This window comes from Urocampus carinirostris, chromosome 1 (genome assembly GCF_059441175.1).
Source record: "Urocampus carinirostris isolate Australia breed hairy pipefish chromosome 1, RoL_Ucar_1.0, whole genome shotgun sequence".
Lineage (NCBI taxonomy): Eukaryota > Metazoa > Chordata > Actinopteri > Syngnathiformes > Syngnathidae > Urocampus > Urocampus carinirostris.
The window spans coordinates 7019939-7090466 of NC_142349.1; the positions used below are offsets into that span (position 1 = coordinate 7019939).

Sequence of the window (70528 nt, forward strand, 5' to 3'; positions counted from 1 at the left end):
GCATTACAGAAAACAAAGAACTTTATCACAATATTCTAATTTTCTGAGACAGTCCTGTAAATCAAATCAAATAACTTGAATTCAGAGAGAAATTACTGCATATTTCTTCTGTGATTGCTTTTTTTTAACCAAATGGGTTTTCTTCAGGTTTCATGGAGTTTGACCCAGCAACATGACAAGAAACTGGCTGCTTGGCACGACCGCCAAAAAACTCGCCTAGCACACAAAATGACTGGCAAACGAGTTGGGGTGGCTTTGGACTATAATGCAGGCACCATCACCTTCTCTGAAGTGGGACCATCTAACAACCTCACTCATGTCCACACCTTCTGGACAACGTTTACAGAACCAGTGTCCTTGGGCTTCGGACTTTATAAATCAGAGCTCAGCAGCCATATTTCAATTGTAAAAGTCTGAAATGACCATGGGGAAGTTCAAGGCGATTACACAATGTTAGGGTGGCAGCAGTTGCACTGTTAGAGCGGGCTAGAGTTTGAGTATTGTGCTGGGTGTTTATTTAGAAGCCACAGCTCAACTGCTCATGGATTTTCTGTGATTGGAAAATGTTGTGTTAAGCAGGGATGATAAAAACCAGAGTTCAAATCCAACTACCAGCCTTCCTGTGCGGAGTTTGTATGTTCTCCCTGTGCTTGCGCGGGTTTCCTCCGGGCACTCCGATTTCCTCCCTTATTTCAAAAACATGCATTTCAGGTTTATTGGCGGGTTCAAATTGTCCTGGTGTGAATGAGTTGTCTTTCTCTGTGTGCCCTGCGGCTGGTTGGCAAACAGTTTAGGGTGTCCCCTAAAGTGCAGATCCAGATATTAGTTCTCGCATAATGAATACAGCAATAAATACATACACATTCTGCACAACCCATAAGTCATTATAATGGTGCTCATTACAATTTTATTCTTGTATTCAATGTAGTTATTATTGACAAACAAGTACTAATCAATTGATTGGTTAAACAAAGATTTTGTTTGTCCAACAATTCTTTTTGGCAACATGTACTGTATAATTTAGCTGTATAATATGTTTTTTTTAAACAAAAATAAAGACATCCGTAAAGATAATTGCCTTTTGTATGTGTGTATTAAAACAGTGTCTGAAAAAACGTCTGCCCGGACGCCCGGGCATGCATCATTTACGTCAGGCATACAACTTGTAAAACGTCTACGCCCGGGTGGCCGACAAATTTTTCAAGAAAGAAAAAAAAAATCTTTTGTTCGCTTTATTCCAATGTTGAAATCTTTGTCCGGTTTGGAAATTTCGGAATTTTGGTTCGTTTGGCAATTTGCATACTCAGCGGCTAAACAGAAGCCTTCATCGAATGACTTCGTGCTTCCGGACTCTCCCTAGCGTTGTAAGGTTGAGCATTTAGATATCATTTCCCAAAGTAGACGCACAGAGAACACAAGAAAAATCGATAAGTGCTTAGGAATCACGCCAAAACCTCAGCCCTAAAAGAAAGATTCGAAAGAAGCTAACAAAATTTCTGACGCAACAAAACATAAACGTACATTAAGAGAATCGTGGAAATAGGAGTTCACGTGGCTTGTAGCAGACGACGTAGCAAGATGAGTAAATACAGGTACATATTGATGGCAGATGGAAAACAGCAATGTCATATCCACGCAATGAATGTTATGAATAGATTTATAATAAACTTAATTTTAAAGTGTTGTTCTGTTATATATTCTGATTATCAATCCTTAATACTTTGCAACAATGGTTTTTTTTTTGCGATTAGTCGTCTTATTGTGTTTCAAGTAAGGAAAAATGGGGCAGGCAACTTTATGGCCTGGCAGACAACTCTAAAAAGTTGCCTGCCCAGCCTGGTGTCCGGTAGCTTTTTGTCACGAGTTTCAGACACTGATTAAAGGTAAGATCGGGCCTAAAAAAATTCAGCTTGACCTGGCCCAAGTCGCGGGTATATAAACCCGAAGGATTAACTTGATTTGATAAACGAGTCAGAAATTAACCCGAAGCTTTAATTTGCCGCCAAAGTAAACATGAAGCTTTACTTTGTGCGTACTTCAACGCCGAACTGTGCGTTTCGGCTAAGCTACGCAATTTGGGGGTTACTTTGGGCTGAGTGCCTCAGATCAAGTGTGCAATGCAATTAATGGTGTGGTGCGAAGTGTGCTTGTCAGCGACGTACAAAAGTGAAACTGAAGAAAATGGCACCGAAAAGAAAATCAAGTTCTGCAGATTACAAGCTGCAAATAGTGAAAGATTTGGCCAGAAAAAAGAGGGAAATTTTGTTAAGCTCTTAAGCTATTTGCAAGAAGCAGAAATGACTTCTGAATGTGAAGGAGGTAGAAGGAGGAAGCCGCACGTCTTTTACCACAACACAGAGGAGGAAAATTTCTTTTGAGTTAGATGGTAAATGATGAATGGTCTGCATTTATATATGCTTGTGTGTGTGTTCATGTGTGTTTTAAATTCTAATTAGATAGGTAGATGGCTAGATAGATAGATACTTTATTCATCCCAGTAGGGAAATTCACACTTCCAGCAGTATCCTTTTGTTGTTTATCAACAGATTAACAGGATGGCCTCGGGGTGCTTTGTTGTAGTTTAGCCACAGCGGAGTGGATGACGTCACACGCTACTCCAAAAGTTCGACGTCCCTGCAGCAGATGGAAATCTTTGTGCCCAAGGATACACCACCTTGTGTTAGTGAGTCCACCTCCTCTCCTCTCCTCTAGAGCATGGTTCATGGTTTCCTTTAACGGCCTGCGTCATCTGGGTTTGCTCCCCCACATTAAACTGATAGTAATGGTTTCCATTGTTACCAGTAGCAGGAGAACACTCCTGATCTGACTCATATCATCCACATCCACCTTCAGGTCGCTTTAGTTTTTCTGTGTGAAGCGTCATAAAGTCTGTCTGTCTGTCTGTCTGTCTGTCTGTCTGTCTGTCTGTCTGTCTGTCTGTCTGTCATCCCGAGCCGGACCTCAGCATTGACAGGCAGTGATTTGGCGATCCTAGATCAGTCTGGAAAACTGTTTTGTTCCAAAATTTTGAGTTTCATATTGTACAATACGCATTAAATCACGTGAGGCTTTCATATTTTTTTTTTTGAAAAACAAACTTTGTGGCGATGACGTTACATCCTTAGTCTTTGTGACGTTAAAGGCTCTTTGACTGGTGAAGGACTTCGTGTTTTGTATATTTTTGTATCTATATTCAAATTATTTATGTATTCAAATGAGTAAATAACTAGATGAATAAATAATCAAATGGTAAATTAAAAATAGAAGAATCGATTATTTATTTGAAGTTGCATTAATGCATAAATTAACAATTCAATAAATTAGTTACATTAAAAAAACACCCCCAAAAAATACATAAATATCTCCATAAATACGTCAAAAAAGAATTGATAAATAAATACATAAATATTCAAATAAGTAAGCGACTGTCTAGCAATGTACTCTTTTACTGTGGGTTTGTTATAAATGATTTTTAAATTCCCTATTATTAAGCTATATATGATGATTCACAGTTCATTGATCCTTTAACCACCTAGTTGGCGAGACCAGCCTGGTGACGCCCATCCCTCTCCAGGCCAGTATTTGGGGTAGGGATCTGCCCCCTTACGTGAAACATATAGCACTGGTTTTCATGGTTACCAATGGAAGGCGAAGCCTCCTGATCTGACTCAGATACAGCACCTTCATCATCTGGTCACTGTTGTTTGTCGATGTAAAGCATCGTCCCGCTCTTCACAGATGAGCGGGACCTATGCATTGACGAACAGCGGCCCCAGCTTGCAAATCAAAAAAAAAAAAAACAACGGAATACAATTTTAACCTTTCATATACCCAACAGGCATATTATATTAAGTGATTGATAACTACAAATGTAAACAAATGTTAAAGCATAAATAATTTAAAATATATGTTTAATAGGGCGGTTGAGTGGTTGGCACGTGAGCCCCACAGTTCAGGGGTCCCAGGTTCAAATTCAGCTACCTGCTCTCTGTGCAGAGTTTGCATGTTCTCCCCATGCATGCATGGGTTTCCTACGGGCACTTTGGTTTCCTCTCATATTCCAGATACATGCATGTCTGGTTAATTGTCAGGTCCAAGTTGTCCATAGGCATAAATGAGCGTGTGCATGGTTGTATGTCTCCTTCTGCCCTGTGACTGGCTGTTAACCAGTCCCGGGTGTCAACTGCCCGAAGATAGTTGAGGTGGGCTCCAGCACACTGGCGAGGATTAGGGGTACGAGAAAACAGGTGGTGGATATATTTTATGAGCACATGCCCGCCTTCCTTGTTACTGGATTTCCTGCATTTGGGTCTGACACCCCTGTGAGTTCCGATAAATACTGCCAAGTACAAATAATATGGTGGACACAAAACTAGACATTAACACTTTTTGAGAAAGCTTTTAAGTCAAAGCACTAAAACATTCACTTGGATGATCAAGTGAAACGGTTTAGGCACTAGATTACTTCGATATTTTTTAAATTTCACTGTGGTAGTGGGCGGATGTAACATTGAGAATGAGAGAGGCGGCGGTGTAGTGGGGGTGGCAAAGCCAGATAAAGAAAGTGAGGGAGAACGAAAAGAGAGATGATCACATATCTGTCTTGGCTCATATCTGACTCTCGTGTGGAACCTGACAAACAAGAAGAAAGAAACATTTTCCAAGCTCTGGAGTCACTATTTCCTATAAGGATAAAGGTAACTTCTTATTTTAGATTTGACGACATCAAAACATTTCAGTTGAATCATGTGCATCTGGTTAGATTGTTCAAGTGCTTCAACCTGTGAGAGTCCTCCAACTTTAACAAATACTTTGAACAGTCACACAGTTTAATTATAGAGTCGGGGAATAAACGAAACTGGTCCACATTTAGCTTTGCGGTGTGAACAAGTGCACAAGTGAGCGAGGAAATGCATGTTGAGCAGACGACGCTAGGTGGGAAGGAGCAACGTGTAGAAGACAGATGGTCACACAGTGGAGTTGATCCTCCACCTCCTCTCTTTTTTTCTGCTACCCACTTTTGTCTTGCATCCTTCTGCTAGTGTTTTTTTCTCAATTTATGCATCTTTCAAACCATCCTCTGCGCTCATCTTGTCAAATCTTTCCCATCCCCAGATACTCTGCAACATCACTGTCAGATTTTTTATATTTTCTGAGGAACTTGACGGGACCAGAGGTCATTGTCATTTTTCTGCTGACGTCTTCTAAAACTAGGACGATTTGGGACTTTGGACTGACTTACAAGAACTTTTAACCACAGCAAGGAATGGACAAGTCTGAAGAGTGACCGACAGCAATCGGCTAACCATAACGAGAAAAAGTCATGCGTGCTTGTGATCTTACCACTCTGTTGGCTCTGCTACTATTGTGGGGGCCACAGTTGGCCAATGGGCAGAATGACACGGAGCCCATCATCCTGGAGGGAAAATGTTTGGTTGTGTGCGACTCCACACCATCGTCTGAACCTGCCGGGAACGCCCTGGGCATGTCTGTTCGCTCGGGCAGCGGGCGAGTCGCGTTCTCTGCCAGTCGCCAGACCAACCACGAGCCTACGGACATGAGCAACCGCACGATGATCATCTATTTCGATAACGTAAGAATGCAAGTTTGGAAGTTTGGGTGGGAACATGACAGTAAAGCGAACATTTGAAAGTTGGTGTTTGGTGTTGAAGGTGGCCAAACTTTTTGAGTCGTATGCCGCATTGGTTTGAAAAAAAATGCTTGAGAAAAAGGGAAAAAAAGCTAAATGATGTATCTATCTTTTCCCATATATAGATAGAGTCTCAAATCCAATATCTTGGGAATGATTGGTTGGATATCTTAACTGCTAGGGGCACCATTTCCTGTAGTGTGTCCTGGGCATGTATCGCCTAATGGCATCCATTCCTCTCAAGGCCAACATATGTTTCCACCTGGTCTCAAACCGAGGAACCTTTCGCGTGTTAGGGGAATGTGCTGACCACTGCACTACGGAAATGACAAAGATAAACATAGACCAATCCATATTTTCTTGTTTGCATTTACCTGCACGTGTTTCATTGTCTATTTGTGTATAAAGGGACCATTTCATTCAATTGGTTTTGAAACAAATAAAATAAAATAATCAAATAAATACATTAAACTGTCATGAATAAAAATATACATAAAGTATTCTATTATTGCTTTATTTTTATTGGAATTAATAATATACAATGTCCCTTTAAGCAACAAACTTAGACTTGTTGGTTAGACATGGTCCACCATAAAACAGACATTATATTTATCTTGGTTAAATACGTTATTGAAAACTGTTTTTTGCTGGTAACCTTGAAATACTACATTGATTTTATTTGCAATATTTGGTAAATAATTTTCAGTGACAGTGTTTTAATGGCTTTTGGTTAAATGTAGGTATTGATCACATATGTACTGTGCATGTGTGCTCAGAGAACAAATATCATAATGTGTGGACAACCCTGATCAACAGTAAAAGACTATGCATGACTGTAGGATAGGATAGAATAGAATAGAATAGTGTTTTTTGACATTTTTATCAATGTGGTGAACTATTGTATGCAATGAGATTAGACATTGCACTCCAGAGGAAACATAAAATAAAAACTTCAAAGAGAAAAATAAGATAAAAGACTATAAATAGGCAAAACAAAATATTAACATCGTAGTGCTTGGAGACTGGCCCAAGTTATAAGACCATAACAATAGTGCAATAAAAAGTAGTGCAATAACATTAGTGGAGAAAGAAAATCACAAATAAATCTACTTGTACACTTGTTTGTGGTGGTCATGAGCCTGAGGAAGAAATTGTCTCTGGGCCTCTATGTCCTTGTTTTAGGGAACCTGTAGCCTTAGCAGGACCGGCATAAGACTTCATGGGGCCTTAAACAAAATTAGATTTGGGGTCACCTATTACTTGATCATTTGTATCCAAACTAGAACTCATTCCATGTTCTACTCCAGGGGTGGGCAGCTACTTGGAATCCTGGGCTGTATGTGACATGTTATACTTCTTTTGAAATAGATTAGTTTTATCAAATTTGTTCCGAAACGACCACAATTAGAGCAAAATAGTATATAATGTCCCTTTCTTAAGAACTTCATTTGTTATTTAGTTTTGAAGTATTACTGTCTGTTTTTTAGTTAGGTTTTTTTTTTTTTAAATCTGATTTTTATTGAAGTTCTGTAGTTTTTTTAGTGTTACAGTAATTTTATTTTTGTACTATTTTTGTAGTATTTCTGAAGTAATTTTTATGCATTAATTCCATAGTAACATTTTTTAGTATTTTTGTAGGACTTTTGCTGTATTTCAAAAGTAGATTTTGTATTTTTGTAGAATTTTTGTATTATTACAGTAGATTTATGATTATAGTATTTTTAGTATCAATGTAAATTATTTTTTTTAATATTTTTGTACTATCTCTGTTGTATTAGTTTTTATAATAGAGTATTATGCATTTATATTTTTTTGTTTTTCAGTAGAAGTAAAACTTATGTATTTCCAAAGCAGTATTTTAGTAGTATTTTTGTAGATTTTTTGTAGTAATGCCATTGTAATATTTTTGTCATATTTCTTTAGTATTTTTGTAATATTACTGTAGTTATATTTTTGTAGTATTTTTGGAGTACATGTAGTATTTCGTAATATAGTATTACTGTAGTAGTATTTTTGTAGTAAATCTATACTATTTTTTGATTTTCAGAATTAAAGCAAAATGATGTATGAGGATCGTGTTTTAGGCACTATATTTGATATTTAGTTTTGTAGTTATTGCATAGTATTTGTAGTATTTTTGTTGTACTTCTGTAGAAGTATTTTTGAGTGGACGCACAAAGTGAGAATGGGGACAATGTTGGCGGCCAAAAAGTTAACCACTCTTGAGGGCCCCCTAGTGGTTGCAGAGCCCTAAGCAGCCGCTTAGCTCGCTTATGCCTTGGGATGGTTCTTAGCCTTAGTCATTAATTGGTGTTTAATAAACATACAGTACACTATTTTAGATAAATTGTTGAAGCATTCGCATCTTTTTTCCTGAAAATGTAACCAGAGAATGAATATATTAATTTTAATTGATGAATTTACATATAGACTGTAACATTTTTCAGATGGACCCGAGTAAAGGGAAGCGGGAGCTGAGGCAGGAGTTTTCAAAAAAAAAATTAGCGTAATTAATAAAACCAGGGACAAAGTAACAAACCAACAAGGGGTCACAAAACCAAAAATCATGTCAAAACAAAATCTAACCTAACAAAATTCAAACCAAAAACAAAGACCAAACCCGTAACCAAAATGCAAGGAACAAAGTAATATACAAACGAGGATTCTCAAAACAAATGTCATGTCCAAACAAAACCTTACAATGTCCAAAAAAACAGAAATAGAGACGGAACTGGAAAAGCAATCGCCAAACCAGAGTCAATATAAAGCCTTGGGATAATTCGGGACACGGGTGTGGAGATTGGGCTCAAGAGTGTCTTGGCGCCCTCAGGGGGAAGGTGGCGTGCCGTGTCCTAAAATAGTCTCTGCTTTATTATTGGTTTGCGTATAGAACAATTCAATTTTTTCAAGTTATAATATTTTTTTGCTTAACAAGTTAGGGAAAAATAATACAAGTTGAAGTTATCACTGAATTTATGTAATACTGTGTAAGTTGTGTCCACAAAGCAGTTTTCATCTTTTTATCCACATTGTCAAGATCTTGGTGAATGTGGGAGGTCACTTCGATCAGGAGAGCAGTGTGTTCCTTGCGCCGAGAAGAGGCGTTTACAGCTTCAACTTCCATGTTGTGAAAGCCTATAACAGGCAAACCATTCAAGTAAGTTTACTCACACTTGCACAGTTTACGGAATGCAACAATAGAAGATCAGGCTAGTAAAGCCTAGCACAATTTCTCCCAGGTCAGCTTGATGGTAAATGGGTGGCCAATGATTTCGGCTTTTGCCGGCGACCAGGACGTGACCAGGGAAGCAGCTACAAACGCAGGTTTGGTCATCATGGAGAAAGGGGATAAGGCCTACCTCCGTCTCGAGAGGGGTAACCTGATGGGAGGCTGGAAATACTCCACTTTCTCTGGGTTCCTGGTTTTTCCTTTGTGAGCAAGCTCATAGCCAAACGATTGCTATAGTGACAGAAGGAAATTCATTGGAGTTGAGCAAAAAAGGACAGAGCAAAGTGCCAAAAAGCAAAGCTATTCCTCGGAGGGAAAATAGAATGGGTATATACAGTAAGAAGTAAGCTTTGTTCATTTATTGATTATTATCATTATTTTTTTTTAGTTTATATGACGGATATTGCATTTGTAAACAGTAAAACTATAACTTAACTGTGTGTTGTTGTGGGCTTCTTTGTAAATTTGATGTTTTTTCTTCCTGTTCACGGTATGTATTTGAATAAGTAATAAGGATTGCTAAGAATATGTATGCTTGTATCAGATGTTTATTGACATAAAAATGTGTATTAATATACTGTAGATTAATTAATAAAGTATATTATATTACGAATATGTTTTTTGCTTTTGTTTGATCTGTCACACATGCAATATGACAAGTACCGTATTTAATCATGTATAACGCGTAATCTTGTATAAAGGAAACCTATTATTTTTGATAGAAAATCAGTATAAAAGTAATTTCACTTTTTCTCACCTCAGGCGTAGAATGTGTGCATCCATGATCAAAATAATCTATTGACAACGTAAGCTTTGGACACCATATCGACATAAAATTTACAACATATTTTTTTATTGTCCACCAAAATCCAATTCATCATCAGATACTCCAAAGAATTGTTTCCCTTGTCAAGCAATTTCTGTGTTTATTAATGTTTTTCATGATTACTTTCTGTTTTCTCCATTTTTAACATTTCTCTCTGGCACTGTGAATAAAAATGGTGAAATAAAATTGAATGCCTTCTCATATGTTATCAAAATAACTGGCACTCAACTGGTCTGCGTTGAGCCCCCACCATTCCGCCCAAATGACAAGCTGCGACCCATACAAGAAAAAAAAATTCCACTTTTCAAATGTATCCACTGATGGATTGGATAATTTAAAGCAAAAATAGTTTCCCCAAAAACGAAATGAACAGCAAAACCAAAACAACTTAAAGTATATATACTCGCATATAAACCCGCATCACATATACAGTAGGCAATCCCCTAAAACTGCTTTAAAATAGCCACATAATAAAAGAAATTCAGACTATTAATAGAGCATGTACCCAAGCATTGATAATTATTCATTAATGTAATTAATAATAATGAATATACTGGTAAAAAAAAGCTAAAAATATTACATTTTAAACCATTCACTGTACTTTCCAGCACTGCTTTAATTGCAGAAACCCGTACACCACTTCCATATTTCTCAATCGTTTCCTTCTTCAATTCAAGAGTTGTCATTGTTTTCCACTTTTCTTTCACTTTACCTGAATATTTATCCTTCTCATGTTAATATCTTACTTTTAAGAAATCACAGATAAGGCAAAATATGATTATGCTCCGTTCTTAAGGCACTTTAGTCATTTCAACAGCAGCTGTTTGTAAATATAGCTCCCACCAGCAGAGTTGGCGTTGGCGTGGACCTCGCAGTGCTGCATGGGGCAGAGAGTATGCACAGCAAAATGCAAATATCCGCCTTGCCGGGCAGCAGACAGATGGAGCTACTGGCAACCAGCATGGTTCATCTCTGCCGGGTTGCCACATATAAACACTGTCACATATAGTCACTTACGCTTGCCTGGTTTATCATCACATTTTCTCACTGCCTACCACTCATTCAATAAACTGCATGTTTTTGTTTAATAAGGAAAAAAGTCCAGTAATTTTAGAGGACGTTTTTTTTTCCAGAAGTATATTAAAGTAACATTGTAATTTTAATTGTCCCATACATATAATACATTTTGAATAATAATAATAATGATAACGTGTTTTAATAACCTTTCTCTCGATTTTTATACATTACTTTTGGACATATTAATTTATATGAATAATAGCACAGCTTACTGACTAAAAATGTATTACAAGTTAAAATTAATTGACATGTTATTAATATTTATTTAGGGCAAAGAGTTAGGTTTGGTCTTGGTATTGGTGGGCACACAGCTCATTTTTTACATGATCACATAATATTGGTGAAGACAAAACAATGATAGTTCGATATACATGGGGACACGTCCCCTCCCTCCAAGCCAAATCTATGCCCCTGATTTAGGGTTCACCACACCGTGGGTGGTGAACATTTGAATACACACCTTCAATTAGCCGCTATTTGTGGACGTTCTGCATACCTTGTTTTCTTCTGAGAAGCTAAATTCCAAACATCGCACGATGTGTTCGATTTGAGAGTGATATTTAAAGGATGGGGTGATTCGTTTCAGGTGTCAGTAAAAATTGAAAGTATAATATTTTCTCCATTAGGTAAGTGTTGACAATGCCCAACTGAGTTCAAAGACCCTTTATAAAAAAGATCCACCCCGCCTATCTCCTTTTATCTTACTTTTAACAATGCTGTTTTGAACTTGAAACACATTTAAAGGCAGCAATGGGCAGCGGATGAGGGAGTGTGGAGAGTGATGTCATGCTCGTCCCCGAGTTTTATAGGTGCAGCATGAAAATAATGACAGTAGGAAAAGGCCTGTTTCAAGTACTGTACAGTCCAAACTCCACACAAAACCCCCCAAAAAGATGGAAAAAGAAGAGTTTATTTGAGCACATCCAAGAAATTCTGGTACTTGCACGTGCCACTTGAGGAGAATCATAGTGTCAAAGAAATGTTAAATCTACAGATTGACTGGAGTAAAAACATATTGTCCAGTCATTCTGAAATTTACCTGAACTCATTGTACTGATTGACAATTGAAAACAAAAAAGCATATTTATGGTCATTTTTCTGACGATTTTTATAGTTTAGGTGAAATTGTCAACTCATTTATTGTTTTCTTTTGTTTTTTTACATAAATTGTTTCAATAAAAATGTAAAAGCAACAAGAGGCACACACCACCCACTTAGTACTTTATTTACATCCTCTTGTAATTGACTTTTTTTACTTTTATCTGGATTTTATTATTGCCACTGTACTGTAATGCATCATAAATAATATTTTACTATGTATAATAAAGGATCCGTAAACGTGAACCGTGACGTAATATGGAGCCTGTCAATAAGTAACGTGGCTGCAATGTGTCACTAGGAGACGCCAATCCCTTAATTACGCGACTGTGGGAGCGATATCATTTCAATGGATGGTGCCTCAACACGATACATAAAACGTAAAATGTAGCACTTTCGTCGTCCAATTTCATCAAAGTTTGCATTTAAAGATTTATCTTGTTATTTATAAAAGGACAAAAATAGCTCCATAATATCACACGAGGTTTTCTCTAAATAATCAAATTAAGATGCTTTAAAAAGCAATGCAAAAAGTGTGTACTGTTTTAAAATGGTGTTAGGATTAAAACCCTGCCATCCTGTTGATATTCGTTAATTTAATTCTGTCAATGTTGATATTGCCGCAGATAGTGTCTCATCTTTGCATACCTGTCAACCTTAGCCATTTGCTTTCCTTATTAATGATTGCAATTCGCCTTATTGGGCAATAATAAACCTTACATTCACAACTTGGCACCCATTTACTCACAGCAGACAGACAATCATGGTCTCAACCTTGACTTTTATGAGAGCTGCGAGACCCAGACTGTCTGGGTGAGGTTGGCCTACATCAAGTTTGATTAAATATACATAAAAACAAATGTGACTTGACTTGTCTCCCTGTTCAGCATTTTTATCCAGCGAACATAATTTGAAATGATCAAAAAAAAAAACGTGTAATCAAGTCAATTCAAGTCTCATCTCATCTCATTAGCTGCACCGCTTATCCTCAGTAGGGTCGCGGGGTGCTGGAGCCCATCCCAGCAATCATCGGGCAGTGGGCAATCGCAGGGCACACGGGGACAGACAACTCACTCGCTCAGTCACACCTAGGGACAATTTAGACTGGCCAATTCACCTGAAATGCATGTCTTTGCAATGTGGGAGGAAACCAGAGTGCCCGAGCACGAGGAGAACATACAAACTCCGCACAGTAAGGCCTGGAGCTGAATTTGAACCCACGCAGGAGGTTCCCACGACCTCAGAACTGTGACGCACACGCGCTAACCACTGCGCCGCCAGGCTGCCCTCAATTCAAGTCATATTTGTTTATATAGCCCATAATCACAAGATGTCTGAAAAGACTACACAGGTTACATTTACACCATCCCTTAATCTTAAAGCAACACGCAGGCAAGGAAAAACTCAAAACCTCAGCATGAGGAAAATAGGAAACCTTGAGAAGGGGGCCATCACAGGTGATAACCCCCCTCCATTAGATTTAGCATTGGGTAACAGTACACAAAACATAATGAACATCAAAAAAAGAAAACAATAGGTAATATGTTATTTTTTCCAGAAAGTCCATGACAGCAACAACGCAGCTTCCCATCCCTGCCAGCTTGCCGATGCAGGCGTTGACATGCTTCATGTCCAGATGCTGGTCGGCTGATTCATCTCAAATCGTCCTTTTCCCTTGTATAACCACCAGCCAGGCAGTCGGAAAAGGACAGGAAATTAAAAATATTAAGTGGGCATCAATCATAAGATATTGAATATTGGTGGGTTTAAGTCTAAATTTAAAAACTTCAACTGAGGTTGCAGATCTTATCTCTGAAGGCAGAGCATCTGCAGCTCCGGGGCCCGGATGGACAATTCTCTCGAGCCTGCAGACTTCTTCTTGACAATAAGTCCGAGCGGAGACTCCGTGCAAGAACATGGGGGGTGTCAAATCGGAGAGATAAGAGGGTGCAAGTCCATGCAAATATTTGTATGTTAGTAGAGAACTTAAAGTCACGTCCTAGGCAAACTGGGAGCCAGTGCAAGTTAGCTATTATAGTAGTGATATGCTCGAACACTTTTGACTAAGACAAAAAGTCTTGCTGTCGCATTTTGAACCAGCTGCAATGTTTTTATGCTAGACATACAGAGACCAGAAATACATTACAGTAATCAGTGTAAAATAAGACTGAACGTAAACGTTGAAGGTATCTTATTGGCTGTGGACTGCTATGCATCATATTCAATATTCTACCGTGTAAGTAAATATGCATCGAGTCATTAAGGACAGTCTCTGCAATTTGTCACTAGGGGACGCCAATCCCTTAGTCACCCAATTGTAGTAGCGATATCATTTCCATGGCTGGTACACAATAAACAAAATATAGCTCTTTCGTAGTCAAATTCGATCAAAGTCTTCGTTTAAGTGTGTATGTTATAAACGAAGATGTGAAATAGCTGCGTAATATAACACACGGTTTTCGCTGAACGATCAAAGTAAAGTTCTTTAATAAAATGATGCAAAAAATGTTCTTTTATTAAATGGTCTAGGGATTAAAACCCCGTCATAATTTTTAAATTCATTGATTATATAGCGTTAACGTTGATACTGCCTCAGGTAGCGTCTCATCATTGGAGCATCGGGGGCAGTAAAACAACACCACCGACCACTACTCAGTCAAATGAGCTAACTAAGCTAGGCCGCATTTATTGTTCTCTCAACCGAACTCGCTCTCATCCCGCCTAACGATGGCCACATTTTAAATGACGCTCGTCTGAACCAATTGCATCCTCGCATGCTTCGGACTCGGAAGGAAAGAGACCAATCGTAGCTCGTTAGCACCCGCGTGAAGGCTTTGTACGGGCTCTCTGGCGAGAAGGTTAGTTCCTGCTCTTCCCTAGCCGTTTCCTGTAATCGTACTGTGTTGTGAGACGGAGAAAGCCATGTGTGTCGATGCAAAGGTAAATTTAGCGCCTCGAATTATTACCGTGACCCTCAGAGCAGTTCAGACGGTGGTTACTTGACGTTACTCCACCGAAAAAAAGACTCAGACTAAGCGAAAGAGCATTGCGGCCTAAAGCTGTGTCAGAACGTTGAGGGCAATGGTTATTGTGGCACGTTGCTTTGGTTTGGTCGGGTTTGTTGATGAGATTCGAGGAGTCCGGTGGACTCAATGGTTGCCGCTAATTGAGCCAAAAGAGAGATAAACTGTCCCGAATATATACCACGTCGTGATCACGAGAGGCTATTATGCACTTCTTTCATATACGCTTAGGCAATCTTGGCCGTAGATGCTAATGCTAACCGACGGTTTTGTGAGACAGACCTCAATGTGAGCGCAGGAAAGCATCCCACCTCTCCATCACTGCCTCCTCGCCATATAACTATTCGGGATTGCTACTTTTTTGTTTGAATCGTTTTTACCTGCACCAGATCTATTAAACCTGCATTAATAATATGTATTATCATGAAAATTAAGGGACTGGTAGGTCCGTAAAGCTACTTATCAATGAACAACACACTATCTTTATTTTTGTTTTGTTAAATGCTGTTCTAAATTAAAAATTACCTTTCGTATTTTGATTTCATTATCCATGCATTTTAAATTACAATGAGTGTTCCTTAAGTTCTACTACTTACTAATAAAATTCAAAATATTTTGCAACTCCGTTTAAGTCAGGATCCAAACACCATGATTTTCTGTTTTTTTTTTCTTTTCAAGAATAATCTCTGGGAATGATGTTTGCAGTCAGACTTAAATCAACATTACGCATAATAAAAAAATAAAAATCAATCTGAATTCTTTTTTAAATCACTCAATATTTCCTTTACATTTAATATGCATTGTCTAATGATCATAAACTTTCATTGTAAATGTCTGTTTTCTCTACGATCTTAGAAATAATAAATCAAGGTTACGACTAGTACTAATTTATTAGGCATTATCTCTTTAAGACCAAGATAAAGAAAAACATAACGTGTTTTTTGGTTAACCATCAAGTTTGGGTTGTCATGCCTTCAGAGATGAAAATGACGTGTTTGAAGTTTTTTTTGTATTATGAGAACATTATACCAAATACATGATAAATCCTATCCGTTGCATAAATTATTTTTATCAATTAATAATTGTATAGACAATGTTAAATCAGTGTTCCAACAGATAAGTTATTTTAAACTGCTTTGTTAATGTATTTTCTCTTTGATCTCCAGGTTCTTTCTTTTGATATTTTGAAAAACTGTCTGACTGCAATTTAGTTTTCATCACTGAGCGTCTCAAACATTGTGCCCATCTTCCTGTGTGGGGGTGTGGGCACGATGGCAGACCCTATCATGGACTTATTTGAGGATACACCACTATTTAACCTGGATGCCCTCCCTGAGGACTCATTTTCTCAGGGTTCATCAGATCCTGTAGAAGAGGCTCTAAAGCTGGCATTAGGTCAGGTGGACACACAAGTTGAGCCAGAACCTAGACACGAGCTTCCAGTCAGTGCTGCATCAGCCGCCACCATACCGGAACAGGTCTCAATTCCAGTTCCTGTGCATCAGACTGAGGCGGTGGCAGCAGCTCAGACTGTCTCAGCAGTTTCCAATGTAGCTCAACCTCCTCTTTCTGTTGATTGTGTCCCACAAGTCCAAGCCCATACCTCAGTACCCATTGTTAGAAACACCAATGTTGTCACTAGTAACCCTATCCAACTCACCTCCTCGTTAAATGTATCCAGCTCTCCTGCCTCCACCACTGCCGCCCAGCAGCTTGCTCAGATCGCTCAGCAGCTCACTCCTCAGCAGCTTTCTGCCCTTACACAGCAAGCAGGAGGAAAAATTGTCATTCTGAAGGGTCCACAGGGGCAAGCTCAGGTTTTGCAAACAGTAACAGGAGCCACAACCCAGACTGGTGGCAAGGTCATCCGTTTGGTCTCTGGGTCACCGCTTAAACCAGGCATGCCTATGGTCCAAGGGGCAGCGGTCTTAAACCAAACGACCGCAGGACATTCTCAAGTTAAGGTTGCTACTGCTGGTGTCCAGAGGCTGCTGCAGTCCCCCAATGGACCAGTGAAACAATTGCTACTCACCTCCATGCCCCAGCAAGGTCAGCAGGTTCAAGTACAAATTCCAACTCAAACACAGATTCCCCAAGCTCAAGTGCAAGTCCAGCCGCAGAGCCAGTCCCCCCAGATCCAAATCCAAACTCAAACCCAGGTGCAACTCCAGCCAGCCATGCAGGCCCAAAATCCAGTAAGTTTACCAAAGACTGGAATTCTTCTTTCGTGGTGTAGACCTTTTGATATTGTTTATTTGGTGTGTGTGTTCACAATTACATTGAAACTGATCAATTGTATTTGTGATTCAAGGGGAGTGAAGCAAAACGAATCACTCTGGTTCTCCAGCAGCCTTCTCAGACCACCACCGCTTCATCAGTGGGTCAAACTGTTGTAGCCCAAACACAAATCACAGCAGGCCAAGGTACTCAACAACAAGTCCAATCTCCAGCAAGACTGGTGCTCGGACAGTTGCCAGGGGGTAAACTGGTCCTCCAAGGAAGCCAGCTTGCTGCATTGACCCAGGCCCGTGCTGCAGGCCAAGCAGGAGGACAGCCTAAAGTTCTCACAATCCAGCTGCAGGTACAACAGCAGCCTAACCAGCAAGGAGGAGTGAAGGTAGGAGTAGTTTTTCACTTAGTCATTCTAAACTATTAGGTAATTACAGAAATTAAACTTTGTTAATTTCCATCAGGTATTTTTTTTTTCGTGACTTAATTGGGGTGAAAATGTAATTATTTGGGCTGCTTCAAATACACTTTAAAATTAGACGTTAATCATTATTGGAATCACATCTACTGAAGAGCTGTGCACTTGCACTAAAATCTATAGAAGTACCGTATATTCTGCACTTTAAGGCACAGTTGAAAAAAAAGTCATGCCACATATATTATTTTATATATAAGGCGCACGGAGTTAGAACTACAGCAAGAGTTATGTATTTATTTTTGTCTAATCATTGCTCACTTTATACACTAACAGTATATACTACTGCAATGATTGATCAATTGTAAAATGTTGCTGACCAAAACTGCAAAACATTGCATTTAATGGGCATCATCGAACCCATCTCGTGGCAATTAAAGCACCAGTCATAAGCATGACTTACGAAAAGGCATTCGATTTTATCTCATTGTTACACTGTTTTTGCTCTCTGTGCCAAAACCAATGTTGGAGAATGGAGAAAACCGAAAGTCATCCTGAAAGATATAAATAAATGCAAAAATAGCATAGCAAGGGAAACAACTCTTTGGTGTCTCTGATGATGAATCAGACTTTGCTTTTATTTATGTCTTTCTGGCTAATTTTATTTTCCCTTTTTCTAACAATCGTTTCTGGCATAGTGTGTAAAAATAGCTTGATAATGGGATAAAATTGAATGCAATTTCTTATGTCATTTGTATTAATGGTGATCAGTTCATTATCTCGGTTTTATTCAGCACTGTGACCTTGGTTTGATTTTTGCTGTAATCAGTGTTTTGGGGTTTTTCGATTAATCAATCATTGCATAAAAATTATAGTGTACCCTAATACCTTTTCTAGTATCGCACACGAATAAACATTATACATTTCCAGTTTTATCCACATTAAAGGCGCAAATTTATGGCCAATTTGTGTTTTTTTTAGGTGCGAATTATATGGTATTTTTGATGTGTGTTAAGAGAGACAGATGTCTGACAAGCAGTTAGTGATTTAACATAACATTTCAGTACCAGCTGGTATCAGGAGGCGGTGGCACTGGCAGCCCACAGGTATTGCAGATTTCTCAAGGACAAGGAGGGCAGAGAGTTGCAGTGCCTCTAAAAATGCTTCTCCAACCACAGGTAAAATGTTTCTCGGCATCATAGTGTAAGGTTCATTTGGATAAAACATGCTAACCATAAAATATCTTGGCCAATCCAGACGAGCTCAGCATCTACAGCCGGAGGGTCTGTCTCCGTGGTAAAGGTCGTCAACTCCTCAGCAGGTCCTTCCAGTACAACTGCTACGGCATCACAGGCTATTCGCATCACCAAGGCCCCTGGCGATTCCTCTTCAGTGCGACGGGTCGAGATCCTCTGCAAGCAGGAGAAGGCAAATAGAATTGTGGCTGAAGCTATAGCGAGAGCGAAAGCCCGCGGGGAAAAGAACTTGCCCCGAGTACTTAACCAGGATGAACTTCCATCCACGCAGACCTCACCAGAAATTGGAGGAAATGTTACTGTGGTAACAACATCCAAGAAAAAGACGAGCGGTGGAGGAAGCAAGAAGAAAAGTCTTGTAGTTGCAGGAACGCCACTGAAAACTGCGGGAGGAGCTGACAAAAAAAGTAAACTCAAAGCAGCTGGAGGGATTGTTATACACACTATACCTGCTCCTGGTATTAAGAGCAAAAGCAAAACTAAGACAAAGTAAGCAATGACTATTTTTAAAAAAAAATGTAATTTTACTTCCATTTTTTATGTATCTTGATTTATTATTTCTTTATTAGCACTATCACTCTCGTTGGGATGAAGAAGAGAAAAAGAAATCCATCCTCTGATCATTCAGACGGGGAATTGAGCCCACCCTCCCCTGCGGCACTTGAGGAAGACCTAATTATGGTAAGAAGAGTTTCACCGAGGTACTGCTTTTGGACTGTCCCAAATGTGAATGGAGCTCGGTTAGTTGTGTTAAGTTATGGCTAAGAGTGCTTTTTGGAGTGTAACTGAATAGGGGAAAAAAAAACTTTTTGCTCCATACCAGGGGTCAGCAACCTTTTTGGTGTGGGGTGCCACTTTCAAATTTCCTTGTTAATCAGTGTGCCACACCAAGATTAATGACTCGCGCAACATTTTTTTAATATCCATCAGAGCTGTAATTTTACACCAGTCCAAATATACAACATGGATATACATTTTAATCGTATAACTGACCAATTTATCCTGCACAGATTTGTTCATCAATCAACTAAAAAAATGAACGTGAATAACAAGTGGAAAGGCCTGTAGCCATCCATGACTTCAACCTTTTGCCACAAGAATTAACCACCATCAACCATTCTTCATTAACAATGAACTACAATAAAAAAATAACTGCCCTGGACAGCTACCATACCATTGTGATAGATTGCTTCAGTGGTTGCGTTTTTAGCAGTGACAAAGTTCTTCAGGGTCTGTCTTAGTTTGCCGGACCTGGACACTGCGTGTTTTAATGTCTCTGCCATGTCAGACTCATCCTTGAATTCATGTTCATGTTTCGTCTCGTAATCACTTGCTGCGCGAGGTACAACGCTCTCGAGGCATAATGCACAAAAGAGCCCGGTCTTTTTTTGCACAAAGCCCCATTCGTATGTCTACGCTGGCTAGAAAGAACGAAATGTTTTCGCTCGAGGTGCCGGCATGATTCGTTCATTTATCCCGCGCGTGTGTTTCGTTGGCTGGGTTAGAACACTGATCTCTCCTCTGCAAGGCGCCGCGCAAACCCACACTGACACACGAAGCAGGGGACTCCTCCTCCGCTAACGTAAAGCCTCTAAATAACCCGGCATGCAACTGAAAATGTCAAAATTTCAAAATGCGCATTTTTAAAATATATTGATTATTATTTTGCCGTGCGCTCGCGTGCCACTGCTGGCACACGTGTCATAGGTTGCCGACCCCTGCTCTATACAGTAATGCCTTGTTTTTTGCGGGGGTTATGTTCCAAAGAAGTCCCGAAATAGTCAAAATCTGCGAAGAAATTTTTTTTATTTATGAGATCAATTTTATATATATATATATATATATATATATATATATATATATATATATATAAAACACGACTTTTACAAAATAACTTGATCTACAAACACAGAATTGCAGTTAAATGACTGGTCATTGAACAATAGTGCAAAGAAATCGGTGGGCTTCTCTCTTCAGTATAAAAAAAGCGATGTAGAGTGCGGCCGGCTAGCTGCACGCTAGCTTTAATGTTGAAAATCGTTAGGATTGAAACAAAGTATTCTTTACTGCAATCAGTGAACAAATTTGCCTCTTGGTGTTGCTTGTGGGCCACCATGAATATTTTTATTTCTCTGAAGAAAGCTAGAATTTCCTACACTGATAAAACATTAAATTGCTTCATAACTTCAGTTTTTGATTTCTGATATGAATTACTCAAGAAAAATTCCCAAGAAAATGGATTCAATGAACCAGACAGATTGAAATAGCACACACACACACACACACACACACACAATGTATTAAGAGTTAATCATAAGAAAAAAAGGGGAGGTGAAGGCACCATAGATTATGGGAGTGTTTGCCTGCTGAACGTCTGGTAGTTACGAGCAAAAAAAAGTTTCCCGCTATAATGCTAGTCGATTGGGGATTATTCCCTTTGGGTCAAGCCTCCGTGCTGATTAAAAGTCAAGAGTCCCGGTTTTAGCAGTTTCCCAAGAATTGTTGCTCCAGGTCAACCGATTCATGGGTAATTGATTTGGTGTTGGTGAGATTCAGGTTTGTGAGGGTTTTTACGTAGCTTAGCCGCAGTAGGCCTGACCTCTGTTCTCTTCTTCCCTCCTGATGCTGCCTCAGTCTGTCCCTGAACCCAATAACAATCCACTGAGCATTTCTTGAGTTTTTCTGACTTTCCTTGAAGTCAGATTTAATTAATGAGACGCTAAACTACTAGGTTTAGCCATGCTTTTCAGTTTGTTTTGACTTGTGCGTTCACCAGCCCTGACTGTTTGACTGACGGCATACACCAGCCTAACACTGTTGGGCACACAGTCATGCCCACTCAGCACACAAACACACACAAACACACACACAAATTCCTCCCCAACTTACCCCCTTTATAGAATTTGATGTGAGCTGTCATGCTGCAGAACGCAATGCACGACATAGGTGGTATACCTGCTTTGATACAATTAGTAAGTAGTGAAAATTTACAAGTGAGAGGGGAAGCATCCAGGTCGTCAACAACCTCACGGCTTGACATAAAAAATTTCCAAGTAAGAGGTGTCAAACACATTTCACATTTTGGGCTGCCAATGCCATTTGTAGATATCAAGTGGGCCAGACCACAAAAATGATACCAGGCTGAAAACAGACTATTAAGAACCAAAATATCATGTCTGTCCTTTGGTTTGGTGTAAGAAAGAACAAAAAACTTAAGAATATGTAGAAATGGAATTAACATTCTGGAAAGATCAGATGTCTGACCTTCCTTGAATGAAAAATAAATAAAAACGTGTCCAACATCTTAATGAAAACTGTAGACAAAATTAGAATTTGATCCTTTGCAATACTTTAAAGCTTAGTAGAATACACAGTAGGGTTGGAAAATTTACACCATGATAATCTACTGATGATCCCAAGAGCCAAGAAGAACTCCGCAGGTTTGAGGGTGTAGTAGTATCCTGTAGTCTGTGCAGCCCTTTGAGACTCCTTGTGATTAAGGGCTATACAAATAACCATGACATGATGGGTTGAAATCAATGACAATAAAGACAATTCAATTCATAATCATCGAAGTTTCTGAAATAACATGTAAACGGTGATACGGTGAGAGATTATCATACCTTTTTTTTGTTAGCAACTTAAATGTTTTTTCCAAGCTCTACCCAATTTTAGTTCAAAACTGACTTCAAGGTGTATTTCTAAGTTCATTTATAGTGTAGAATTACCGTAAATTCCGGACTATAGAGCGCACCTGATTATAAGCTGCACCCACCACATTTTAAGAGGATAGCCGCTTTTGTACGCACACAAGCCGCACCTGCATATAAGCCGCATGCGCCCACATTAAAACATGTAACATAATCACAAAATTAACCCAAACCCTACCTTGAGTCCCGCGATTTTAACTGAACATAAAGTATACAGTTTAAAAACCACAGCCGGCAAAATAACGGAAGATGATACCAGTAGTTAACATTGGTTGCAGACCTGCAAAGTCCGGGTCCCGTTAAAAGTAATCCAAGGAAAAAAGTGTATATTTCCAAAGGTAAGGGTGGGAAAAATATATATCCGCTATTGTCTGCCGTGTCCACAAACACTCACCTTTACCGGTCCCCACTTCCCGTCATCCCCCGCGTCTGTTACGCCCCTTTACGTATTTACAAAGAAAGACGTTACACCGAGAGAGTTTTCAAAGCTTTAATAATAATATTATAACTTTCATCCCAAACGTGCCTGTGAAGGTTGCAAAACGCTACTAGCAACACGCTCGCAGCACAGTGAACCGGTATGTTAAAAAAACACTCCATACTTGCAGAAACCACGGTAAACTGTCCTCATCTTCCTCCTAATAACCGACGTCATCAAAGTCGTCTTCCCCAGTATGGGCAAGAGACTTTATCATATAGACGACGTTCCACGCTCCCTTATTCATAAACACGCTAGCAACACGCTCGCAAGGTAAAGTTTGCGTGCTGCAGCTCTGTTTCTTTCTTTATCGGACTGCTTGATTGCTTGTAAACTGCGTCATGTGCCTTGAACTCGAGCACCGCTGGCGGCTGTTAAAAGAATTACATAAATTGGCCGCATCACTGAATAAGCCGTAGGGTTGAAAGTTTGGGGAAAAAGTAGCGCCTTATAGTCTGGAATTTACGGTAGTTAAAGTTTGGGTTTAATCCGGCGGTACGGCAGTGGGTGGTTAGCTTGCAGCCCCACGATGCTGAGGTCTAGAGTTCGATCCCAGCTACTCTGTGCAGACTTTGCATGTTCTTAGCGGGCCTGCGTGGGCACTCCGGTTTCCTCCCACATTCCAAAAACAGGAATGTCCGGTTGATTGGCTGGTCCAAATTGTCCCACAGTGTGAATAAGCGAGTGAGTCGTTTGTCTCTGTGTGCCCTGTGACTGGCTGGCAACCAGTTAAGGGTGTCCCCTGCTCACTGCCCGAAAATAGCTGGGATGGGCTCCAGCACACCTGCGACACCAGTGAGGATGAGCGGCACGGCTGGATGGTTTTTAATCTACTGTTAATACACAATTAGTATTTCCTTAAAAGGGCTTTGACTTTATTTGAAACACATAATTTTGCATGCCTAGTAATGGACTCATAATGAAGATGAAAAATATATTTTTCCAGAAAAGGCGCTCTAATCGGGTGGTGAACAGAAAGAAGTACACAGAGGACCTGGACATTAAGATAACTGATGACGAGGATGAGCAGGAAGATGTTGATGTTACGTCAACCCCGGTGCCTATAGCTTCCATAAGCACTGCACCCACAGCAGCACAAGTCCACCAAGCAATTGAGTTGCATGGTGAACCATTGCCTGGCATGCAATTCTTTGTGGTGTGTGGCATCATTCACTTTTAAGACGATACTGAGGGGATTTTTTTTTTTTTTATTTTTTTTTTCACGATTTAAAATTCTATTTTTTTTCTGAAGGAAAATCCCAGTGAGGAAGATGCAGCCATTGTAGACAAAATCCTTTCCATGCGTGTAACAAAGAAAGAAGTATGCTTTTATTCTAATCATACATTGTTTCTATTATTATTATTATTGTTATGAATTTGTTTGAAATTTGTTTTTCTTGCAGGTGTCCCCAGGCCAATATATCAGCGTTGAGGAATTCTTTGTAAAATACAAGAACTAGTAAGTTTAACAGCCAGCCCTTATTTTGTGATCGTGACTTGTGGCATAAAATGTCACATTTTTGTTTCCAGTTCATACTTACATTGTGAATGGGCCAGCCTGGGACAACTGGAAAGAGACAAGAGGATCCATCAAAAGATCAAAAGGTTTAAGACCAAACATGCGCAGATGAGGCATTTCTTTCACGAGGTGAGAAGAAAGATGTTATCCTTTGTGTATCCATGATCATTCCTTCAAATGCTCTTCATCTTGATATAAACTTGTATTAAGCTGTACATCATTCACAAAACTCAAACTCTTATCATTGGTCACCAGTCAGCAAATTTGCCGATTGTTAGTGTTAGTAGTTTAACTGCTTCTTTTTTTTTAAATCCGTGATTGTTTACTATCCCAGCGCATCAACAGTCCAGTCCTGTTGAGTTAATTGCTTTTACCTTTTTTTTCATTTAACATTTTTAAGCACTGAGTTATACTTAAAGAACATGTCTCAGATGAACATTAAGAAGTTCTCTCAAATCTAAATAAATCCAAAATTCACTGCCTCCCTTTATTACAAAAATATTTGACCCTTTATTATTTTTCCACACCTTAAAAATACAACTTGTGAAACAGTTCACACCACTAACCTGTTTTAAGATTTTGCAATGAAACACACGACAGTATTTTGCTTAGTAAAATATACAACATCTAAATAGACTGTTTGGCTTCTAATATTGTCTTCAGTTCATTAAAACCATCACAGTATGTCGTGTTTCCTTGAAAACTTTCTTAATCTAGTAAACATGTTGCAATGCAGGTGTAAACACCCTTCCCAAAATAACTTGAAGCAGCATATTGTTTATAATTGTATATTTTCCATGGTGTGTACGAAGACCCGACATCAACAATAAAGTGCTCATGTACGAAATAAAGCTGAGCCTTCCTTTCTTGCACTCCATCTAGCTAAATTGGCATTTTTTTCAAACAATACATTCTCAGTGGTTTGGTGGTACAATGAATGGCAAATGAGATTTGTTTTGTTGAATGCCATCATATTTTTCCCATATCTCCCACCCCTTGCATTAATGATTTAATTGCATTTTTCTCTCCTATAATCTTCAGGAAGAAGAACGTTTTAATCCAGACTATGTGGAAGTGGACAGGATTCTGGATGTATCCCACAGCATTGACAAAGACAATGGCGAGGTAGAACAAACCAGGTTGTTCGACCCAATGAAAGTAAATTGCTTGGATTGTTGGATTGTACAAAAATTTGCTGTGCCCCTTTAGCCTGTGATTTACTACTTGGTGAAGTGGTGCTCCCTGCCCTATGAAGATGCAACTTGGGAGCTGAACGAGGACGTGGACGAGGGCAAGGTGGAAGAGTTTAGAAAACTTCAAACCCGACAGCCTCGCCTCAGGAGAATTGTAAGGACTAAAGTGCTTGCTATCAAGAGCATTTAATCAGCTCATGCCTTTCTAGTCAGCATATGTATATTTAGATTCAAATCATTCAAGCACATTAAAATAAACAGATGGACAATGAATAGATTGTGTCCTCTTGTGTAGACGCGACCTCAAGCTGGCACATGGAAAAAATTGGAAGAGACGCGAGAGTACAAAAACGGCAACACACTTAGAGAATATCAACTTGAGGGTGTCAACTGGCTGCTATTTAACTGGTACAACAGGTATGTTTAACACCCATTCATGCGGCATATCCTGCAAAATGCAGCAAAGTTAATCATACTTCAAGCATTGGGAGTTTATTCCAATTTTATCTAAAGGTGGGGTGTGTCATTTGGGGTGTCTTGGAAATAAGAAAGGAAAATATATTATTCTAAGTACCTGTCAACAATGGCAAACTGTGTACAAATAGCCTTTAAAAAAATGTTTTTTACGCGCCTATCTGTTTCTCTCTTACTTTTCACCGCTATTCCGGGACTTGCTAACATTAGGAAGCAGGAAGGGGGGGGGGGCGATTTGATGCTTGTTCCAGGGTTTTCTTTTTTGTTAGTGTTGCCTGAAAATGCTAAAACTAAGAAAAGGCCTCTTTTAAAGATCATCCAAACACATTTCCAAACCCCAAAAGATGAAAACAAGAGTTTTATTACTTGAGGAATGGGCTGACTGAGGCTGCGATCATGACTTTGCGCCAGGAGATGGCGGCAGAGAGTTGAAAATTTTCAAGTCGCGGACTACCTTTAAATGACGTAAACAACAACGTGCATATTTGGTAATTTACTATTACTTTTATGAGGTTGGACTAGTCTAAGAGTTGAAAAAACTTGAATAAATAAGGGGCTTTTACACTAGCCGAAATGTAAAAAAAAATTGAGTTTTTGTCGAAAGAATTTTTTTTTTAAAGTAACCATGTTCGAAATTTTCTTTTTGAAAGAACAAACCCTGACGAGAAATCAACTTTTGCTAACTTGTTAAACACACAAATGTAACGACTACCGCTCAATTGCTACCTTCAGTAACAATTATAAAGATTAAATACTGGAGGATAAGTTGTAAAGGTAGTAATCCAGGAAATGTCCTCTAACTATTCGCCTGTCATCTCCTACTTTCACTTATTGTGTATCAGGCAAAACTGTATCCTGGCAGATGAAATGGGTCTAGGGAAGACGATCCAGTCCATTACCCTACTGTCTGAGATTTATGCTACTGGGATTCAGGGTCCCTTCTTGGTTATTGCTCCCCTTTCTACCATCACCAACTGGGAGAGGGAGTTCTCTACGTGGACAAACATGAATGCAATCGTCTATCACGGCAGCCTGGCAAGCAGACAGATGATCCAACAGTACGAGATGTACAGCAAAGATGACAAGGTAGACAAGTGATTAATTTGACTGGAATCAATCATTTCTAATATGTTGACTTTTCTAACAGGACCATTTGATTCCGGGCGCCTACAAATTTGATGCCTTGATTACAACTTTTGAGATGGTTTTGTCAGACTGCCCCGAGCTGAGGGAGATATCATGGCGTTGTGTCATCATCGATGAGGCGCATCGCCTCAAAAATCGGAACTGCAAACTGCTGGACAGCTTGAAAATGTTGGACTTGGTTGGTTCCCTCAAGTAGAATTTTGACTTAAAACACTAATATATACATCAGAAAATACTCATTTTTATTTGGCAGTCAACTTAATCATTGATTTTGCCCATAGGAACACAAGGTGTTGTTGACTGGTACGCCTCTACAGAACACAGTGGAGGAACTGTTTAGTTTGCTTCATTTCCTAGAACCTGCCCAGTTTCCATCTGAAATAGAATTTCTTAGGGAATTTGGAGACCTCAAAACAGAGGAACAGGTACAAAATACATATTTGGTCGTCCAGGCAGACAATGCTCTGTAAAACCTTGTGATTCAGTACATGCAGTAATCGTTACAATTATTGAACATTTTAAATATTAGAAATTCGATTCTGGCTTTGCTTACTTTTATTTTTTTCCTGTTATCTGTCCTTTAGGTTCAAAGGCTGCAGGCTATATTAAAGCCAATGATGTTGCGAAGGCTCAAAGAGGATGTTGAGAAAAATTTAGCACCCAAACAGGAAACGATAATCGAGGTAAAAAAAATGGTCTTCATGTGTTGTGGTGATACTTGATAAAAAACAGCAATCTACAAAAACATTATCTTCACCTTGTTTTCAATAGTTTAATTTCTTTGACTCTTGCAATCATTTGATAAGGTTGAGTTGACTGATATTCAAAAGAAGTACTACCGGGCTATTTTGGAGAGGAACTTCAATTTTCTGAGTTTAGGAGCGAGTAGTAACAGCAATGTTCCCAACCTGCTCAACACAATGATGGAGCTGCGAAAGTGCTGCAACCACCCATACCTCATCAATGGTATTGCAACTGATCTTTATTTCTAACGATTTTTTTTCTGCCCCACATTTAACAAATTCTTCAATTTGATGATTCTGAATCATTCTCATTAAGGTGCGGAAGAGAAGATTATAGCGGAGTTACGACAAGTGTATGACCCTCTGGCCCCAGACTTCCATTTGCAGGCCCTTATCCGGTCAGCGGGAAAACTTGTCTTGCTGGATAAGCTGCTACCACGTCTAAAGGCTGGTGGTCACAAAGTCCTCATCTTCTCCCAAATGGTGCGATGCCTAGACATTTTGGAGGACTACCTCATCAACAAGAGGTGGGAGGGTTTGCCTCAAATTCAGCAGCTAATCGTAGCATGTCTCTTTTCAAAATCTTGTTGACACATTTTTTAATAGATACCTGTACGAGCGGATTGATGGCAGAGTACGAGGCAATTTACGACAGGCTGCCATTGACCGCTTTAGCAAGCCTGACTCGGACCGCTTTGTGTTTTTGCTGTGTACTCGAGCTGGTGGCTTGGGTATTAACCTCACTGCTGCCGACACTTGCGTCATTTTTGACTCTGACTGGAACCCTCAGAATGACCTGCAGGTATATATTCATCTACCCATGACATTTTCTTTGGATTATTGTATTCCTTTGCTCGAACCTCCAACTCTAAGAATAGATATGCATCTATTTGTTCAATATCCTCAGGCACAAGCCCGTTGTCATCGTATTGGCCAGTCAAAAGCAGTTAAGGTCTATCGTCTAATCACAAGGAATTCCTATGAGCGAGAGATGCTGGACAAAGCAAGTCTAAAGTTGGGTCTCGACCGTGCCGTCTTACAAAGCATGAGCGGCAATAAAGAGAGCAATGTCAATGGGGTAAGAAAATACTGTATTTTTTTCTACTATAAGGCGCACCCGATAATAAGGTACACGTCCCAAAAATAGTCATTTGTCATATTTTTTTTTTTCATCCATAAGATGCACCGGATAAAAAGGCGCTTGAAATTGAAACTACAGTTAGAGCCACAGTGTTTTTTCATGTTTAACCATTGGACTCTATACACTTAAAGTATATATTATGCAATCATTGTTAATGTGATAAGTGTCGCTGATTAAAATTGCAAAACATTGTTTGCAATGGGGATTGAACCCAGGAGTGTGCTGTTGTATTTTTTTGGTATTTGTATTTATTTATTCATTCAGCCAGTATAAACATGATATATACAGGAAATCATTTGACACGCGAACCTTGGCGTGACGCGTCGCCTTCGATCGGCGCCGGGTTTTTTAGACCCGGCTGCTGTGTTGGGAGTCATTAGGTGCCCAAACCCCCCAATTCCAACCCTTAATGTCGAGCGCCAAGCAGGGAGGCAATGAGTACCAATGTTGTAAGTCTGACTCGGCCGAGGCTTGAACCAACGATCTCCCAGTCTTGGAGCGAGCACCCTACCATCTAGGCTACCGAGCTTGTCAAATAGATCACCAGTGGTACGGATGACATGTCAGATCACATGTGAAAATGCATGAGAGCTTGTCTCATATTCACACTGTTTATACTCACGGTGCCAGAAACACTGAGTGGTATAATGCGTTTTGTTCTGCATCCTAATAGGTTAAACCAGGGGTCGGGAACCTTTTTGACCCAAACTGCCATAAAAGTAAAAAAATATATATACTATACATTTATATATATACATATTTATATCATATTATAATTTATTTCTTTTTTGAGAGAGAAAGAGCGCCACACCATTTATTTTAGGACAAAACTGCCAAACCCGCTCCCCAGGAAAAAAAGGTAATTCTTCAGGGAATTTTATTTCACTGTGACGTTTGATGGTTTCATACAATATATGAAATAATAATAATGCCAGAGCCTGTGTCCCATAGCAATATAAATATACAGTGGAACCTGGGTTCTCGACCATAATCCGTTCCAGAACCCTGTTCGAAAACCGATTTGTTCAATCACCGAAAACGTTTTTCCCATTAAAAGTAATGTAAAATCGTTTTCATTCGTTCCAACACCCTGAATGTTTACTATGAACGTAAACATGAAGCTAACCCAGGCTAATCGTACGTTCGCTTTATTGTAATCTTCCGTACGAAAGATTACGCTTACATGAACGTGTAAAAATAAAAAAGGATTATGTATATGATTTCTTACTTTTGTGGTGGACGGTGGGGAGAGAAAAATCATCAAAAGTTTTTCAACCTCTTCCAAAACTTGCGGCAGTTGCTTGCTTATAGCGCTAACTTCCTTAGCCGCATCACTCGATTTCACAGCCTCCTTATTCTTTACTATCGTACTGATAGTAGATTTAGCCATGCTGTATTCACTAGCAAGATCGGAAATTCGTACACCTCTTTCATATTTAGCTATTATGTCTTTCTAAAAGGCAATAGTTGGACGAACAACTTGTCTTTTTTCACCTGTCCTGCTTGCACCGACCTTCTTCTGAGGCATAATTAGGGGCTAAAACACCCGTACGCCGCTCAGCATTGCACCCTAGCGTACCGGCGTTCGAACTCCGATTTTTTTGGGGCCGAACAGCGAAGCAAGAATTTCTCGAAATTTTTGGTCGAACACCGATTTGTCCGAACTGAGAGGCGTTCGAAAACCGAGGTTTCACTGTACAACTTAAAATTTGACTCCCTTCAGCAGTTAAGAGTGTTTAGGCTTATTTTGTCTGTCATTTTGTCCTTAAGGATTGTTTCAAAACAAGGTGCAAGCAAAGTTCTTTAGTAAAATTTCACAAAATACTGCAAACAAGGATATCAACGTATAAACCTTCATTGCAGACGGTGCTGTTCAAAGGAGTAAGAGTGCGTGCAACTTGTCCTGTGGATAGCTCCGCCATTCCTACCACTCAACCAATCAAATTATTCTAGGTGCTTTCCTAAAACTTCTGGTCAATAAGTTGGTTTTGGGTTTGAATTTGTGCTGTGAGTTTTCATCATGAAGTGTCTCAACAGTAAACCTAATTTGTCTTAAAAGCTTCCATGTGAAGTATTACACTGGGACCTCGCTACTTCACGGTTCCACGTTCGCGGGTTCAGAGCTTCGCTGGTCTAAAAAAAATAATAATAAAATAATATATATTTATTTTTGATTTTTTTTTTTTTTTTTAAGAATTTTTGAAGGGGCGTCGCTACTTCGCAAATTTTCACTTTTCGCGGGTGGTTTTGGTCCCCATTAACCGCGATAACCGAGGGATTACTATATTTAGCTATTTACAGCCAAAATGGTTCTGCTGGTGTGACACTGACTTGTAGTTAAAATTGTGTCCCATATATATATACTGGAATGAACATCAGTATTGTCTCTGCTTTCCGTGTATGATTTTTTTCAGCATAAAGCAATATAATGTGAATTGCTCGAGTCCTATTTTATCTCTGAGCCATATTTACTTATGAAAAGAGCCATAAACGGCTTGCAAGCCATAGGTTTCAGACCCCTGGGTTAAACATTCCACTTCTTCACCTGTGTGTCAAAAACGTTGTGGTTTAATATGTACAGTAACGTAAAATACTTCATAGGATTTTGTTTTTTGTTTGTCTTTTGCAACGTTCTTGACGCACAGGTTGTAGAAATGGAGAGACTTTTTAACATATCAGAATGCAAAACAAAATGCACTTCGCAAATAAGTCTTTCTGGCACTGTCAGTAAATAATGTATGCATTAATCTTGTGCATTTTCAATCCTATCCACTGTATTTTGCTGTATACAAGGTGCACGAGGGTATAAGGCTTTCAAATTTGGCCAATTTGGGGTTATAAGGTCCGCCTCATAGTCCTTATAATACAGTTCATTACCGTAAATTCCGGACTATAAGCCGCTACTTTTTTCCCAAATGTTCAGCCCTGCGGCTTATTCAGTGAAGCGGCTTATTTAAGTAATTTTTCTAACGAACACCAGCGGCACTCGAGTACAAAAGGTAAAATTTAGACCGGGGTAACTGCATCCTTTTGGATTGTGATCGAATTGTCCGTATGATGGAAGATAGAGGTTTCAATTGTGATGAAGACGACCTTGAAGACGTCAATATTAACGAGAATGACTAGGTCAGCTTGCCGCGATTTTCATGATTGCGGCATGGCTTGATTTAACAGCTACGCTTTGAGTCCTGCGAGCGTGGTGGTACCTTTCACAGGCACGGTTTGGGATGAAAGTTATATTATTATTATTAAAGCTATGAAAACTCTCTCGGTGTACCGTCTTTGTAAATATGTGTAACCATGTATAATATGTATTTGCAACTGTATATTTTTGTCATGTATTTATTTGTATTTATTTTGGACACTTATTCTGATAATTCCTGCACTGACCAATTAAAAAGAAGGGGCGTAACAGACGCGGGGCATTATGGGAAGTAGGGACCAGTAAAGGTGAGTGTTTGTGGACACGGCAGACAAAGGTGCATATATATTTTTCCCACCCTTACCTTTGGAAATATACACTTTTTTTCCTTGGATTACTTTTAACGGGTACCCGGACTTTGCAGGTCTGCATCAAATGATAAACACCGGTATCGTTTTCCGTTAAATTGGGCTGATGTGGGATTCCAACTGTTTCGGCATGTGTCGGTCAGTTCAGGACCTTTGCTGAAAACAAGTGTCTCAGCCTAGTGGCATAGAGGTGTAATAAGATATAATTGATAATGGATAAGTGATGGAGACACGAAATATCTATATAGGTCATCCCCATTAAAATTGATCAGTTAAGAAGATTTCTATTATCAATGTAGGTGCATGCGGCTAATATACCGGTGCGGCTTGTGTATGTAATAAATCGGTTTTCCTCCCGAAATGTGGGGGGTGCGGCTTATAATCAGGTGCGCCTTGTAGTCCGGAATTTACAGTACATTATTGATATGTTCGTTGCACTTGTATTTTTTTTATCTTTGAATCTTTCCATGTTACGTTTGACAGATCCAGCAGTTTTCAAAGAAGGAGATTGAGGACTTGCTGAGAAAAGGAGCCTACGCCGCCATCATGGACGAAAACGATGAGGGTAGTCGCTTCTGTGAGGAAGACATTGACCAGATCCTTCAGCGCAGAGCCACCACTATCACCATAGAGAGTGAGGGCAAAGGCTCCACCTTCTCAAAGGCTAGCTTTGTAGCCTCTGAAAACCGGAATGACATTGCCCTTGACGACCCGGAATTCTGGGAAAAGTGGGCCAAGAAAGCGGACATAGACATGGACACGTTTAACAGAAAGGTAAACGGATTTTCATTTGTGAAGTGTACAGAAAAAAATATGTATTTTGCTGATATTGAAAGTTAATTCTTTCAACCTTAGAATACACTTGTTATCGACACTCCAAGAGTGCGCAAGCAAACCCGCCAGTATTCCACTTTGCGAGGAGAAGGTGCAGAACTGTCTGATGCAGACAGTGACGAAGAATATCCACCTACAAATTCCAGACACTCCCGTTCTTCCAGACGTGCTGATCGTCACACCGGAGTGGGTTACGGTCGCACAGATTGTTTCCGTGTGGAAAAACATCTGCTTGTCTATGGGTACATACAATTGGTTAATAAACGTGTTTTGTCAGGCTTAATGTTGTCTTTAATAAGAGAAACATTTGCTAGATGTTATGAAATAGGTTTATACAGAACTTTATTTGGAGAAATAAAGTAAAAATTTGAATATTACTAGTGATTCCTGCATTTACACTTGCTATTTTGTTTCTAGATGGGGGCGCTGGAGGGACATCCTTTCTCATGCCAGATGTAAGCGGCGTTTAAGTGAGCGAGATGTGGAGACAATTTGCCGTGTCATCCTGGTATTTTGCCTCATTCACTACCGTGGAGATGAGAACATTAAGAGTTTTATCTGGGAACTCATAACTCCGCCAGAAAATGGGCGCGAGCCCCAAACACTGCTCAATCACTCGGGTAGGAATTTGGTTAAGTTTTAAGATTAATGTAAGATATCCTTTTGGGGCAAGCTAAATGCACATTGTTCCCTTTTTCTTTTTTGAGATACAGATTTTCTTTATTATTATGTTCGTTTCATGTTCCCCCTCAGGGCTCTCCATCCCAGTCCCGAGAGGAAGGAAAGGTAAAAGGGTGAAAGCTCAGAGTACATTTGATATACAAAAGGTGGAGTGGATACGCAAGTACAACCCAGACACACTTCTGCTTGACGACAGTTACCGCAAACATCTCAAACACCAGTGCAACAAGTAAGTGCAGCAGGAAAATTGCCTTTTTCTCTATATGTATTATTGAGCTATGTTTCTATAAGGTATCTTCTCTCTCAGAGTGTTGCTTAGGGTCCGGATGCTGTACTATCTGAAACAAGAAGTGATTGGTGAACATGCTGAGTCTGTCCTAAAAGGGGCTGACATCAGGTATAACTTTCAGAGGTTTGCATGTGCTCTCCATCTCAAAACAAATGCATGGTATTTCTTTATTTGCCTTGATTATGAAGTGAACTGACCATTATTTTAAAGTCACATTATGATTCCGGATAGACTAATGCAAAATGGAGGATTAATGTATTTTTTTTAAAACGAAAAATTTCAGTAACTAGTCAAAGTGAGGATTCAGCAAGCCGTACTGCAGTATTTTGGCTCACTATTAACATATTGTCAGATTGCACATTGCAAAACTAAAATATTTCAATGTTTTTTACCTGACACACAAAACCAATAATGGTTATTTTCAGAGATGTTGATATCTGGATGCCAGAGATGGAACAGCAAGAGGTACCTGCAGGATGGTGGGATGGTGAGGCTGATCGCTCTCTACTAGCTGGTGTTTTCAAACACGGTAGGACTACACTGAAGAACAGCCTTCTTTTTTCAGCTCCTGAGGACCATTAGGGTTTGTACATATTAGCTAATTGTGTCTCTGTTATCAGGTTACGAGATGTACACAACCATGCGTGCTGATCCACGTCTCTGTTTCCTGGAGAGGGTTGGCCGCCCAGATGACAAGGCTATCGATGCAGAGCAGCACACAGCTGATGGCGAGCTAGGGGATGAGTGAGTCATCTTGAAACTTTTGTGACTTTCCTAAAACTTTGTTTACATGTTTCTCATTGTTTTGTCAGTGTACCACTGTCTATTATCAGCTTCTAACTATTACACCAAATATCTGGGTTGAGTGCATTTCTGCAGTTGATGAATATACAAGTGACTAAAGTACTTTCTCATGTTTATCGCTTGTTTTACTCAGGGGTGATTATGATAAATACTCAGAAGACCCTGAGTTCAAGCCTGCATCAAAACTCCCCAAGGATTCTTACGATGAGGTATAACATCATAATTGCTCTGAAATAGTTCAGCAAATACATCTGTCATTTAACGCTCTCCTCCAGCCTGACTGTATGAAGATGGAGGAGGACATTCATGTGGAGGACAAGGCAGTGCCAGTGCTGGCAGAAAACGTTTCTTACCAGAGCCAGGGTGGAGGCGGGTGGCCCTCTAGTTCATCACTTACGGCTCGCTTACGACGGTTGGTCACAGCTTATCAGCGCAGCTACAGGCAGGAGCAGCTAAAAATTGAAGCGGAGGCAAAAGGGGACCGCAGACGCAGGAGGTGTGAGCAGGCCAGCAAGTTAAAGGAAATAGCTCGCCAGGAACGACAACAAAGGTATATATTTATGTGTAGGAATATGTTTATTATTTAAAGCATTTATTTTCACTTGACCAAAAGTCATTATTAGCTTGATAAAGTGACCCACTTGGATTCACTCATACAGATGGACACGCAGGGAAGAATGTGACTTCTACCGAGTCGTCTCAACTTTTGGTGTGGAACGAATAAAAAAAGATCCTGGCCTTGTTGAGGGCGAGGAACCAAACTATGAATGGACACGATTCCGTACCTTTGCACGCCTGGATAAAAAAACTGATGAAAGCCTCAGCCGCTACTTCCGCTCTTTTGTGGCCATGTGCCGTAGAGTGTGCCACCTGCGTCCTGGCCGGGACGAAGGTAACTACTGCTTCCTCATACTACTTCGTAATTATTGTATTGAACAATGTAAAAAATTATACTGATGCTGTCTACAAGGAAATCATCCATTTAGCTTAAAATTCAAGTAGTATATTTTTTAATACTATTTTAGCTTGCTATTTTTTAAAGTTTGATATAGCTGTATCTCCTCGAATCAGGCATGACATGAGTTGGAAGCAGAGCATTTAGGGTCTAGGCTTCCATACAAAATGTGTTGCTTCTCTGAACTACATTTTTTAACATTTTAGACTCCAGCAGCTATGAAAGCAATGATTTTTTTTTTGAGTGCCACATCCTATATTTTAAAAACAATTTCAACAAAACCACCAAACCTTCTCAGCGAACAAAAGCAAATTCTTCAGTACATTATAGTTAATGTTTGTTGATTTGAGAAAATCTATGAAATAATAATGCCTAAGCCTGTGTTCTGTATCAAAAAATATACTTTACCACTGAAAATTTGTCACCCCCCCCAGTTAAGATCGTTGAGGCTCATTTTGACAATCATTTTTGTTGTGAATAATGGTTTCAAAACAAGGTGTGAACAGAATTATTTTGTAAATATGTCACAAATCACTGCCAAGGGATAGGATACGAATGTATTTAGGGAGTGCGCAGAGATCCGCCCACGCCGACTGCTCATCCAGTCAGATTGCTCTTGGTGCTTGGCTGGGGTTTTCGGGAGTTAAGTTTTTTCTTGTGGGATTTCATCATAGTACCTCAACAGTGAACTTGGATTGTTTAATGAGATTCCATCTAAAGAATTCCTTAGACGTACAGCCGAAACGGGGTCTGTTGGTGTAACACTGAGTGTAAATTGTAGTTGAAACCATGCCACAATATATTTTGGACTAAAATAACTTGTGATACTTCGCCTTCACTACATTAAAATTGAAAAGTCGCTGAGAAAATTATTATGGCCTCAATTTTACACCCTCGCCAGATGGCTCGCAAGCCTTACATTCCCAACCCCTGAACTAGAGAAAATGCCTGAAATTCTGTTTAATGTTGCTAGTTACAACACTAGTGAGAAATATTGCTGGACTGGTATCAATGATACATGTACAGTACTGCTACTACCCACTGTTTCATGGTGTGCGATAGATTTATTTTTCTTAAACAGTTTTCTACAAGTCATTTTAGCTTTATGTATTGTCTGCTAAGTTCATAAAGTTGAAATCAAGAATTTTAACTCGTTTACTTTCCTTAGACTCTTCATCGCTTGCCCAGACTGTGGCCCCAATTACAGAAGAGCGGGCTTCACGCACTCTTTATCGCATCAGCCTCCTCCGTCGCCTCCGTGAGCGGGTTCTTCCTCACCCGTCCCTGGAAGAGCATCTGCTACTGGCACCGCGAACATCCGAGCTGCCCACGTGGTGGAGCATACCAGACCACGACCGGCAGCTAATGCTCGGCGTATCTCTGCATGGAGTCAGCCGGACCGAGATCTCTATCTTTTCGGACCCCCAGTTTACCTTCATCGCGGCCCGTGATGAATTTGTTCAGAACCAGCAGGCATTGCCCCAGCCACAACCCATCATGCACCTGAACCAGCCAAAATCTCTTACCGACGTGACTAGTGTGAAGGAGGATGGACATGAACTGGACATTAGTTTGCTTGGTGGTGAAATTGGTGCTCACCTGCAAAGTACACCACTGACTCACCATGTTGGCCAGATACAAGGGCAAAGCTGGAGTTTTAAAAAGAATAAAAACAAGGGAGAAAGCAAAGGAGGTGAAGAGGGTGGATATGATTCCGATACAGATTCAGATTCCGGTTCGTCATCGTCTGACCGATCGGGCAGCAGTGATGACAGCGGGGATAGTGAAGAGGAAGTAGATGGTGGTAAGTTGATATTTGACCATTCTTGGTGCGCCAAAACAAGAAACAACACAATGAGAGACCTGCCTATTTCTGTTCTTTCAGTTGTGAAGGCGTTAGATGCAGATGAAGAGAATAGTTTACTCTCAATGGCTTTGTCTCAGGATGGAATTCCGCCTCCGGATCCTGTCAGAGTAGAGTGGCCCAAGGTAAACGCATAATACAAAAGGAATAGGTTAATAGTAGTGGACCAGGGGACTTAAAATAGTAGGCAGGAAAGTAGCTATTGAATAGAAAAAATATAGACCAATTTAAACTCAAATTTTCCATTCTTGCTTGTTGACCACTAATTGAAAAATATTTCAATCATTCTTCTTATTTCATGACAGGACCGTGTGCTTATCAACCGTTTGGATAATTTGTGTACACTGGTGCTTACTGGTCAATGGCCATCGGGGCGTCGCTACATTTCTGAAGCTCACGTCAACCAAAGCTCAGAACTGCAAGGAGACGAGATGGCCTATGCTCGAATGGGCCGTAAACCCATTGCCATGCCTTCAGCAGAAGGAGATGATGGAGAATTCACTGTCAAACTTCTCAAGGTAATTTCGCACAAAGCATTCAGTGTCTTGGTGTCAGGTCAATACATTCAACAGTTTGGTTTGTCAACTGAACATGAATGTAAACTGAAATTGGTCAAGTGGTCCACAAATGTCCATCTTTGTTTGCGAACACTTTATCTAATCAGAAGGCGCAGAGTGGGTAGTACGTGAGAAAGAATGCAGGAAAGGGGGGCATCAGCTTCTGAGCCTAAATAATTGACCCGGTGAATAAATAAAAAGGCTGAGACTGATATCCGTCGAATTCCAAAATATTGGTTCGAGTAAACGGCCCGCCCTATAATTCGTCTACCCTTATTTTAAAGCTATTAAGGTTTCATTTGGATGCTTTTGGGACAACGAGCAGGCCAAGGAAAATTTGCTCTTTACTTAAGGAATTCAAGCTACGATCGCGATCCTGGATCAAATTAAGCTCATATCAAGAGCTACCACTGCACTTGGGTTTGCTGGCCTGTATCGGCTCTTTTGCAAATAATATGCTCAACCTTTAATATTAACACTTAAGATTGAATCAAAATAGTCTATTTCTTCTCAGAAGTCTGGTACTTGGGCGTTTCACATTATGTCTGTTTAAGCGTTGCTCGACTAGGTTGCCCCTAAACCACAAACTTTACCTTTGACTGCCCATTTAACACTGTTATTTAACTTGGTTACACTAATTATTATCAATTGGGCCATTAATAATGCCCTGGCTGTAAATTTCGCATCCCCAGTTCCATGATTAGATTGTTTGCTATACATTGATGGTGTTAATCATGGCTCAATTCACCCGTTTTGCTTTACCAGGAGGAGGGGTTGAAGCTGACATTTTCAAAGCAATCACTGATGCCCAATGGTTCGACGGGTGAAAGCAGCCGTAAGCGGCGCAAAGAACATGAGGTACAGAACTCATCTTATTTACAAAACGGTTGTCTGCAATAAGCACAGCAAATGTTCTCAAGACTTAATCCCACTGTTTTTTTGTTTTAGTTATCAGACACAGAAGGCCTTGATCTGTTAGAGCGTATTCCTCGGCGCCGAGATCCACCAACCTGGCTTAAAGAGAATCCAGACTATGAAGTGGAGGGAGACATGCTAGAGGTACATTTATCAATTAGACTGTGTTTTGGTGCTTTTAGTGGGAAGTGAAGGTACAAAACGAGTTTTTGGTTACATAATTGTCATCTTTTCTTCAGCTTCTAGTGAATAGGAGCAAGAGGAAGAGGAGGAGGAAGGCAGATAAAGCCCTGACAGGCAATGAAAAGGTCAAGCTTATTAACATAAGGACAGGAAAGAAGGTCAGACACTCTTGGTGAAAGCCACTTAGTTGACCCTCTTTCGACATTTACTTTCAACAAATGTTTTATTTTTTCAATTAGATTGGAGCTGCATTCTGTCCGACACTGCAGGAGATAAAAGAGTATCTTGAGGAAAATGCAGATTTGGTTGTCGCGCCTGATTGGTCGGAAACAGTACGGAACTCGGTATGTTCACTATTTTTTCATGTATTTGTACATCCACTTACAACCAAACATGAGTACAGTAATCCCTTGCTGTGGGTTACTTACTGCTGTTTACCTACTTTGCACATTTTTAATCATGTACTTTGTTCTGCATTCTGATTGGTTTAATGGCTGCCCCGCCCCTTTTCTGCTTGTAAATGCCTGAGCGTCAATTATGTTCCGGTTGGAGTTGTACCCATGCATTAAACAGCTTGACAAAAAGTCATTATGCATGTGCAAATATTTTTCAACTTCTAATTTCTCTAAAAGCCATCAGGTCAACAAAATGCTCTGGACAGCACTGGTGGCCAGAGCAAAAAGGCAAAAGAAAAGAGGCTTTCTATCAAAGTTGGACTTCTCGACCAGCTAAACTGGCTCTGAAGCCGCATGTGACTATTGGGCGCTGTTTCAAAAATGTTTGATAATGGAAAAATATATGGTTTCTGTAAAAGGGCAAACAGGACACATTGTAAAAGTTTTCCAATAAATATGACTTGATGCATTATATCTTTCGTTCCTTAAAAGGCTTATATAAGGCTTTCCTGTTTTTTGCGATGCCAGACATATATTATTCTCCGTCAAATATGGCTTTTTTTAACATTTTGCGTTGCCGACCGTAAAGTAAGTTTGCCATAACTTCCACATAATGGCGACAATGTATGTTTAAGTAAAGTGGATCGTGTCCGCAATTAATACAGTTAAGCGATAAAGCGGCAATATCATTTTTACATCATTTGTTTCACAGTGCAGAAGTTGTTTTAAAAAAAAATTTAAAAACACACATTTCTGAAGTGATCTTATTTGTCATACAAATTAAGTTTAGTTGGTTGGTTGTCCTTTGGTATTGATGCTTCGACTTTGAGGGGTTTGACCATCACAGGATTTTTTTGGATGCCCTCCCCCCGTGAAAAACGAGGGATTATTGTATAGCTTTTGTGGGGTGATCCCATGTCATAAAGCTTTCAGTAACTTTTTTTTTTTTTCAGGGTTTTTTGCCTGAAACGCTGTTCCATCGGCTGCTGACTGAATACTCAGAGTTCCCTAAGAAAAGTCGCCACAGACACCACCACCACCACCATCATCACCACCACCATCATCACCAACACCACCACACTCCAGAGCCAACGCTTGAAAATCCCTACCTAGAAGGAGTGGAAGAGGAGACACTAGTCTCGGATGGAGCTTACATGATGGATGAGGAGGACCTTGATACCTCCCAACACTTTGTCACTAGTCCTGACTTTAATGTTAAAATGGAGGCTGGTGAAAGCCTTTCCCAAGGAGACTATGACAGCTCAGATCAAGATGCTCTATTAGATGACGTCATTCTCACACAAAAGGACTCTGGCTCATCATCTAGCTCAGAGGATTGACTCGCTTCACCCAATTTGTTTTGACTGTCTGAAAGTGCGTCCTCGTTTATTTTTACCTTAAGTATAAAATTATGGTTGGTATTATGTTGCTGCTTTTATTCATTACAAGTTAATTTTATATTTTTGTTTGGTAAAGAGCAGTTTTGCATCCATGCTTTCGTTTTCATCAACAAGTTCAATCCATCTACTCAGTCCTCCACTGTAGCCGCGAAGAATGGCAAAAGCTTTCTTACTTTGTGGCCCACTATCCTTTTCTGTTCACTCAGAATTTGAGGAGATTCCATCACATTCCCAGCTGTGACCAAAAGGGGCTTCTTGCTGTAGATAACAGTTTCTTATCAAGGAACTTCAATTAGGGTCCTCATTGAACAATTACTATGGGAAATTTACACAGAATGAAGTGGCACACAACACTTTTCCAGCCTTGTGGGTTCCACATGACTTGAGTTCTCGTAAGTCTGTAAAGGACACGCAAAGGGTTCCAATGTGTAGGTGTATTAATGTTTTAACTCTGTGAAGGAGAAGGACTGTGGTGCATCAGTTACTGAGGCCGTGAATAAAGAATGGTTGTATTGTATTATGTAGATCAGGTATATTGTGTCCTATGGTGCAAAGGTGACAATTGAGTTGCTATTCTTGTTTTATGATCTGTGACATAAAATTACAGCGAACTAGTGTCTGCACGTCTGGGTATTAATTATCCTTTTCACGAAGTAAATTGTGAACGTACATTTTGGAGCAGCATTTCTAAATGAATTCAGGAATGTGTTGTGAGAAACTGCGCTTCTCCAAACGTGTATTTTGACCGTCTGCTTTTATTGACTCATTGACTGCCACTCAATTGAAACATCTTTTCCTGTACAAAGCAGAAGATGGTCAATGAAAGTGGATCACTGAGGTGCGTTAAAAAGTCAAGTCGAGTTTATAAAAATACAATTATAATATTAATCTGGTTTGACAGAATAGTCCCTGGTGAATGATACATTATCGATACAGCCAATTACTGTCCCCTTCAAAGGTATGAAAAATGCTTTGTTTTGGGTGGCAGTAGCTCAGGAGGTACAGCGTTTGTCTTGGGATTAAGCAAGTTCGATTCCCGGCTCCTCCGTGTGATATATCGAAGTGTCCTTGGACAAGACGCTGAACCCCTAATGCTCCTGATAAGCAGGAAGTTGCCTTGCATTTTTGACACTGCTATCTTTGTGTAAGTGTGAAGCACATTGTAAAGCACTTTGGGAGGTCTTCAGTGTCTTGAAAAGTGCTATACAAATGCAGACCACTTTGTAATTATTTTATGTTGGTTACCCAACTGCGTCCAATCTGTAGCTAGAGTTCATACAAGGGTCTCCACTTCAAATGTATTGCAGACTTTACAGATGAACATATCAACATGGGACTAAAATCAAAATTGCAGCTGTTAAATTACAGAATCTTAACTTCTGCCAGCTAGCCCCTTTTTTTGACTCCACCTTTCAAGTGAGCTAAAGTACTGGAACAGACGATATATTCGAATAAGTAATGTTTTGTGGTAAACTCAAATCATTTGACCCACAATACACACTGAAGTTTGTTCCTATTATACCAAAACAAGTCTCCCAGTTCTTATTTGTGTCTGCAGGTGTCTCCTGTCTACTGTGCTTTTACACCTACCCACTAACATAGTCCTGATTTTTTTTTTTTTTTTTTTGTATTTTACCATACTTTGACGGACCAAATGATTTGTTAGACTTAAAAAAAACATTCTCTTACTACCAACAAATTCATCAATAAATACCAGGGAGCTTATTCGATAGAGTTTTCATGTTCTCCCTGTGTCTGAGTAGATTTGCGCTGAGTACTCCAGTTTTCTTCCACGTCTTTGCAATTATTTTTTTAATTTAATGTTCGAGTGTAGGGTGGCATGGTGGATGACTGGTTGTCACGTCTGCTATACAATGTAGGGATCTTGGCTTTGATTTCAGCTACCACTCTCCTTGTGTTGTTTGTATGTTCTCCCAGTCCTTAAATTGGTATGTTTTGGGTACTTTGGTTTCCTCGTACGTGCCACAAACGTGCAAGGCAGGTTGATTGGCAAGACAAAATTGTCCCAAGGAATGAGTATGAGGGTAAAGCGGACTGAATAAGGGGAGAGTTGCTTTGCTTGTGTAAAATGACATTTATTTGCAAATGTCCACAGTTATGGTAACACAGATTGATCTAAAACCTGCATGAGCGCAAGGAAAAATAAATTAAAACGCATGAGAAACATTTGAGGGACTATACAGATAGATACTTCATTCATCCCCGTAGGGTAATTCACACTTCCAACAGTATGCTTGTGTCAAAAAATAAAATAATAAAATAAAAAAGTAGACAATAGAAATACCCAATATAATGTGTTGTTATAGAGTATTTAAATAGTGCTACATAAAATACACACTGTAATAAAAATAGGGTATTATGCAAATGTGGGGGTGGGGATTTTATTCCCCCGGGTTTAGTTAAAGAGCCTCATGGCATGAGGAAAAAATGATCTCATCTGTCCGTGGAACAAGACTGTGGCAGCAGTCTGTCGCTGAAGCTGCTCTTTTGTTTGGAGATGAGATACATGAAGTAATCCCACTTTTAGAAAAAACAGGCAGAACTGGATGTTAAATAACAATAGACAAAACAACTTCAATTAAAATCAAGCAACACAATTGTACAAAAGTCCAAGACAGCAACGACAGAGCCGCCCATCTCAACCAGCTGGTCATGCTGAGAGCTCGAGTTCAGGGGTCTCCAACCTGTTTCAAGCTGAGAGCTACTTTTTCTTACGGAAAAACACAAACTGGGAGCAGTTTTATATGCATTTTAAAAATAACTTGTTACTATGTGTTTACCTGGTTAATATTTGGAAGTGGGGTTAGACCCATGCTAAACAATTATACTAGAAAATCACAATGACCCAGCACTGGTAAGCTATATTCAAAACAGGTCTGCAGGTACCTTTCGCTCTCTTAAGAGAGCTCCCTGGTGCCAACAGGCATAACGTTGGAGACCACTGCTCTAGTTGATGGCATGCATCCAATCCAGATGCTGTCTCTTTTTTAGATTAAACGGACAGTGTAATATTGACCACTACATGTTGCTGTGTTGTGTCATGGAACCAAAAACGAGTTCTGCAATACGGGGAGGAATACACTCTTACCAAGACACAAACCAAACAACACAATTTCCATCTTTTTTTTGCGTAGCCCTTCACAGCGTTTTTTTGTAGCCACAAGATAGCGGACGTTCATGTCAGCTTTTTCTAGGTAAGTCTTATGTGATGTAAAATAAATACAAATTTCTCGCCCTTCGAGTATAAATAAAAGTGAGCTTTCATATGATGGTTTATGTATTTTTGTTTGTTACTCGACTCGATATTGTATAATTACTCCTTTAACACAAAAAGGCGTTAAATCATACACGATGCCACTTTAACACATTTTATTACGCCAGCAAAATAAGAAAGATAACGTTGTTTTGACGTAAATAAAGTCTGAAAGATTATACCTTTGATCATACTGGAAGCAAGATGTGATCAATAGTTACTCACAAGGTGCAGCTCTTACGGAATCCCCCTTGTATTCACACTTGAATAGCCAAATTTGTTTACACACAATGAATTAAAGTTTATTTATTAATTAAAGTCCTTTCCTTCCTACATAGGCTCCATCGAACCACTCCTAAATGAATTCAATGCTACCCTGGCTAGTGCCCTGGATTCAGTAGCACCCATCCGGCATAAATCACGACCTAAAAGACGCACACCTTGGTTTAATGATGAAACTAGATCCCTTAAATGAGAATGCAGGAAATCTGAAAGAAAATGGCGCACTAACAAGCTTGAAGTTTTCCATCAAATCTGGTGTGATAGTTTGTTGAAGTATAAAGCGGCCCTGGCCTCAGCAAAATTAGCCTACCATTCGAAGGTGATTGCGTCACAAAACAACAATCCCAAGGTCCTTTTCGACACTGTAGCATCGCTCACGAGGCAACAGACTATCCCAGATAGCTCCACTCATTCTGCCCACGACATAATGGTCTTCTTTACTAAGAAGATCCAAAGCATACAGGAAGAAATTGCTAAAGACAGTATTAATTCAACACATACTAAAGCACTCAAATCTATAGATGCACGACATGGTGGCTGTCCAGGGATTTTGTCCCGTTTTAGTAAACTGTCACTTGATAATCTTAAACAGATGGTGAATACGGCCAAACCGACGACTTGCCAGTTCGACCCGCTTCCAGGTTCACTTATTAAAGGTCTCTTTGGCGTTCTTGCACCTTCAGTTCTAAATATTTTAAACATATCACTCTCCTCAGGTGTAGTTCCAGCTGCTTTTAAGTCCGCCGTCATTAAACCCACACTGAAACGACCCAACCTTGATCCAGAAAACTTATGTAATTATAGACCTGTGTCAAACCTACCGTTTCTTTCTAAAATACTTGAAAAAGTAGTGGCACAGCAGCTGAATGATTTCATGTCCGAGAACAATCTCTTTGAATCAATGCAACCAGGATTCAGGGCTAACCACTCTACTGAGACAGCTCTGATTAAGGTAACCAATGATCTCCTACGGGCAATGGACTCGGGCGCATCATCACTTTTGCTGCTGCTGGACCTTAGTGCTGCATTTGACACAGTGGACCATAATATCTTGCTAGAACGGTTGAAAAAATGGATTGGTCTCTCAGGAAACGTCCTATTATGGTTCAGATCCTACCTCTCAGATAGGACACACTGCGTTAAATATGGCGAATTGACATCTGAGCCATTTAGTGTTACTTGTGGTGTTCCGCAGGGTTCAGTGCTTGGCCCCCTTCTCCTCAGCATTTATATGCTTCCACTAGGTGATATTATTCGCAAGTATAATATCAGTTTCCATTGCTACGCAGATGACACTCAACTCTATCTCCCGATGGAGGAATCTGCCACACTAAACTGTGGAAATTTGGAGGCCTGCCTCACTGAGATAAAAGAGTGGATGTCACTCAATTTCCTGCGTCTTAACTCTGAAAAGACTGAAATGTTAGTTATTGGTCCATCTAAGTCCTGTGACTTATTCTCTAAAACCACTGTGAACATAAACAATTGCCACATCACACGGAGCGACTCACTTAAAAATTTAGGTTTCATTTTCGACCCCGATCTGTCCTTTCAAACACATGTGAAGAAAATTACTAAAACCGCTTTCTTCCATCTCCGTAACATTGCTAAAATTCGTCCTATACTTTCTCAGTCGGATGCAGAAATCATAATTCACGCGTTTGTTACCTCCCGTCTCGATGCCTGTAATGCACTACTTTCTCGACTACTGTAATACACTACTTTCTGGTGTTATGCACACCTGTCTCCTGGTGATCCCAAGAGCCAAGAAGTGTTCCGCTGGCTCGAGAGCGTTCTCCATCCGGGCACCGGTGTTGTGGAATGCTCTTCCCCCTGAGATCCGATCTGCAACCTCAGTGGAAATGTTTAAATCTAAGCTTAAAACTCACTTCTACTCTATAGCATACGAATAACCTAAACTTCTTATATGTAATAACTTGTGAAGCCCTTAGAGACTATTTGTGATTAAGGGCTATACAAATAAAAATGACTTGACTTGACTTTATTTATAATGAGACATTCGATGCATATGTCTGTTTTCCGACAGTCATTAAACTACCCATTTTTTGTTCATGTCTCATGCTGATGAGAATTCTGTCTTTTTACGAGAACCGGCCCTTCCGGCTCAGCTTGCTTGCGAAGTTCTTCAGAAGGTTTTTGCTGCTTTGGTTGGGTTTATATTTTAGCCATTACTATGTGACATTACCAATTATTATGTGACATCTACAAAAACAGATGAACCGGCTTTTGATCGGTCGGGAGTCGGCTCCTGTCGTTTACACCCAAAAGGCCTTTCGTTCGCGAATGACACACCTTGTGTCGTACATTGTGCCAGAAAATGAATGGCTTTTGCGTTTGTTCTCCCTGAGTTTTTTCCGATTACTAGTCTGATTTATGGCTTCAATCTAATATTTCGGACACACCGAATGATTGGTGTGGACGTCCAATGTCAATCTGCTATCAGAAACGTTTTAAGGTCTTATAAATAGATCAACATTGTGATTTTCGGCTAGGTAGCGAGTTTGCTAGCAGCCTGCTAGCAAGTTAGCTAATACAATTTTCGTTATCGTTAGGTGATCCATGACTTACTTGGATTTTGTCATCCATTTTTTCTCGTAGTCATTAAAAGTACTGTTGTGTCAATATGGACCTGAATTTTTATGCCGGACTCTCTGACGGTTGTGCTCAAAATGTTGATTCTGAGTTTTTGGACAGCCACGCATACAGCGGGTTTACTCAGGAAAATAAGGTCACTGGACACACAAATCTGGTAGGAACAATAGTACAATACAGTAATTGTCAGTATTCCAGTTTTTTATTGAATGCCAACCTTGCCTTGCAGTTTCCAGAGGGCAGCGACAGTTATCTAACCATAGGTGGCGGTGCTCATCATTTTTTGTCCGCTGAGGTAAGCAAATTGATCAAATCTTTGACATTTGGAGGTAACAAAGATCAATGCAAAGCCATTTGGTCAGTTTTTTTCATGTTAAGTAATATTCCCCACTGAAGCTAGCAATAGACCCTTACTACCGTGAATAAATGAGCAAAGGGTAGAACTCATTAATTGGTTATTAATATCAACTGAGAATTGAAATGAAAAAAAGGAATCAGAAATAAAAACAGCGCAAACAGACTGTACGTTTACTTATTGGTAACAGTCCAATTGGAAATAGGTCTCACGGTAGTGAAGGCCCGCTTAAAAGAGACCTTTGATTATTTATTAAATACTTTACTACCTTAAAACAAGAACAGGCTCAGAGACTTTTCCTCCCAGGGGGTTTGCTCCCCTACACGAAACGGATAGTTATTGTGTACAGGGTTACCAGTAGCAGGAGAAACCACTAGATCTGACTCGGAGACAGCACATTCATTATCTGGTTGCAGATGTTAACGGTTTAAAAAGTAATACCGCTATCCAGCAATGAGCCAGATCCTGGCGTTGATAATCAGAGGTGTGTGACAGTACTGATACCAGGTCGTAAATCACGGGGGTGGAACTACTTTGTTCCTAAATTTGAAGCCACTGGTAAAAAGCAGAAGGACATACTGTATTTATAAATTCATACTGTTGCTGAATTCTGAAAGGTCGGGTAGGCACATTCTGGTATCTGGATTTATTTATTTATTTATTTTTTATTTTTTTTAGGACACTGATTTTGAATAGTTGACTAAAAAGATATATATTTTTTGTAAAATTACATCTTCTGAAGTAGTTACATGTTTGTATTATTGTATAAAATGATTATTATAGCAATACAAATGTTCAAGTTTTAAAATCTTGAACCCCTGGAGCACAGGTAATAACAGTTTTCAAGAAGCACTGTGCTCGATCACTTTGGAGTCTCAGTCAAATGCGTAATTTTTTCATGGACAGAGGGCACATGTCCCCACCGATAACGTGCAATCATTGTTGAGTCCGCACCAATGTTATGTGATCACTTAAGAAATGTGCGCTGCTTATGGTTAATAGTTATTTAATTTAAAAGGTAATTCCAGTACCAGTTCCAAACCACCAAACATTTCCTTCTCCATTATTAGATTTGTAGGTACTGTCCAAGAGGTTTTCTTCATTTTATTCCAGGCAAGGCGCAAAAATGATTTCACAAAAGGCCAAAATTCAGCACAGTTTTACTGTAAATTCTGTGCTCATGTTCGCCTCATTAATTTTGTTTCTGTATAAGCCAAGCCCGCTCCCAATGCGCTGCCTACCAGTCGCTACTGATGACACACAGCCAAATATGAACATATATACTGACCCCTTGATTTCCTTACTTTATAGTTGTAAATAGTGCTTGGATGCAAGGATAGACAGTCGGGAGAATATCTCCATGAGGAGAATTTCAGTGCTTTCTTACTCTTTGCTTGAGACGGTGACAATGTAATTATTCAGTTGTGCTATGCTCACCCTTCTCAACCGTTCCTGGCAGACGCATGGTTGTATGTGTATGCTACATCGAGAGCAAAGGAGAGACCGTTAACAAAAAACGTTGAAATTCATGATCTGCTTTTAATTTGTAGCAGAGTAATGCACCATGTTGTAACGACAGTTCAGTTACAAAACGTGTTACAGTACTTGTCACCGAGAAAAGTAATTGTGTTCTTTTGTAACAAGTTAGTCCTCACACTGGTGCCCATCAATGCCAAGATCAAACCTACACCCTTGGTCTCACTTCTATTATAAATTGGTGAAAAATACCAGTAGTTATTTTGCTTTCACCATATCTACTAGTTAGAAATACTAGTGGGAAGGACTTCTACCTCAAAGATGGGAATTGTCGGCGATAAACATTATAGGTGAGATAGTTTTTACGAGTTTTACCCTTTGCTTGTTGAGACCTGGAGGAAATGTTTTTTTTCTCAAAGATATCAACTAAAATAAAGGAACAGTTTCCCATAACATGCACATCGCCTGAGCACCAATTAGATGTTTTCTTCTCTCATTACAGCAGACTTTCCACACCCCTAACCTTGGAGATGAGGTTTTTGAGATCCCGCCCATCTCACTGGATCCTGACGCATCCTTAAGTATTTCTGAAGCAGTGTCACACTTCGAGTTGTCGGATGGGCCCAATGGCAGCGTGGGAGCTTCGGATTCTCATAGCTTGGTCAGCAACATGGTGGTGGAGGCCAACGATCCGTCATTTGCTTCCCCCTTTGTAAACACTGGCTCGCAGGGCTTAGAACATCTCAATATGGACATGGGCCAGGCAAATGAGGGAGCCCTTGTCAGCTCTTCGTCATTGGTATGCTTACATTTTATTACCTGATCATAATAAAAAATGAAATGCCTAATGCGATGGCAGTTAATAATTGGTGCTGGATCTGCTCATGTCATGGCTAGGGCTGCAACTAACGTCACTATTTTATTAGTTGACAAGTCACAGACTATTGAAACAAATAGTCTAGCAATCGACTAATTATTCTTTTTTTCTTAAATTTAGCATGAAGCCTCTTTAGTTATGTGGCAGATAATAATAAACACAAGATGAAAAATACACCTTTTATTGAACATACTTCGGATTCATAAAAAAATAATTTAGGATTAAATTGAAAATACCCTCACTTGGTCAGCAGACACATTTATCCATTCATCCATTATCTGCACCGCTTATCGAGTCAAGTCCAATTTATTTGTATAGCCCTTAATCACAAGATATCTCAAATGACTGCACAGGTTAAAAATTACACTATCCCCTAATCTTAAACCAACTTGTGGGCAAGTAAATACTCAAAACCTCGAAGTTTTCATTGTGGAGATGAAAATCTCGAGAAGGGGCCTCACAAGTGGTAATCCCCTTTCAGTATGACCAGGGTGCAATAAATTCCGCAAGTACACAAAACATAGTGAACATCAATAAAAGAAAACAATAGGTAATATGTTAAGATTTGTCCAGTAACGACGCTTTAAGCCTATATTATGGTCTAAATAGTCCATGACAGCAACGATGCAGCTTTCCATCTCTGCTGGCTGGTCAATTCAGGCGTTGACATGGTTCAGGTCCAAATGGTGGTCCCCTGACTCATCTCAAATAGTCTTTCTCCCTCGTATCACAACCATCCAGGCATTTGGAAAAAGACAGAAAAAGAAAAGTACGTATGAGGTGGGCATCAATGATGAGCTATTAAAAAGAAGTGGTTCTTAAGTCTAGGCTTAAAAACTTCGACTGAGATTGCAGATCTTATCTCTGGAGGCAGAGCATTCTGCGTGGTCTCTGGAGTCCATCCGAGCTAGCAGTGGGCAGGGGACACCCTGAAATGGTTGCTCATGGCTAGGGACAATTGGGAGTCATTAATCAAGCTGCCATGCATGTTTTTGGAATGTGGGAGGAAACCGGAGTGCCTGGAGGGAACCCACGTAGGCACGGAGAGAACATGCAAACTTCGCTCAGGAAGGCTGGTAGCCGAATTTAAACCAATGACCTCAGAACTGTTCTGCGGACACAATAACCACCCATTCGTCATGCCCAGTAGACGCATAAATCCATAAATAATTTTCTGGACATTTTGAGGGACAGGCTTATGAGTAATAAATTAAAATCAAATAAGAAATTATGAGAAGCAGTAGAATAATATATAGAATAGAATATACCTTTATTGTCATTGTTACAAAATGGGTTAACATATTGTGACAACAAAATAAATGAAACAAACACGTGCCTTTGTCAAGTACATCCATTGTTTAACTCTATAGTATGTATCAAAAGAACTTAACAATTCTCAACAGTTTGAAATGAGGTTTCAATAGACATTTGTCGTTTTTAAAGTTTTAACAACTGACGTTCGTTCTTCGAACTGCATGCATTTAATTCCAAATGTGTCTGTCAGGCGCAGTTTGGTCTAACACTCAAGCTCTCTTATAGCAAATATACTTGTATATTTATGTCCATCTCTTCACAGGAGCTAGGTAATGGCGGCGGTGGCTCCCATTTTGGCAGCTCATCCCCGATGACCATCGACGTTCAACTTGCGGACATCGCTCACGGTCTCTTAGGAAGCAGTCAGCTACCTACCATTAACCAGACAGAGCTGGCACTGAGTTTAGGAGGCGAATGCGTAGGACCTTCTGCGGGGGTCTCAGAGCTGCCGCTATTGGCGACGCCTTCTCCAGATGGTTCTTTACAAGATGAGGACATGGATGACTTTAAGGCGAGAAACTTTTCACATTCATACGTCAACTTAACAATCTTTTAAACCTTTATTTCAATTCTTTTTCTTTGACTTTTTTTTTTTAGCTAAACACTTACTATGAATTCCAGAATACAAGCCGCTGCTTTTTTCCTAGATTTTGAACTCTGCAGCTTTAAGTACGGTGCAGCTTGGGGTTTTTTTTTGTATTCTTTTTTTTTCTGCGAGGCGGTGCCTGAATCGACTTTGTCGTGGCAGTGCCCCCCGCGGTTCGCCTAAGCCAGTGCCAAGCAGCTGGCTTAGATCTGGTGTGGACCAGCGAAATCCGACTGCTTACTTAAACAAAAAAAAAAAAGCATCGCCTAACTAGTGACGCGCATGGATGGATAAACAAGATCCTTCTAGAGTAAAGTCACGTTCCTGGCAGAATCAGCTAGGAAATGTCTAATGATCAAGTAAAGTATTGTGCCCCGATTAAAACTTTTTTGCGGACTCTCTCCGCAGCTCTCAATAAACTATTGCAGCAGTCAATATGAATTACATTGATCTTGATATACAGTATACGCACGAGTGCTAATATGACGTCAGTCTTCGGCCCGATAGAAAAATACACCCTATTAGTTTAGTGTGGCAGCAAGTGAGTAATTTTCAATCAGATGACACTACATGTGAGAAAGAGTTCAAGCATAGTTTTGGTCGCACCCTTGCGTATATGTTAATGCCAAATGTAATAATAGTGACTGCTGGCCCGTTTGAATGAAATTGACAGCTGCGAACACAGTCCACAATTTGTTGTTTTGATCACGGCACAATTTGTTACTTTCCTGATTTTACTTTGTTTAAATGTGTGAAGTGAATGTAAATAGAAAATATACCTGGTATTTTTACCTGAGCGCCTATAAAGGTGAACCCAAAGTAAAAGTGAAGCGGTACTTGAACCATTTTGAGTGGAGCATAGTTTTGGTCTCTTTTCGAAGATAACACTTTGAAGTTTTCTTCTCTACAGTATAAAACTGGCACTAAATTATGGAAGTTTGAATCAGCAAAAACTCAGCGTTGTAGCAATATACAACATGCCCGGTAATGTTTGCGGGCCGAAGAAATTGGAACAGTTTAAGCCAACAGCTTAAAATCCTCGTGCAGCGTACTCAAAAACAAAGTTGAGTTTCTTCAAATTTGCACCTGTGGCTTTTAATCAGGTCCGCTCTGTAGTCCAGAATTAACGGTACAATATATTTCAGTCTTTTAAATGTGTACCTATTGCCCATCCAAGTATTCGTATTAAAATTTCACCTGATACGTGCTTTCTCCCATGTCATACAACTAAATCACACTTCCTCATCGTCTCGCACAGAGGAGCGTTCTGGTAGACACCCCCATGCCACTGTCCTCATCATCAGTCCTGCCCCATCCAGCTGTCCAGTCTTCTGTATCACCAGCAACAAGCAAAAAGGCTGCAGGAACACCAACAACATCAGCTTCAGTTGCTAAAGTGGGCCGGCCAAAGAAAGACCCCAATGAGCCGCAAAAGCCAGTTTCTGCGTATGCTCTGTTTTTTCGGGACACCCAGGCAGCCATTAAGGGTCAGAATCCAAACGCTACTTTTGGAGAGGTGTCAAAGATTGTTGCTTCCATGTGGGACAGCCTTGCTGAAGAGCAGAAACAGGTGAGTGGGGAAAAGTCAGCAACCATCTTTCCCAGAATATTGGCCATAGATTTGAAATTGCGCCTCATGTACAACACAATGCTGGTGTATTAAATTGAAAATGTATACAATATTTATATGTGTGCGTTTGTATACGAGGCCTTACGACATACCACTGTATTTGTGCAATGATCGATCAGAATTGCTGGACAAAACCACCAAATATTTTATGCAATTGGAATCAAACCCAGGTTGCAGCAGTGAAAGCGCCGACATTTATCCACTAGATCATTAGCGATATAGATGTCATAGGAAAAGGAATTTGATTTTATCTCATCACGCTATTTTGATTCACGGTACCAAAGACGAGTGTTGATAATAAATTCTGTTCTCTTCTTCTACTCCAAGAAATGTATGTGACAAACGTTGTTGAATACGTGCCGCCATGATTACAATAATTAATTGAGAACAGACACTATAGTGTTAGGCAAGTTACTTTAAAAAGTAATTAGTCATAGTTACTCACTACTTATTCCAAAGTTAGTAACTGAGTTACTCTACAGTAAAAGTAACTAGTTACCAGGGAAAATAAGTATTTCCGTTACTTTACGTATGTCAAATATTTGGTAGCTTTTTATATAACCTAAGTATTGCACCTCACCAGCAACAGGTTTATCCTACACTTAAAGTACAACTAAAATAAACAATATAATGAAAATCACAATAAGCAGTAAACACTATGAAGTAAGCTTAATAAATTAAATCTAACTCGAATTGTCCATTGTAGAGAAGGGAATATCGACTTATTTTAGAGAATCGGCTTGGCTCACTAAAAAGGGGTGACTCAGCTCCCAAATAGCTCTTCGGTTGTTTTTGTTGTTTAATCAAAATATTAGTATTTATTATGTATCATTATGAATGACTTAATAAGGGGAGAAATAAAGTTAAATTAACACTTAAATGTTAACACTGAAAAACACACGAACCATAAATCAAAATTTACAAAGAAAAAGATAAATTCCAAAACAAATTTACCTTTTTTATACTCGACAAATTCAAAGAATCCCTGAATAAATGGATTTTGACCAATCACAAGAGAAAAATAGTGTCTCAAAGGGAACCGTCTCTCGATCGGTGGGTAGCCGGCTCCCACTTCCAAGAGACTGCTCGTAGAGCCCATTGGTTCGCGAACAATATGAGTCGGTTGCTGCATTCCCCTATTCCTCTTTTTTTCGGCACATGAATAGATACTGTATTAGTAATGGCTATCTAACTATATGGCAGTCGCTGTTTTGAGAGCGAAAAACCACACCAATGTGCGGGGACAAGCCACCGTTGGCGTTCTGTAGCCAGAGCAACGCAACGCGTTTGTCTGTCAGTAACGATAACAGCGCTGTTACAACAGAAAAAGTAACTAGATTTCCCCGTGACTGAAAAAAAATAGGCCTTTACGTAAGCGCGGCATTCATAACTGTGTTATTCCCAACACTGACTTTGAAAACAATACCAACATAAAATCAACGACATATTTCTTAAATGTCCTTTTCATCATTTGATACACTAAAGAGTTCTTTCACTCATTTTGCTTTTTTTGTTTTATTAATATCTTCTAATAACATTGTTTTTACCATTCTCTATTATTCGTCTTTTGTACTGTGGCTAAAGATATTGTGATTTTGACATAAAACCTAAATTCCTTTAGATATGTCATCGAAAACAACACTGGTGGTCCAGTGGTTAGGATTCTGCGCTCATACACTGTGACCCGGGGTCTATTGGTGTTGGATCTAAAGTTTTGTGATTTCGGTCAGATTTATCATTACACAAATACGGTAAAACTTTGTATATGATGCGCACCGAAACTTTGAGTAAAAGCTAAAAGAAAATGTGTTTTATACAATAATAAATACTGTAAATGAATGTATATACCTGTGTGTCAAACTTATTGCCCGCGGACCAAATGTGGCCCAGTGCATTATTTGATGTGCCTTCAATTAAACGGGTCAAAAAAATGCTTTGATCAAAAATACAATATCCACAAAGCGACTGCTTAACGCCACTATGCGTCAGTTTTTCCATATCGATGCCACTTAGTGAAATTGAAAAATAAATTATAAAAATGGTGTGACTGAGTACAGTAAACAATGCGATGCTAGTTCTACCCAACCGAACACCTGCTGTTGGGAGTCATTAGGTTACTGGAAGTCACTCACAGTTTTTTTTTTTTTACAGGTGTATAAAAAAAAGACAGATGCTGCAAAAAAGGAGTATTTAAAAGCTTTGGCGGCCTATCGAGCCAGTCAACTGGCACAGGTATGGTTGTGTTAATTCACTTCATGTTTAATTGTTTTTAAACAGTTTCCTTCATTTTTTCCACATCTAATTTCACACTTCAGCCTGCCTGTGAAAAGGTTGAGACTGCCTCTATGGCACCCGAGGTTAGCCGAGCCTCCCCACCACCTGTTAATCACCAAGTGGTCCGTACTGCAAATCCCGTCGAAGAGAACACCATTACCAACATTTGTGCCTCCAACATCATTTTGGACATTCCGGAGAGGGCAACTCGTTCCCGCACGGGCGCCACCAAGGCGGCTGCGGCGCCCGTAACTCCTCCACCAGCTCCCGCAGCCCCACCTTCTCAAACCATCACCAAGATCCTAATCCCCAAACACATGCTTCAGGCAGGCGGCCAGTTCGTCACCCTGCTGCCTGGCGGCCTCCACACCTTGCAGCCCACCCTGGTGGTGTCGGGCACCCCTCGCCAACCGCCGCCCCTGCAGCAGATGCAAAACACGCCCCCGCCACCTCCGCTCCAACAGATGGCTCCCGCGCCCCCGCGCTTGCTCCTGGCCAAGCCTCGGGAGAGCGGAAAAGCCACGGGACTTACCGTGTCCGTCGCAGCTGCCCCTCCGCCTCCGCTCCAGATAAAAATCGTGCCCGCCTCTTTGCAAAGAAAAGACACGCAGTCTCTCGTCATCCCCGCCTCGGCGGTCTCCGGGGCCACGCTACAGGTGATAAGTTCTGCTGAGTCGGCAGGTCATCAAGATGAGGATGTTGTCTCGGAGGTGCTGCCCTCAGAAGAGGTACATGCTTCCTAATTGAATGAATGAAGACTTTAATTCAAACATAAAAATTAAAACAGGACAAAAACAACGACTCAACAACAAAATAATGTGACATTACATGTTCGAAAAGGGTTAGTATGAAGCAGATGCTTATTTTTCCTACCTCTTCATCTTAACTATTAAATACAGATCCTCTTCTCCTCTTGTGTGTAATATAACAAAGTCTCATGGATATACATATTACATAGGTCAGATATCAATAAGTTTTATAATAACAATAGTCACATAATTTAGAATAAAAGCTCATTGCTAGGAATAAAACAGATTGCTTCACATTTTAAAATGCCGACAAGTTAAATTATTAAAAGTATTTTAGACGTCAGACCTAAAAGTTGTGTTGTGACATTTGAGGGGTTGTTAAAAAGTAGAATATTTTCTTTTAAGTATGTTAACAATGATAACCTGAGTTCAAAGAGTCTTTATGCTTTATTTCCTGCTGCGCCTATCTGCTTTTATCTTACTTTTAACAAAGCTGTTTGTGCCACGGCACATACTATGTAGAAGTATGGGGGAGCGGTGGCGGTTGTAGAGTGACGTCCTGCTCATCTCCACAGTTTTTTTTTTTGTTCAAGTCAAATTATGTTTATCTGAATAGCCCTTAAACACAAGAGTCTCAAAGGGCTGCATACACCAGACTATTGCAAACTACAGACTATTATGACAGCATCCCCCGATCTAAAACCTACATGAGGGCAAATAATGCACAGATATTGTCAACATTAAATATAGGTTATTCATATGCTATAGAATAGAAGTGGTTTTAAGCTTGGATTCAAACATTTCGACTGAGGTTGCTGATCGAATCTCAGGGGGAAGGGCATTCCAGCACCGGGCCCGGATGGAGAACCCTGTCAAACCTGCGGTTCTCTTCTTGGCTCTTGGGATCAGGCTGTTGAAAATGAGTGAAAGTAAGAAAAGGCTTGTTTCATGTAAAGTCCAAACGCCGACCCAAACTTCAGTAATGAAAAAAGAATTTTGTTGGAACGTGTCTAATAAATGCACATACATGCAATGATGACATGAACCAGAAGATGGCGGCAGCGAGAGGGAAAAAATGTGACTTGTTTGAATGGTCAAAACTCATTCATAAGAACTGCACGTCATCGATAGGCAGTAAACGTCACTATTCTGCCTTCAACCAGGCGGGAGGAAGCAGAGAAATCAAACACAGCGGACAAAACCACAGTGTTATAAAATCACACACTCATGGAAGATGAACACTTGTATAACTCACGGTACAGCCAACATTGTATTGTCGCTCGAGTTCATTCTTAAAGCGATAGTATCCTTTTAGCTCTTGTAAACTATTTACATTTAAATCCCGCCAACATTCAATGGGAAAAGGTGAAGTTGTGGATTTAATTAATATTTGGGGGAACAACGCTCTGCTGTTAACATCCTCTGCTGTTAACATCCATAAGCACTTCCTCAAACATGAGTGCATTGCGTTTCATGTCAGGTCTCCTCTTCTGTGCATGTGTGACAGTTGTGGCATTCACACAGGTCGCATTTAGTTGGAAATGTGAAATGTGAACATGAATTGGAATTTAGTATAAAAAAACAAATCGGAATTGAGCATTAAGCTCTGTGCAGAAACGATGTAAATGTTATTCCGTCTTGTTTAAATTTTGTTTAAAAAAAGACAGGATTTAATTTATCATAAATCAACTTTTCTACCCCTGAGTCCTTACAAATAAAATATAATATTTCGGGTTTGGTCTGCAAATCAATTGGTCGTGCTCGGGCAGGCTTTAAAACCTGCGGGGCTGGATTTTTGTCAGGCCCGATCTTACCGATAGTTGTTTAGGCACCCCCTTACATTTGATTTTTCATTTTTCAGGAGGAGATGGATTTGAACGAGTCTTGCGAGGAAGTAACTGGCCCATGCGTTTGTGTGAGGTCGGGCTGCACCAACCCGGCAGTTGAGAGCGAAGATTGGGACAAAGAATATTGTAGCAACGAGTGTGTGGCTTCTCACTGCAGGTAACCATTAGTACGCCAACACAACTCACTCGAAAATCGTATTGTCCATGAAAATCTTTTTTTCCTCTCTCGTTAGTGATATCTTCAAGGCATGGTGCTCCATCAGGAACCAGACCATGGCAACAGTGAAATAATAGACTATTCAATTTCATCATGCTGCAACTTGGTCATTGTTGCTCTTTAAAGATTATAAAACAGATGTTTTTTTTTTGTTCAAGCCTGTAGACCAGTCAGATCACATTTTTTGTTATTGTGTTGATGTCCTAAAAAGCATTGTATGTATTTGTCTCTAAAAGTGTAAAAAAAAAAAATCCGAGTTTTTTAAATCATTTTTCTGTTCGTTTTTTTCCTGCCAGACTCATGGAAGCAGGGTAGATTTTGTTTTCTCATGGTATGAACGTGAAAAGAGGTGCTTTTCCACACATGCCATGACGTTGACAGTTGATATGTCGAAAAACCCACTCAACTTATAAAATAGCTGAGATAAGAAGCTCAGTGTTGAAAATAATAATTGAAAGGCCAGTATACTGAAGAGTCGACTTTCCCCTGTGGTATTGTTTAGGTCGGGTCTCAAATTCAATTAACCTGGGGGCTGCATCACGTGTTTCACATGAAAACCTCTGATAATAATAATAATAATAATAAGTACATTCCAATACTCTCAAATATCTTTTTTTTAACAAAATAAATGATATTCTGAAAAACATTAAAAAATCAATAAGGGAATTAATCATTCATGCATCCATTTTCTGCACTGTTTATCCTCACTACAGTCGCGGACGGGGGGAACCGACCAGCAATAGATAAAATACAGATGATACAGACCACAGTAACACAGTAGTTGCTGACTTTTTATTTATTTGGTTCAATTGCCAGTCTTAATTGTTCTTTAATTTTGTAAACATGAGTGGAACACTGAACTGTTCTGAACATGGCTTCGCTTTCCTACTTGCTATTAGAAAAAACAAAGTACCAAAGAAAACCCTTAAAATATGGAAAATATACTGAAGTGTATGCAAAAAATGTACAAAAAAATAGTGAAAAAAATACCGAAACAGAACAAATGGTAAATGGTCTGCATTTATATAGTGCTTTTCAACTCAACGAAGACCTCCCAAAGCGCTTCACATTTACCTATTCACACACTCACATACCAATAGCGGCCGTGCAGCCATGCAAGGCGCCAACCTGCTTATTGAGGGCATTAGGGATTCAGTGGCTTGCCCAGGGACACTTCGACATATTACACGGAGGAGCCATGAATCAAACCTGCGTCCTCTTGATCCCAAGACGAGCGCTCTACGTCCTGAGCTAATGCCCTAAATAATATGAAAGGGTACTGAAAAGAATCAAAACATGCTGAACAGATAAAATACATATTAAAAGTATGAAAATGAACAAAACGATAACAAAGAACTAACCTGAAAACGACCAAGACCACATTTAACAAACATTTTTGTTTTTTAAAAAACAGTTATAAAACTTTTTCTAAGATATGGGCGCCACAAACTATCCCAAAGGCTGCATTTTTGATATCCTTGGTTTTAATTCTCTGTATTTTGTATCTCAGGAGAAGTTGTTTTCTGTTGGGATGAAATTGCAACACTGGCTAAAACACTCAATGTTAACAACACACATCATAAATACTATACAATACTTGTGAACCTAATATTTATAGTACAACTCTGACTGTGTGTTCTTGTTTTATACTGTGGCTTGCGAAACTATTTGGCCCCCTTAACTTTGTGACCTTTAGCCACATTTCAGACTTCAAACAGAAAGATATAAAACTAATTTCAAGTGAAACATCAATAAGTGGGACACAATCATGAAGTGGAACACACATTTGGATATTTTAAACTTTTTTTAACAAATAAAAAACAAAAAAGTGGGTGTGCAAAATTATTCAGCCCCTTTACTTTCAGTGCAGCAAACCGTCCAGAAGTTCAGTGAGGATCTCTGAATGATTCAATGTTGGTTTAAATGATAAATGGAATCCACCTGTGTGTAATCAAGTCTGTATAAATGTACCTGCACTGTGATAGTCTCGGAGGTCTGTTTAAAGCGCAGTGAGCGTCATGAAGAACGAGGAACACACCAGGCAGGTCTGAGATACTGTTGTGAGGAAGTTTAAAGCTGGATTTGGAGACAAAAAGATTTCTCAAGCTTTAAACATCCCAAGGAGCACTTTGCAAACAATAATATTCAAATGGAAGGAGTATCAGACCACTAAAAATCTACCAAGATGGCCCCCCTAAACTTTCAGCTCATACAAAGAGAAAACTGATCAGAGATGCAGCCAAGAGGCCCATGATCACTCCAGATGAACTGCAGAGGTCTAAAGCTGAGGTGGGAGAATCTGTCCATATGACAACAATCAGTCCCATACTGCACAAATCTGGCCTATATGGAAGAGTAGCAAGAAGGAAGCCATTTCTTAAAGATATTTATGGAAAATGTAGTTTGCCACAAGCCACCTGGGAGACACACCAAACATGTGAAAGAAGGTGATCTGGTCAGATGAGACCAAAATCTAACTTTGGAAACGATGCAAGACGTTATGGCTGGCGTTAAAGCAGCACAGCTCATCACCCTCAACGCACTATCCCCACAGTCAAACATGGTGGTGGCGGCATCATAGTTTAGGCCTGCTTTTCTTTAGCAGGGACAGGGAAGATGGTTAAAATTGATGGGAAGATGGATGGAGCCAAATACAAGACCGTTCTGGAAGAAAATCTGATGGAGTCTGCAAAAGACCTGAGACTGGGACGGAGATTTGTCTTCCAACAAGACAACGATCCAAAACATAAAGCAAAAGCCCCAATGGAATTGTTCACCAAAAACCTTTCAAGGTGTTGGAATGGCCAAGTCAAAGTCCAGACCTCAATCCAATTGAGAATCTGTGGAAAGAACTGAAAACTGCTGTTCACAAACGCTTTCCATCCAACCTCACTGAGCTCGAGCTGTTTTGCAAGAAGAATGGGCAAAAATATCAGTTTCTCGGTGTACAAAACTGATAGAAACATACCCCGAGCAACTTGCAGCTGTAATCGCAGCAAAAGGTGGTGTTACAAAGTATTAACTCAATGGGGCCGAATAATTCTGCACACCCACTTGTTCGTTTTTTCTTTGTCAAAAAATTTCAAAATTTCCAATAAAGTGTGTTCCACTATATGATTGTGTCCCACTTATCGTTGAGTTAACAAAAAAATACAGTTTTATATCTTTATGTGTGAATACGGCCAAACCGACTACTTGCCTGTTTGACCCTGTTACGGGTTCGCTTATTAAAGGCCTTTTTGGGGTCCTTGGACCTTCAGTTTTAAATATTATAAACATATCACTCTCCTCAGGTGTAATTCCAGCGGCTTTTCAGTGCCCTGTTATCAAACCTACACTGAAACGACCCAACCTTGATCCAGAGTCCTTATGTAATTATAGACCTGTGTCAAACCTACTGTTTCTTTCTAAAGTACTTGAGAAAGTTGTGGCACAGCAGCTGAATGATCTTATATCTGAGAAATATCTTTTCAAATCTATGCAATCAGGATTCGGGGCTAACCACTCTACTGAGACAGCCCTGATTAAGGTAACCAATAATCTTCTACTGGCAATGGACTCCGGCACTTCATAACTCTTGCTGCTGCTGGACCTTAGTGCTGTCTTTGACACTGGACCATAATATCTTACTAGAACGGTTGAAAAAATTGATTGGTCTCTCAGGAATCGTCCTCTTATGGTTCAGATCCTCCCTCTCAGATAGGACACACTGTGTTAAATATGGTGAAATGACATCTGAGCCCTTTAGTGTTACCTGGGGTGTTACGCATGGTTCAGTACTTGGCCGCCTTCTTTTCAGCATTTACATGCTTCCATTAGGTGATATTACAGTATTTGCAAGTATAATATCAGTTTTCATTGCTACGCAGTTGACACTCAACTATATCTTCCGATGGAGGAATCTGCCACACTAAATTGTGGAAATTTGGAGGCCTGCCTCACTGAGATAAAAGAAGAAGAAGATGTCACTCAACTTCTGGCGCCTTAACTCTGAAAAGACCGAAATGTTAATTATTGGTCCATCTAATTGCCGTGACTTCTTCTCAAAAAGTGTTCTGAACAAATGTAATATCACCCAGAGTGACTCAGTCAAAATAAAGAATATTACTAGAGCAGCTTTTTTCCATCTTTGCAACATAGCTAAAATGTATGCGTTTGTTACCTCCCATCACGATTACTGTAATGCACTACGCTCCGGTCTCCCAAAGTCCTAAATCAAGAGCCTTCAGCTAGTACAAAATGCTGCACTGAGGCTTTTAAGTAAGACAAGAAAGTTTGACCACATTACCCGATTTTAGCTAACCTGCATTGGCTCCCTCTTAGCTTAAGATGTGATTTTAAGGTTCTGTTGGTAGTATACAAAATAATGCATGGACTTGCTCCCTCATATCTTTCAGATTTAATTTCTCCCTATGTTCCGGTCCAGAGCCTTTGCTCTGAATATGCTGGTCTACTAGTGATCCCCAGAGCCAAGAAGAGATCCGCAGGTTCGAGAGCGTTCTCCATTCAGGCCCCGGTGCTGTGGAATGCACTTCCCCCTGAGATTCGATCCGCAACCTCAGTGGAAATGTTTAAATCTAAGCTTAAAACACACTTCTATTCTATAACATGTGAATAACCTATATTTTATGTTGACAATATAAGGGAATGGTGTCATAATAGTCTGTAGTTTGCAATAGTCTTTGATTGTGCAGCCCTTTGATACTCTTTGTGATTAAGGGCTATACAGATAAACATGACTTGACTTGACAAGTCTGAAATGTGGCAAAAGGTCACAAAGTTCAAAGGAGGCAAATCGTTTCGCAAGACACTGTAATTCAACATAAAACGGGAGATGTAATGACATAAAACATTGTACTGAAAAGGGACTGCATTTCTATAGCACTTTAAAGGGAACATGAGTAATATTTGGTGCCTCCTAGTGGTTCAAAAGAACTCATTCAGATAAAGAAAAAACATTGATTCGAATACTAGGCAAAAACACATGAAATATGATACCAATGTGTATTTCTTTTACACAGTGGAATCCCAATTTAGACTGCCACCATGTTTGTCTGGCATCTTTCCGCCACATTGTGCCCTGTAGCACTGGCCCTTGCACGCACCAGACAATGAAGTCTGGTCAAATATTCCGGGTCTTTGACCCGTCACTGAAGACATCCCAAAGTGGTTTTATTTCACACTTACCCATTCATGCACACTGAGAGGGATTTAGTGTCTTGCCCAAGAACACTTTGACATTTAACTCAGAGGAGCCAGGAATTGAACCTCCAACCTCTTGGTTCCAAGATGAGCGCTTCACCTCTTGAGCTACCGCCGCCAACATCAATACATAATTTGAATAGTTTTTCATATTCTTTTTTAAATTTGTTGTAAATAATAGAGTAAATGAGATTTATTTCTGTTAAAATATATTCAATTCATGGCAAAAACAAAACACTGTTTGATAAGGCTTCACTATTGGGATTAGATATTCAAGGTCGTAGTGCTTACATTGTGCTATTTCTACTCCCTCATGGGGGTCTTGTTGCAACTGCACAGAAACATGTAGTAGTTTTCTTTCCAAAGGAAAAAAACATTGTGAGAGAAGCAAGCCAGAGATTAAAATCTGATTTAGAAAACTACCGCCACTTGAAAGAATGGCAACAAGAAAGGTCAGCAATATATAACATTTTAAGTTTTTGAAAACATTTGAGCAAACTATGTTAAAACGCGCGCGGCACACCGGCTGAGTGGTTAGCGCATCTGCAGCACAGTTCCGAGGTCATGGGATCAAATCCTCCGGTGCGGAGTTTGCATGTTCTCCCCGTGCCTGCGTAGGTTTCCTTGGGGCATTCTGGTTTTCTCCCACAATCCAAAAACATGCATGCCAGGTTAATTGGCTGGTCCAAATTGTCCCTAGGTGTGAATGAGCGAACGAGTCAGCTGTCTGTCTCTGTGTGCCCTGCGACTGGCTGGCAAACAGTTCAGGGTGTCCCCTGCCCACTGCCCGAAGAAAACTGGAATGGGCTCCAACACCCCCGCAACCCTACTAAGGGTAAGCGGTGCAGATAATGGATGGATGTTAAAACCTGCACCTTTTCATCTCTGAAGGTGAATGCCCTTTCTTTCACTGTAATATGTGCACTCCAAGGTGAGACATCTTTTTCTTGGAGCAAGAGATCTATTTTGCAGCTTTGTTATCTGAACACCCCAAAACTAGAAACAATAAAAATGGTCTAGTTACGGTTGGGAATTAAGTATCAAAAAGTACCGTTCACCAAATTGTTCGAATTAGTTATCTGACTCCATTAACCAAACACAACCTACATTCACCTAACAATTTATGCGCGCTCGTTTCTTGAGGGAAAAATGAACAGGAAAGCCGACATTTTCACACTGGGGCATATTTATTTTCCCTAACAATTTAACTAAGTGTACTCCATCTAAATCGGCCGAATTTGTGACGTTGGCGCCTGTGTGAAGCCTTCTTCTGAAGTCATTTAGCTTTCTCCTATTGGCCATCTTCTCCCCGCATAATGGTGTGCGGGCTCCTCCCATGGGCGTGCCAAGGAAGCCCAACGTGGGCTTCACAATCTCATAGACGAGCGTCCCAATGTCTGTGGTTCCTCAAAAGAACACCGAGCCCATCAGCGTCTGGGTGTGCTGATTATCTTATCAGCAGTACGTTCCATTCTGTAAACAACATCCTCCACCAGCCTGCTCTGACCTTTCACTGCTCATTGAATACAGGCACAGTCAGTAAATATCTATTGTATTAAATGTAATTTGTGGTCAATCAAATAAAATCCTTTATAGTCAAATGTATAAAATCCTTCATTTCAAATTGTTACATTATTCTTTCAATAGGTTCTACAACCTTTGTTCATAATTCCAAATGCAGACATCGTTAACCGAGACTATTTTCCATCCCCCAATCTACAAAAATACAAACCGTTTGAACTGAGTAGTTATCCTTAGGTGCAAGGCTATTAGAAAAAAGATTAAAGTGGAACTATTCTTTTTCAAAGTATCCATAAAAAAATAAAAAATCAACTCTGGAAGAATATTGCAATCACCTGAGAAAAAAGGTCACCCCTAATTTATTTGGGAGATGCGGGGCTTTAAAGTAAGATGTAACCCTGTTACAAAGAGAGTTAGGAATAATAAATGTAGGAATAATTTATTGTTAAATAAAATATTAAAATTAAATTGGAAATATGTTGTAAATATTTGATCATACAACTAAAATATCAAATGAAATAAATTACTTCAATCAGCAATTCATGATTTGTGACTCCGTCTAAATAAACTAGTCCAGTAGCTTTTTGTCCCTCTGCCTAATAGCATAGGTGCTACAAATATGTATCGTTTTATTATCATTATATTCTAAATGTGTTTTTCAAAATATTGTTTGTTTTTTCCCCATGATATACACACCCTCCACTCTTCAAATTATTTTATGTGTGTTATTCAGACTTTTTTTCTCAATTGGTGTAATCATACTGTATTGTACAGTGCACATTTGGACAGACCTATAGTAAAATAATGGTGGAAATACAGAACTTTTCTTTTTCTCAATTTAACTGTTTAGGTTTAATAACATACTTATAATAGTATTGCAGGATGTCGGTCCAGATGTGACAAAAAGAATAAAACAAAAATATATAAACAAACAAACTCAAGAGGCAGTTTCTTCCCTAGAGCCATCACCACCCTCAACACACACTGCACAAAAAACTGAAACTCTTGCAAACACACTACCTCATACAGATGTAAAATTGTATTCATTCCGATGCTTACTTTGCACAATGTTGCCCATTTTGCACTACAGCATATTGGAATAAAATGATCCCAAAACTGTATGTAAACCCATTGTAAATATCTTCTGCCTCTACATGCCCAAACTTTCTTGTGTAAGAATTGTGTACATTTTTTTTTCTTTTTTTTATCCTCTCAGTAAAATGTGACACTGGAGTGCCGCATCCAATTTTGTTGTCACAATATGTTCAACGCATTTTGTAACAATGATAATAAAGGTATATTCTATTCTATTGGATGCGCGCCATTCGAGCAATACCGACGCCGACACACAAAACCATTTTTGGGGGGGACATTTAATCTTTTTGGCAGGTTCATTCATATCTAGAGTGACCTTCCTGATTGCTTGTAAAATATTGTGATCCTGGGAAAAAAACGTTTTTGCCTGAGAAGGTACAATGTCTTTCTGGGAAAGTCAACAAAACCAGAAATGCTGAGTCAGCTTTTTTTTACTGCGGTTGTCACCTCGAGAGTAATCTACCTAACTGCATGTAAACGATGGTGTTGATATTAAATGTCATTCTGGTCTGGTAGAGTGGAATTTATTTTTGGGGAAAAATGCTGAGTCAACAAAACCAGATATCCTGCTTCAACTGTTTTAGGCATTTTGACATATGGGTCAACCCTTCTGTCTGCAAGACATTGTGTTGAAAATGAACGTGGTTCTGGCTTGGAAGAGGGTAATGTCTTTCTGGAAAAACTGCTGTGTCAGACAAACCAAAAGTGCAGTTATATATAGGGGGGGCATGTTCACATTTAGTGACCTACCTGATTGCTAGTGAAATATTTTGACCCTGGCCATACTTGTTCTGGTCAAGGAGAGTAGAATGCAGCTTTCTAGGAAAGCTTACAGGACTAATTTCAGTTTCGACAAAACCGAAAATGCCAAGTCAGCTTTATTGGGCAGTTTTCACATCTGGGGTAGTAACCTTCCTGAATGTGTGTAAAAGATGGTGGTCATATCTAAACTCCTCCCCCCTTTACTTGGGTGGACAATTTTTAAATATTGTTTGCGCATTGGCATGTGGTAGTAGAAAATATCTACAATAAGCTGTGGAGAAAGTATCAACATTCTTATTTTAAGCATTCACAGAACTTTGGAATTAAAATTATGAATTCCCAAGCACTATTAGAGGGTAAGCCTTGATCACACCTGAGAAAAAGTAATATCATTTTTACTTTGTTGGAGAGATATAAAACTAGACAAATTTTGAAAAAATAATACAAATGTAACAACACAAAGTTGCAAATTAAATACACTGTTTACAAAAATAACACAAACATGGATTTATAAATTCTTTACTGAACAAACAATTAAAGTACATATATTCAAAAGTCAGTAGTATCCTCCACACTCTGGAGAGAAAACGCACATAGTTCTTCATCATGACAATATAATAAAACTAGAGTAGGACACGAATAAAGAAAAAAAATGTGCCTCTCACTACAAAACTTGACCTAACAGAAATTATATAAAAAAAAATACGACAACAAAAACAAGATGTGGCAGCCATACTGTGATTTGAAGTAAAACTGATATGGCAGTTACTACAACTGTCATTATTATTATTACAACTACAAAACATTTCTGTTCAACTGAAGAAATCTCTAATAGAGTGCAACTCTTTTTCACACAACTGGAATATTTAGTCCATAAGAATAAGGACTGACAGTATTAAAAGTATTAAACAAACTTGAATTAAACTTTGGAACTTGTGCTTGAGGTAGAGAACATGGCAAAAGGCCCTTAAGTAGCTAGCCAATATTCTAAAGTTTTAATTAAGAGGCACATCATGCTACATATTGAAACTATTATAGATACATTTAAGAATAAAAAAATATCATAAAAGTAGTGACATAACAGAGATTTCTTGACATTTTGTGCCTCAAACATTCTCACCACAGATTAACGGAGTGTGCGGAATGAGAGTTAATAACCCATTTGTTGATTTTGTAAGATCGATTATAGCTGGGCAATCGATTTTACATGATGAAACACTGGAAGGTTTTGCCTTGTTTGATGCAAGGACACTTGGTTTTGGTTTCTCTCCCAAGTCAACCCAAACTACCTGTCTTTTAGACCCAATCCCCACATCTCTTTCTAGGAAAGCTGCTGAGTCAACAAAACCAGCTACATTTCATGGGTTCTTTGAGGAACAGAATGTAAATATAGTAAATTGCTCATAGAAATGATGATCACAATCGTGTGCTTCGTGGATCATTATCTGGTTGGTGGAGCGACTAAAGAGGCGCGGGAAAGCAGTGGCGAGGCTGCCAGTCCAGCCTACTGCTACGACTAAGCTAACCACACTCATAAACCAACCCTGCAGAGCTTGGCTAGTCCCAAATGCCAGATCCATAAAACAGACTATCTGGAGATACAACTTGTGGGAAACTGCTTCATTCAGTACTTTTGTATTTAATCATTCCTAAGACTTGACTCAATTCGAGGACACCCGAAGCTAGAGCGCAGGAGCAAGAGGCCCTCCAATTTCGTTTTTTAATTTTGTATAATGTTAATAAAACCATACATTCAACTGCTTTTATGTGTTGTGTCTTATTATTTGTAGATATATAGTTGTTATTTTGTTCTAGTCCTACACTCTCAGTTGGTAATGTCATCTAAAGGTAAGTTTAACTCTTGGGGGCTTTTAATGAAGGTGCGACGCTACTTTGCGGATTTTCCCTTTTCGCGAGTGGTTCTGGTCCCCATTAACCGCGAAAACTGAAGGATATCTGTATATTCTACTATCTCTGCTTTAAACTGCACAAACCTTTCATTTGATAAATTGGAGATGTGGAATTTATTTCCTGATTTGGGTCGCAGCGTGTCCTTAGGGTGGATTGGTTGGTCCCGAAGTCAGACCGGTTGAGAAGCACCGTTCTAGAATCCAAGTTAAAAAGTCCCTTCTGAATGTTTGCGTCGCCAACAACCAATCACAATTCACTATCTTTATGAAGGAGAGCCATGATCTGTCTTTTTCTATGGCCAAATTCAAGCAATATTAGGACGTTCTAAACCAATTGACCATTTTCTTGAGTAACCATTGAAAAAAGGGGAAAATTAACTAGAAAATTTGACAAATTCCAACCCAATTATAAAACCGGAAGCTATTGTTTACTTTTAACGTTTAATTAGTGTTTGCCGCGCAACATCAAGTCCAACTAATAGAGATTGATACATGTGGAACTAGTAAGAACCCATATAAGACATTGTAGGTTCTTTGGGTTGACTTCCGCTTTAAGTTTCTGTCTACAAGCCAGCAATAGTCCGGAACGACGGTGCCAAAACCCCGCACAGAGTGAGGTTGTGCTTGTCCAGATTCCCCTGAACCCGGAACATCTTCCCGCATGAGTCGCAGCGGTACGGCTTCTCCCCGGTGTGAAACCTCAGGTGCGTCCTCAAATTAACTCGCAGGCGGAAGCTTTTGTCGCAGTGAGTGCATTTGTGCGGCTTCTCCCCAGTGTGGAACCTCAAGTGTCGGCGGAGGTTCTTCCTGATGGCAAACGTCTTGGAACACTTGCAGCACGCGTACGGCCTTTCCCCCGTGTGGAATCGCTCGTGGCGCCGGAGAATCTTGCGGCGCTCGAAGGTTTTGCCGCAAGAGTCGCAGGCGTAGCCGACGCCCGTCTTGCCGTT

At 39.7% G+C, this 70528-nt stretch overlaps 5 protein-coding genes across 8 annotated transcripts in view; 4 read left to right on the plus strand and 1 right to left on the minus strand.

Moving 5' to 3' along the window:
- trim110 (tripartite motif containing 110) overlaps nucleotides 1–1074 on the plus strand; it is a 12490-nt gene extending 11416 nt beyond the window's left edge. For all 3 annotated transcript variants that reach the window (XM_088351594.1, XM_088351447.1, XM_088351525.1), the window contains one exon: nucleotides 148–1074. In XM_088351594.1, coding sequence (XP_088207720.1) covers nucleotides 148–417 — 270 coding nt within the window. In that variant the 3' untranslated portion in view covers nucleotides 418–1074. The remainder of the gene's footprint in view (nucleotides 1–147) is intronic.
- A 3483-nt stretch (nucleotides 1075–4557) lies between these two features.
- cbln12 (cerebellin 12) lies at nucleotides 4558–9494 on the plus strand. Its single transcript, XM_088351717.1, has 4 exons — nucleotides 4558–4697; nucleotides 5116–5593; nucleotides 8688–8807; nucleotides 8890–9494. Exons 2-4 carry the CDS (start codon nucleotides 5324–5326, stop codon nucleotides 9085–9087), a joined length of 588 nt encoding a protein of 195 aa, XP_088207843.1. The 5' UTR covers nucleotides 4558–4697; nucleotides 5116–5323; the 3' UTR covers nucleotides 9088–9494.
- A 5219-nt stretch (nucleotides 9495–14713) lies between these two features.
- On the plus strand, nucleotides 14714–42217 carry chd8 (chromodomain helicase DNA binding protein 8). Of its 2 annotated transcripts, XM_088351904.1 has the most exons (40): nucleotides 14714–14820; nucleotides 16070–17098; nucleotides 17215–17520; nucleotides 18612–18725; nucleotides 18805–18975; nucleotides 19075–19292; nucleotides 19373–19484; nucleotides 23938–24147; nucleotides 24244–24312; nucleotides 24395–24450; nucleotides 24522–24639; nucleotides 25552–25635; nucleotides 25720–25857; nucleotides 25999–26120; nucleotides 27020–27263; nucleotides 27325–27501; nucleotides 27605–27748; nucleotides 27908–28006; nucleotides 28130–28289; nucleotides 28383–28593; nucleotides 28673–28868; nucleotides 28974–29144; nucleotides 33201–33491; nucleotides 33573–33793; nucleotides 33969–34171; nucleotides 34305–34461; nucleotides 34540–34629; nucleotides 34947–35050; nucleotides 35142–35265; nucleotides 35459–35534; nucleotides 35601–35875; nucleotides 35985–36217; nucleotides 37449–38084; nucleotides 38166–38269; nucleotides 38450–38662; nucleotides 39467–39559; nucleotides 39650–39760; nucleotides 39856–39957; nucleotides 40039–40143; nucleotides 41148–42217. In XM_088351904.1, exons 2-40 carry the CDS (start codon nucleotides 16175–16177, stop codon nucleotides 41532–41534), a joined length of 7569 nt encoding a protein of 2522 aa, XP_088208030.1. In that variant the 5' UTR covers nucleotides 14714–14820; nucleotides 16070–16174; the 3' UTR covers nucleotides 41535–42217. The 2 variants fall into 2 exon arrangements, with proteins under 2 accessions (XP_088208030.1, XP_088207952.1); XM_088351826.1 differs by having other exon boundaries at nucleotides 18805–19292.
- Nucleotides 42218–47316: 5099 nt separating this feature from the next.
- On the plus strand, nucleotides 47317–59358 carry tox4a (TOX high mobility group box family member 4 a). Its single transcript, XM_088351995.1, has 9 exons — nucleotides 47317–47920; nucleotides 47993–48058; nucleotides 50097–50393; nucleotides 52048–52296; nucleotides 53630–53941; nucleotides 56153–56233; nucleotides 56317–57003; nucleotides 58886–59028; nucleotides 59105–59358. Exons 1-9 carry the CDS (start codon nucleotides 47795–47797, stop codon nucleotides 59160–59162), a joined length of 2019 nt encoding a protein of 672 aa, XP_088208121.1. The 5' UTR covers nucleotides 47317–47794; the 3' UTR covers nucleotides 59163–59358.
- An 8813-nt stretch (nucleotides 59359–68171) lies between these two features.
- LOC148373368 (uncharacterized) overlaps nucleotides 68172–70528 on the minus strand; it is a 4156-nt gene continuing 1799 nt past the window's right edge. The window contains exon 2 of the mRNA XM_088352115.1: nucleotides 68172–70528. This exon is cut by the window's right edge and continues 452 nt beyond it. Within this exon, the coding sequence (XP_088208241.1) occupies nucleotides 70142–70528 (387 nt within the window). The 3' untranslated portion in view covers nucleotides 68172–70141.

What these genes read in the sequence shown, in the direction of transcription:
- tox4a (XM_088351995.1), top strand. Translation starts at nt 47,795, where the DNA reads ATGGACCTGAATTTTTATGCCGGACTCTCTGACGGTTGTGCTCAAAAT. An exon ending in ATCATTTTTTGTCCGCTGAG is followed by an intron (nt 48,059 to 50,096) that starts GTAAGCAAATTG and finishes CTCTCATTACAG; the next exon opens with CAGACTTTCCACACCCCTAA. An exon ending in TTGTCAGCTCTTCGTCATTG is followed by an intron (nt 50,394 to 52,047) that starts GTATGCTTACAT and finishes ATCTCTTCACAG; the next exon opens with GAGCTAGGTAATGGCGGCGG.
- chd8 (XM_088351826.1), top strand. Translation starts at nt 16,175, where the DNA reads ATGGCAGACCCTATCATGGACTTATTTGAGGATACACCACTATTTAAC. An exon ending in AAAAGCAAAACTAAGACAAA is followed by an intron (nt 19,293 to 19,372) that starts GTAAGCAATGAC and finishes TTTCTTTATTAG; the next exon opens with CACTATCACTCTCGTTGGGA. An exon ending in AAGAGAGCAATGTCAATGGG is followed by an intron (nt 29,145 to 33,200) that starts GTAAGAAAATAC and finishes TACGTTTGACAG; the next exon opens with ATCCAGCAGTTTTCAAAGAA.
- cbln12 (XM_088351717.1), top strand. Translation starts at nt 5,324, where the DNA reads ATGCGTGCTTGTGATCTTACCACTCTGTTGGCTCTGCTACTATTGTGG. An exon ending in TGATCATCTATTTCGATAAC is followed by an intron (nt 5,594 to 8,687) that starts GTAAGAATGCAA and finishes CACATTGTCAAG; the next exon opens with ATCTTGGTGAATGTGGGAGG. An exon ending in ATAACAGGCAAACCATTCAA is followed by an intron (nt 8,808 to 8,889) that starts GTAAGTTTACTC and finishes AATTTCTCCCAG; the next exon opens with GTCAGCTTGATGGTAAATGG.